We start from the raw sequence: 61,106 nt of genomic DNA, 5'->3' as shown, positions 1-61,106 counted from the left end.
ATGAAAAGAAGAATTAACAAATGAAGCAAATTATCCCTTATTAATGGTTTAGATAGGGGTTAATTTGCTTCATTTGTCAAAATACAGAGGGTAATTTGCTGTTTTATTTTTTACAGGATTTTTTTTACATATTTTTCATATTACAAGGGAATAAATTGTATTTTTTCCGATGCTAGGACATGCTTAGCACATAAGATGCACTTCCTAGCTAGTTGCAACTACAAGCCACGGTTTATTAATATCTCATTGTTGTTTGAAAAATTATCAATATCCCTGATTTTAATTGTCGTCTAACAATTAATCCAATCCATTAGGCTTTCATTCATTTTTCGTGATAAACTGATCAAAATGCCTTTGTAGATCAAGAATTATGATTTTATTTATTTTTTTAAAAAAATATTTCTTTTACTGATTAAGTGAATAATTTTTTATAATTTTTAAAATTTTTTCCTTCTTATGTTTTTTAACAATTTTTTTTTAATTTTTTTGTTAAAAAATATAATAAGAGCAAAGTTGATAATTTTATTATTATATAAAGATTATATAATTTTATCAAATATAAAAAATATGTATATTTTTCAAACAACGAAAAGATATTTGTAATTATATTGAGGTTGTTGTGATTACCATATAATATATGAACGAAGTGATGGGGCAAAAGAAAAACATAAATAAGGAAAAAACAGCCAACAACTAGCATATAACCACCATTTCTCGTTGCACGAATCGCCCAACCACCTAACTCTACCCTTCTCTATTCTTCAATCTCAATCCAACCACACTCACCGTCTCCTACTCATAGCGTTTATTGCAGTAGTAGAAGCTTAAACCCACATCAGATCTCTCTTCGAGCAATCCCATAAGATAAGTTATTCCGTTCTCTAGTTGCTTGAATTTGCCTTAGGATTGAAAGGAATGGCGAGGAAGAAGATCAGAGAGTACGATTCCAAGAGGCTGCTCAAAGAGCATCTGAAAAGATTAGCTGGTATTGACCTCCAGATCCGCTCTGCCCAGGTATGAATTAGTTTAGTTTCTTGTAGCGTTGTTACTTTCGTGACGTCTTTCTGTTTGATGTTTTGCGTTGTGATGGTTTCTTGGATATGAGTTTCTTATTAGTGTGGAAGTGATTTTGACATGAATTTCATTAAAATATCAAGTTGGGATTGTGATCTCCATGCCATTCATCCTTTGCTTAGCTTACTTTGATTTGTGAAGGAAGATTGACTCTTAGCTTCATGGGTCAAGTTCTAGCTAGGAATTCAAAGACATCTGGTGCTGCCTCAGAGTTTGCTCGAATCACTGCTGACAAATTGTTCTGGAGTTTATCACTTTTTTTTTCCATGTGAATTGCGTTGAATTCTTATTGATCATTGCTTTTTATGTGTATACTGAGAAGGCTACTAGAGTTGCCAAATGATTACTTTGAAAAGAATAAACTTAGTCTTGAAGTTGAAAGATGAAATAAAGATGAGATGAGCTAAAAATCCTAGAAAGAAAGTTTAAAATACTGAATCTCATCCAATTAATAGTTAATGAAATTTGGATAGCATAGAATGGTAAGTCCTGATATTTGATAATCAGCAATGGGAGAATGGTATGTCTTAAGTTTTTTGATCTTATTGCTTTTTTGGATATCTGGATTCATTGTCTTGAACAATATCTTCATGCTGCCTAGTATGGTCCTCAATCAAGATGCGGTTAAAATCCTTTTCTTGGCAGCATTTATTATTCCTGTGCCATGAATGTTTGTTTGGTTTCCTCTTTTGCACTATATCAGTACTCCTTTGATTTCTATATTAACATCATATTCTTGACATTCCATGGAACTGCTTGTTCTAGTGTGTGTTTGAGCATAAAATTCCTATGATCAGAGCTGTTCTTCCTAATAAAATGTCCTTAGGTGACACAATCAACGGACTTTACTGAGTTAACAAACAAAGAACCATGGTTGTCATCCACAAAGTTGGTTGTAAAGCCTGACATGTTGTTCGGGAAACGAGGGAAGAGTGGCTTGGTAGCTCTAAATTTAGATCTCGCCCAAGTTGCTGCTTTTGTGAAAGAACGCCTTGGTGTTGAGGTGACAACATTTGAATTAATTGTCCTTATTCTTAGTTATTGTAATGCTGGTATCTACTTGAAACTTGTTTCTTTCTAGGTTGAGATGGGTGGTTGCAAAGCACCAATAACGACATTCATTGTTGAGCCTTTTGTTCCCCACGATCAAGAATATTACCTTTCAATAGTGTCTGAGAGGTTAGGATGTACCATTAGCTTCTCAGAATGTGGAGGTATTGAAATTGAAGAGAACTGGGACAAGGTACAACAAACTGATGTTGGGTCCATGTTGACATAATATTAAGAATGTCAAATGCATTTCTTCGAAGAAAACTGATAATGAGTCAATTTGTTGTTTTGCAGGTTAAGACTATCTTCCTTCCAACTGAAAAGCCAATGAACTTGGAGGCATGTGCTCCTTTGATTGCTACACTTCCCTTAGAGGTAGGTTTTCTGGATAATTCATCTATTTATTTGTTGTTAGTTAACTGAATGGTGGTAGTTCATTCAAGCTGTTGTTGGGGTCAACTACTTTCTTTCAGGTGTGCAACATCTGATGTTGCTTTTATATCATTTTGGGAACATTTACCATGTATTTTAGTTTTACCTAATTACATATGCTAATTCAGTGAGTTTGGTATTCTTAGACCAGGTGAAGGACATTAATTTTCTGTTGTAGTTTAATGGTCTGTGGTCTCTAACATATATTTACTTTTGCAAATTTATTGTGAAAAGAATCTATTGTTCAATTCTTACTCCTTTTTGTTCAATGTTTGGTTCAGGTTAGAGGGAAGATCGGCGACTTTATAATGGGTGTTTTTTCTGTATTTCAAGGTATACATACCTTGGCAATGCAAAATTTTTCTTTTCCTTTTCTTTTTCTTTAGGGCAATAAGAATAAAGGTCTTATCATTTTCCAAAAAGAGATGGATATCCTCGTTCTTTTTTTTTGTTAGCTTCTTTTTGGTTTATTGCATGTTATGCTTGTTTAATAATTCATAGCTTGATTACATTAGCATTTGTCAACTTTGACTTTGATCTCTGTATTTTTGCCAGATCTGGATTTTAGTTTTCTTGAGATGAATCCATTTACTCTAGTGAATGCCGAGCCATATCCACTAGACATGAGAGGCGAGTTGGATGACACAGCTGCTTTCAAAAACTTCAAGAAGTATGTTGATGACGTGTTGAGACAGATGGAGTTGGTTGATCGTTTAGTGGTTTAATATATGCATTTGTTTTGTATCTGATAATTCTGTTTACAGATGGGGTGATATAGAGTTTCCTCTACCTTTTGGAAGAGTCCTTAGTCCAACTGAAAGTTTCATACACTCATTGGATGAAAAAGTAAGTGTGGTCATATCTAAGCTTTGCACCTTCAGTCTCTGATGATTTTGCATTTCATAGACTTGCTAATGTATCTAAGCATGAGTGAATCTTATTTGGCAAAAATTGTCCTCCTCCTGATCAATTCTAACAATGATTTACTGGATTGAACCTATCTGCACAAATGGTCGGGCCATTTTATTTTTCATATTTGATGTCATGTTGCAGACTAGTGCGTCGTTGAAATTTACTGTTTTGAACCCAAAAGGACGTATTTGGACAATGGTAGCTGGAGGAGGTGCAAGTGTAATATATGCAGACACAGTGAGTACGCAAATTAGTTCTTCTGTAAATCTCCAGTCCAACAAAATTATTCCATCCAGCAACTCCATATATGCATTCTTTTCTTTCTCTATACGGAAAACAGGTTGGAGATCTGGGCTATGCATCTGAGCTTGGTAATTATGCCGAGTATAGTGGAGCTCCAAATGAAGAGGAGGTTTTGCAGTACGCAAGAGTTGTTATTGATGTAAGAGATTGTGCTATGTGGTGAATGCTTTCACCTTTTCTTCTGATTCATCTGTCTCATGAAATTATATGCTTTTTCTGTTTCCATAGTGTGCCACAGCTGATCCTGATGGCCGCAAGAGAGCTCTTCTTATTGGAGGAGGCATTGCTAACTTTACAGATGTTGCTGCTACTTTCAATGGAATTATTCGGGCTCTCAAGGAGAAGGTTAATTGAATTCTTCTGATTGCCATTCAATGGTTTCGAAGTTTACTCTTCAGGAATTTACTTTTACCCCCTTCTCTTAACTGGAGTAGGAATCGAAGTTGAAAGCAGCTAGAATGCATCTTTACGTTCGTAGAGGTGGGCCCAACTATCAGACTGGTTTGGCAAGAATGCGGGCTTTGGGAGAAGAATTGGGAGTTCCCATCGAGGTATAACATGACTTCTCTAAACTTGTTATATGCATTTAGTTTGTCTCTTGATGTTAAATTCCTTCAAGGCATCTACTGCTGAACAACTGAGTTGTTAATAGAAGCCACAACATTCGCATTTGGATTTCAAAATTCTCAAGCACAACAATATCTTTCTCCCTTTAGATTGTCTTCTTGAAATTTGATCAAACTTGAGGAGTACTTTTCTGGTTGTGAGGTGTTAGCTTCATGCTTAAAAGTTGCAGGCACCTTCAAATTAGTATGAATTGGTTTATAAGTATGTGGAATTAAAATTAGTGTTGAGATGAAATTTCAGAGTGCTATATATTTGTTTATATCTAGAAAATTTAACATGAATAAATAACTGAAACGCGAATTGAGCTTAAGATGTTTGCACAACTTTTGCCTTCGGAAACATGAGAGAAAATTAAAGTTTGAAAAAACATGGAGAGTGTTTGTAATAAGTGGAGAGAAGTAGAAAAGCTGAAGTTGGAGAGATTGGGGAAAGAAATTAAAAAAAAAGCGGAATTCTGTGTGGATTAATTTGGAATTGCTTACAAAATTTCTAGAGCCTATTACAAACATCCACATACCTGCTTTCAACTTCTGCTTTTCTTTAGAGATTCAATAAATTCAATAAATCTTAACCGCAAACACTCTAAATGCTTGTTTTCAAGGTTCAAAAAGTACTTAATCATAGAATTCGCAAACACTCCCAAGAAACCCGTGGTAGATTGTTATCTAAAACCTAACATGACCTCTATTGATGTGCAGGTTTATGGACCCGAGGCCACAATGACGGGCATTTGCAAGCAGGCAATTGATTGCATCATGTCTGCAGCATAATCGAGCTGTGCATCTCTCTTTTTCATTTGCGAATTGAGAAAACTAATCCAAATATTTCCCTCAGAGCAGTTGCTGAAATGTCCTTCAAACTGGATTGTTTGTTTGTGCTCTCTCTCTTTCGCCTCTGTATGCCCCGTTGCGATTTCTTTTTCCCAAAAGACATTTTCGCTAATGTGAAATTAAAGATTTGAGCTGCAGAAAACTTGGGTTGCGGGTCTAGCATTGAATCTGTTAGGTGCTAGTTTGTTGTGAAATTTATGAGCTGTCTCTCCATGCTGCATTTATCATACAGGTGGTCCTTGCTGATTAATGGTATAGCAGTAGCAGCTTCGGCTGTGTATGCAACTTGTGTTCACCACAGCTTGTGCATTTCCGCATTCAAGATAGTGAATTTTTCCAATCATGCTCTGAAACTTACACAACCATCCCACACATACACTACACACGCGCACACCTACACACGCCCACCAGCCATTCAGTGCTTGCATATAATTCACACTGTCGATCAAAGTACTCAAAAGTGCCCGGGGACCCTGGAGAAAGCTCAAATTTCTCGTCTCGAATGTCATTTTTTACTCCTTTTGCGGAACATTCTCCTGTGTATGAGCAGAAATCTTCGTTATATCTATAGTTTGATTACATGCCTTGTTATAGCACGGGCGACTTGTAATTTATTCCAGAAGGGAGATCAGTTTGGGACGTGGGATGCTTGCTGTCACGACTACCGATTGTTTCACAATCTTGTCTTGTGTTTGTTGTCCGGCTGTGTATGTTTTTAGTCGGTATAATGTGTGATAGAAGATCTTTTATTAGATTTAGTCGTTGAGATTATTGAAGTAAAATTGGCTCGACTCGGTGTTTTCCCCGTTAGTTTGTGGTTTAGATATAATTTCGCTTTCAAGTCTTATTAAACTTGTATTTGTGTAAATAAGGACAACCTAGACTATTATGCTCGTGATCAGATTGGATTTTCTATTGCATATTTTATTTTATTTTATATACATGTTATGTGTATAAAAATTATGCCATCAACTTTATTTAAGAAAAGATCTTATACACGTACCGTGTATATATATATAAATTGGAATAGAATATATAATAGAAAATTCAATTTGGCTCGTGATATGTTACTTTACTACGTATTAGATGCAAGTCAGGAAAAATTTAGTTCGAACTGAATTTGGTTAAATAGAAGGTCATTAAATAATATAGTGTATTATATTTATTATATGGTCGCTATAAAATTTAAAAATGTACACCAATCATATGATAAATGTAGTAACAGTTTGATACGATTAAATTTAATCAAAGTAAACATTTTCGTATAACATGTTAGAAAATCGACAAACATAGTGGTGATAAGTGATTAGTACCTTCGTTAAACAATCTTTTACAATGATTTCGAAAACAAACAAATACAAACGACAACAGATGAACGTCAAGTGACAGTATTAAAATTGTTACAGGTGAGTAATATTTCTGTCAAATAATAATAATAATTTTGATAAGTTTGTAATGACTCTGATACTATATAAATTGTTACTATTGATGATTAGTGAGATATATATATATATATATATAATAATTTGATAAAAATAACAATTGTAGCAAGGAGTTTATCGATATAAATTTGGTTTACAATTAACTATATATGTAATAATTTGATAAAAATAACAATTTTCCTAATAAGTTTATGAATATAAATTGTCTCGTTACGAAATTATGGATGGGATGTATCATGTCATTAATTGTAAATTGAGATATTTTTCAATACAAAATGAAATAAATATTAAATTAAAGAATTAATTACACTTAAATTCCTTCTAAAATTAAAGAATTATACTTACAATTTTTGTCAAGAATTTTCCATTTACAACTATCTCCATTCCGTTAAGGTGTCAGCCGAAAATATTGATGTCACAAAAAAAAAGTTATAAAATTTTTAATTTTACTCCTTATTCAATATTTGAGAATAATATTTTATTATTTTGATAATAATATTACTAGAGAATACTGAATGAAATGTAAAATTCGAAGTTTATGAAATCTTTCAATATTTCATGTTTAAATTTTAACAAAAGATATAAATAAAGAATTTTCGAAGAGTAGGCAAATATAAATTTATTTTTAAAAAAAATTATAATTTCATATTTTAAAAGAAAGTCTAAATCTAATTAACTCTAAATAAAAATGAGGGTAAATTATATAAACACTCCTTGAGATTACGCTAAATTACTCAAACGCCTCCTATGTTTTACAAAAATTACAGCTATACATTTGAGGGATGTTAGTGTAATTTTTTAGGAGGTGTTTGTGTAACTTTTATATTTAATTAGAAACGTAATAATAATTACAATTATAATTCAGAGAGTATGTTATAATTTTGTGAAAAATAAAAAATATTTATATATTTTAATTTAATTTCAAGAATATCAATATAATTTATCCTAAAAATAAAGACAAAACTGTCCGCTCGTACCATAATTTCAACCCACGGTTTTCGATCTTCAAACTATAAAATGAAACAAACATTAAATTAAAATAATGATCAAAATCATATTGTCCTCATACCATCTTTTCAATCACGGCGCCCATCTCCGATATATAAAATGGAACAAAACAATAAATTAAATAATGATCCAAGTGTCTTCATACCACCATTTCAAACTTCTTGTTCCAATTTAGTGTTCTATATTTTTGTATTTTATTCAACACCACAAATTATTTATTTAATATTTATGTTATTTATATATTTTTCTAAATATTTACAGGATAAATTACAAGAAGCTCGTTTGAAATTTGATATAATTATAAATACACATTAATCGTTGTTTGAAAAATCATCAATACTACCTAAAATACAACATAATTATGTAACCTCTAGACGGTAAAGTGGAAATGTCTACTTTATCTTTGAAAAAGGATGAAACAAAATTGAGGGTGAGTAAAGTCACATTTGCCTCTGTGTTATGCCCGGTCATTTGCCTTCTAAAAGGTACGTCAAGATTTACAATTCAAAAGAGCATTTTAAGTAAGTTTACCACAAAAAATTAAACGAAAATCTAACACTAATGGAATTGGATCGTTGTTAGACGGGTACTAAAGTATATTGATAATTTTTTAAATAATGAGAGCTATTTATAATTAGGTTTTCATGTATTTTTTGTCCTATACCTTAAACCATTTGGTACTTCATCCTTTAATTTTCTAGGTTAGTATTTTGGTTTTGTATGTTTTTAATTTTTGTGATTTTAGTCCATTTTTCACAAAAAGTTCACCCTTCTCGTCGCAAAAATGTGCATCTCACGTCACATTTTAAAATTAAGGTTTTTGTTCATATTGACATATTTTACCATCATTTTTGTCGTTTAATTTTCTAGGGTAGCATTTGATTTTAATTTTTTTAATTTTTCACGATATCAGCTCTTTTTTTTCGTCAGAGTTCACTCTTCTTACTGGTGGAGTTGAACTCCAACGAATAAAAAGACCGACACCCTGCAAATTAAAAAGATACAAGACTAAAATATTACCGTAAAAAATTAAGTGATGAAAGCGACAAACAACCTAAGTTATGGAACTAAAAATACATTTAACTTTTATAATTAAATCAAATATCAGAAAAAAATAATTGTAATGTCCATATTTATATAATGACATAAGCATAAAAAATGAAAATATAAAAATTAAAAAAAGGATCCATCCACTATAAATATTTGGAGATTTTTGCATTGCATGTACCCCCACAACACATGGAGACCAAAAGAAATAGCTACACACTCTATTCTCTCCTCCCAATTTTCCTTCTCGATTTCTCTTCCGTCGCATTTACTGATCAGCAGCCCACAAACACCTCAGTCTTAGATTTGGATGGAAATCTACTCCAAATCAACACAAAGTACTACATCCTCCCCCTCGACGGAGGCGGCGGCGGCGGGTTCGCCCTCTCCGTCAGGGACCCCCGCGACCCCTGCCCTCCTAACGTCGTGCAAGAGAACGATGAAGGTTCAGCTGGGCTGTCTCTCAAGTTTTTCCCACTAGACAGAGAACAGCAGCAGGCCACGTCTGTAAGTTTGTCTAGTGATATGAATATAGCTTTCATGGCAGCCACCACCTGTGTGCAGCGAACCGTGTGGCGGACCGGCGTCGCCGACGGGACTACGGGGCGGAGGTACGTGAGGACTGGCGGTGTTCTGGGTCGGCCGGGGGCGGAGACGGTGGGGGAGTGGTTCAAGATAGATAAGTATGGAAAGGGTTACAAGATTGGGTATTGTCCGAGTGTGTGCAGTGCGTGTAGGGTTGAGTGTGGGGAGATGGGTGTGTTTGTGGAGGATGGAAGGAGGTGGGTGGGTTTGGGTGGTCAACCCATTGTAATTGCCTTCAAGAAAGTTGTGTAATTAATCATTTTAAAAAAAATTCTATTTAAAATCGAGTTGGATAAAATTTGAATCAATTCATATATAATGAATTAATTATATTACATATGAGATTACTTATTATTAGTTTAGTTTGATTTAATTAAATTTAATTTAAATTAAAGAAATTTGAAAACTAATTAATATTTTCTAGAAATTGAACGAGGTGGATTTAGATCTTAAATGCATTTTTGGTCATGTAATTATAGTCTTTTGACATTTTGGATCCTATAGATTATTAGAGTAGTAATTTGGTTCTGTATATTTTTAATTTTTATGATTTTAGGATAAAATATTTCAAAGTTAGCTAGAAAATGACATCGGTTTTGGGCTGATTTTCATCACTTTAAATGTTACATGTAAAGTGCAGTGCATGCGTTGTTGCTCCAACCGAAAATCAACCGACAAACAATTATATATGACAAAGTACTACATTCACAAAATTAAAATAGTAAACTGATACAAAAAAGTTTAGATGACAAAATTTTAAAACGAATATAATTTCGAATGACAAAATATAATTTAGCCTAATTTATATACTTCATCAATTAATATAATAGTTAATAATTAATTTAATAACTCGATTAATAGTATAACTTTTATAAAGTAACTAATCTATACACAAATATTAAAATTAAATTTTAGATGATTATTTTTCTAAATTTGACCCAAAGTTTAAAAAAGAACGAAATAAAATATCCAATTGTATAAAAAAATGTATATATAATGATGAAAATTATTATTTTAGTCCTATAATTATCCAATATTAGTTCGGGTAAATTACATTTTGCCATTCGAACTTACTCATTTTTATACTTTGGCATCTAAATTTTTTTTTGTGCCAACTTGCTATTTCAACTTTGAGAAATTTGCACTTTACCATGTATGATCATTTTTTTACTGACTTTTTGCCAAAAAAATTACATGTTGTACATATGTAAAAAATATCACATCACATGACCCTTAATATCACATGTGCACTGCATGTGATGTTTTTTTTACAAAAAAATTGGTGTAAAAATAGTTATGAATGACAAAGTGTAAAATTTTGTAAAGTTCAGATGGTAAGTTGACACAAAAAAAATTTAAATACCAAAGTGTAAAAATGATCATAGTTCAAATGACAAAATATAATTAAACCTATTAATTTTAGTTCTGTAACTATTATTTTTAATTAAATCTTTTAAATTTTGAAATTGACAAAATTTAGTTCTTTGGTAGCTGGAATTTTGATTTTTGGTAAAAAAAAGAAAATAACATATCATTCTAATTGGATATTTTTGAAGATTTTTAATTCTACGTGGCTTTAAACATGAGTCGTCAGGGGTAAGAAGGACGCGGCAGTGCGTCCCGCGCGGCCGTCGCCCACCCAAAAATAGATCTGGGAGACGAGGTGAGGAGGGTGGGCGCGCTTTTGAGTATTTTGTGATGCTTGTTGCCTGTTTCTATCATTTACAGTATATAGAGACGACTTCTCTTGCATCATATGAGTTCTTTTTGTCCTGACGTGTGCATTATATATCTCTATTCATCCCGCTTATAAATGCACGAATACATTTGTTTCGAGTAAATTACAATCTATCTATTTGTGTTATAGAAAATAGACAAACAATCTCTTTATGAAAACAAAAATAAAAATTTATCTTTTTGTATTTTTTAAAACATAGCAATTTATCCCCCTATATTTTTATATTCGAAGCAATTTACCTCCTTAGGTAAGGAGGTAAGTTGTTTTATTTTTTAAAACATAGGGGATAAATTACTATTTATTTTTTATCGAGGAATAATTTACTCATTTTCAATATCATAGAGGATAAATTGCATTCAATCCCATTCTAGAAACCAACATTCTAGCATCCCTCTTGATCTCGTTCATTTTGGTATTTTTCTTGATTGTTGGAGTTGAATGAATTCTTATTTGTGTTTATTTAACAACAAAAAGTTGGAAACTCCTGCTTACATTTCTTCTTGTTTTTTTGTTTTATAAATAGAATGTCTTGTAATTTTGAGATTGATGGAGTTGAATTCATTATTATTTGTATTTATTTTTTCAAAAAAAAAAAATGGGTCAAGTCGGAACCATACCTAAAAAGCTAAGTCTAACAGATTGAGAATGGGTTTGGGACCCATTACGTCGGATCAGGTGGGGTTTGAACCAACACAATCATTATTATATTAGGTTTCTTTCATGTATGAATCTAAATAGATTATACCCCACCCAATATTAGGCTTACTCCTGATCGAGGTAGAATTACCTCAACTCAGGGGCTAGTTGAGGCTGATTGCCTTGATCAAAACCTAGTCCAGACAGGTTACCTTAGCTAGTGGCTAGCTAAGGCAAAATGCCTGAACTAAGATTTCCTTAATTAAAATGCCTCGACCTACATAGTTGAGGTGGGGATTGACCCGTCCCAACTTGTGGTAGCCGATAGAGGCATGCAACCCTCGTTTGACTCGGCTAGCACCAAGCATGCTCGTGATTACCACCGGCGTCATCCTTACAGTAGTACGTAGCATCACTTGCACCGTGGAGTTATGCCTTGCGCGACGAAGAAATCTAATTGTCTCCCAATTATGTTGCTTATTAATTCGGGTTAAATATGTGATCTCCCATAGGGTGGTGATCCGCGATCCAATATGATGTGATCTCCCAAGAGGAGGTGATTGAAGGTGTTTATCCCAAATGCTTAGTGGTCATTGAGAAGAGAAAACATGTTACGCTAGTCGGGATGATCCCCAACAAAGACCCTCCAATGCCTAAGTCAGCTCAAGTTCGAAATGATAAATGCCAATCTCAAGTAGTAAATGAAGTTGCGAGTAATGAATATGTCTTTCCATTAATTCCATGGAATTGAGATATTTTATAGGGTTAAATGTGCCCATTTTTTGGTCCACGTGGCGTCAACTCAAATCATGAGTTGTTAGATGATCTACGGTTTAGATCTCGGGTCATTAGAGCAGATCGGGTTGAATAGGAAGATGCGACCCGACCCAAGATAGAAGATGATCTATGGTTTAGATCTCGAGTCATCAGAGCAGGTCGAGTCTTAATGGGAGGTGCATGGCTCTTAAGTCTTTTTCAGATTTTTCAACCAGTCTTTTTCAAACAATAATGCAATCTCGACCTTGGTGTGGGATCTCTATAAAGAATCTTTTTCAGATACTAGCACAACCTCGACCTTGTTGGGTGACCTCCATGAAGATAGTATTTTTTGAGCAATAAAGCAATCTCTATCTGACGGTAATCTTTTTTGGATATTAGCGCGACCTCCATGAAGAATCTTTTATAGATAAAACTCGACCTCATGGGAGGTGCGCGACCTCTATGAAAATAATTTCTTTTTGGATTTTTAAACTAGTCAAAAATGCAATCTCGACCTCATAGGGTGACCTCCATGAAGAATCTTTTTTGGAGATAGCGCGACCTCATGGGAGGTGCGATCATCATTCTCTCTCTCTCTCATATTTTATTTCTGTCAAAATATCGCTTCTTCTACTAGAGGTCTATCCTTGAGATCTACCTTTTATTTACGTACAATGACCTCTGAGTCTATTACTTGAAAGTTATTTGGGTTCTACGTGAGAACCTCCATATAATATTTTCTTTTAGGGGTTCTACGCGTCCGGAACATCTTCTATTCTATGTACCATGGGACCCCCTGACCCATCAAGTGTCCAAAACTTCATTCTTAGAGCTAATATTCTGACCTTGCCAAATATTTTTAGTGAAATTTACCGCTCTACAAGAGTTACTTACAATGAGTTCTCATGCTATCATGCTTATGACCCTTTTCCAGATGCTTTATCGATCTACCCCTTTGCAAATCTCTTTATACTGCGGGATCTGCTCTTCCTCTAATTGATTGTTCTTCTTTCTTCTTGCTTCTATTTTCCTTAACACTATATTTTAAATATCCTTGTCTAATTAACTTAGATCATTTAGCAGTTTTATTTTTTAATTTTCATGGTAGTTATTTGATCTTGTATTTTTTTAATTTTTTTATTCGTCGAAATTCATCTCCACCAGCTAGAAGGGTGAACTCCAATGAAAAAAAATTGAATCGAAAAAAATTAAAAGAGGCTAGACCAAAATCACTACAAGAAATATAACATTTAACCATAGGCAACTATCATGGTTAAAAATTAATAGCCGTGGTAAAAAGCCATTAACCACGATCACCCAACGATAATACCTATTTACCACTGCTTTAATCCATAGCTAATAAAATCGTAGGCAATAGTAACTTTTTTTCTTTTCTAGTGAATGCTACCTTAAGAAGTTAACTGACAAAATGAACCAATAGAAAAAATAGCTCTAAATTTAAAAGGTAAAGTGGAATGTACATGCATTTTTCCAAACGATAAGTGAGAACTCCAAAAAGAAAAAAAAAAAAAGACTAAAATCACGAAAAGTAAAAAAACACAACCACAATACTACCCTAAAACATTAAAGAACGAAAACGCCGTATAACCAAAAATACATCACCAAAAATGAATTTAAACCTTTTTTTAGCTGATATAAGTTTCCTACCAGAGAGGATCGTTTAAAATTATTGTTGTTGTCACTGTCCTAATTGTCATCTCATTGACAGTTTAACAAATCTGCAACCAGTAAGAAATCACGCAACCATAAATACTTTAACCCTAAAACATTGAAATGTTCAATTCCCATGTCTGAACTTTGATCACGTCCATGGATCGAAGCGGCAGGGAAGATGTCAAGAACCTAGCAATTAAGGTTGTCAAGTTTCTTGCATAACTGAGCTAATAAGCTGTCTCTTACTAATACATATACCTACGCGCATTTCTTTACTTGGTAAAACTCAGACCATGTCGTTGTTTCTTGTAATAACATCCATGCATCTATATATACAGCAGAAACGTCGATAGCACCCTCCATCTTCTTTGTCCGAATTCATTTCTGATCTCTTACATTAAGATGGCCTCAAGAGTACTCAAATTGTCAAGCTCAGTCTTCTTCTTGATACTCTTTGTCTTTGTGTCTGAATTTGCTACTGTCTCGTTGGCTTCTCTGAGGGTTGGGTACTACCAAAACAGTTGCCCATCTGCAGAGGCAATTGTGAGGAAAGTTGTGGAGAAAGCAGTGTCCAGGAACCTTGGCCTTGGAGCAGGTCTCATCAGAATGCATTTTCATGATTGTTTTGTCAGGGTATGTCTTTATAAACTAGGGTGAATCTTTTATCACACTTTCGTATTATAGTATTATATCAATGAGTGATCATTGATATGTGCGTCTCTCTTTTTAATTAAAAATAATTAAAAAATATAATTAAATTAGACTATAATTTAAAAATAATTAAATGTATTTTTTATTCCGTAATTTAGATTATTTGGCGTTTTCGTTTTTTAACCTTTTAGGACAACATTTTAGTGTTGTATTTTTTAATCTTAGTTCTTTTGTTAACCGGAGTTCACCTCCACTCGAAAAGATTCCGGATCAAAGAACTATTTTAAAAAGTTAAAAAACAAAAATGCCTAAAGAAAAAAAACCTAAATTTTAAAATATCACATGACAAATACATGCATTTTTATCCGAGAAGGATGAAATCTGGTGAAAATAGAACTAAAATGAGAAAATTAAAAAGACGAGAACCAAAATACTACTCTAAAAAGTTGAAGGATGAAAACCCCAAATGACTTAAAGTTACGAGACCAAAAATTCATTTAAATCATTCAAAAATGGGGTCACATACAATATATATATATATATATATATATATGTGCGAGTTTGATTTCAATATTATCTATATTTATGTTATAATATATATATTTAAAATTTTTAATCCATTAAAATATTTTATGTAAATTAATTCACATGAACATTTCTGAAATTAATTGAAATTGTATACAGTTTTTATGAAATAATTAGTACGGACAGAAACTCCGTCATGCAAAACATGACTAACAAATAACTCGGTAGTTGAACTAATTGCCTGTTCTTCTGCTTTCCAGGGCTGTGATGCATCAGTCCTGCTGGATTCCACTCCGGGCCGACGTTCCGAGAAACAACATCCCGCCAACAACCCCAGCCTGCGCGGATTCGAAGTGATCGACGAGGCCAAGGCCGAGCTCGAATTCGCCTGCCCAAGAACCGTCTCCTGTGCAGACATCATCGCATTCGCTGCCCGCGACAGCGCCTACAGACTCGGCAACATCAAGTACATGGTCCCCTCAGGTCGTCGCGACGGCAGAATTTCCCTGGAAGACGACGTCACCGCAAATCTCCCCCCTCCCTCCTTCAACGCCGCGCAACTCGAACAAAATTTCGCACGGAAAGGGCTTACGATGGAAGAAATGGTGACTCTCTCCGGGGCACATTCCGTCGGAGTTTCACACTGTTCGTCTTTCTCAAACAGGCTTTACAGTTTCAACTCCACTCATCCTCAGGACCCGTCCCTGGATCCAGACTTGGCCAGGGAACTGAGGAAGAGCTGCCCCAGGCCTGACGGGGAAGCTGGAAATAGTGATCGCGTTGTGGCACTTGATTTTGCGACGCCGAACAGATTGGACAATAGGTATTATCTGAATTTGAAGAGTGGTCGGGTATTGCTGACTTCGGATCAGACACTTTTGAGCAGTGCGAGGAGTGGTTGGATGGTGAGGAGGAACGCGAAGCATGGTGCGTCTTGGGCTGGTAAGTTTGCGGATGCAATGGTGAAAATGGGGTATATTGATGTTCTCACAGGAAACCAGGGCGAGATCAGGAACAATTGCAGGTTTGTCAACTAGGAGAAATGGGTAGCTAACTTGGGGAAAATTCTTGCCCGAGCAGGTTTGGCTGAACCAAATCGATTATAAAGTAAGTGCATTGAACTGTTATATGATTGATTCAAGTTAGATCGAGCCTAATCCTGACTAGGAGAAGTTTTGTCGTTTGTTTCTTGGTTTTGTGTATGTTTTTATTCTTTAATTCTTTGATTAATTGTAATTAAATTATCTTGAAATTGTAATTTTTGAAAAGTTTTTACCCAAATCAAATCAAATTAAACTAAACTAATCACATTTGAGTGTGGCCAAACACGGTCCGAATTAGAATTTCGATAATTCATAGACGATACAAAGGGAAAAGATATTTACACTGCCAGACATAAAGTCTAACTACAAAAATGCTCACTCTTTGTAGAATTACAAATGCACATTTCCTTAGTAAAATTTTACATGAATATATATTTCTTCACATACATTAGACTATACTTCCTCATGGGGTGTATCTGTATTTTTACAAAGAATACAAAGTATAATAATTATACCTAATTCTAAGGGGCGTCAATTACAATATCTCCAAAAAAAAAAAAAAACAAAATTTAATTGGTTTAAAAATGCCCTTTTGCGAAATAGGAAATGACTTAAGGGAATTAATTTTAAACATTTCAAAAGAAAAATTTATGTATAAAAAGTATTAGTTTCAACTAATTTTCAGCAAAAACTTATTAAAAATTGAAGTAAGCTATTGCAAGCCTCCCTTTAATCAAATTTTTGGGCAATTTTCCCAGTTTCGTCCTAATTTTTTCTGTTGTTTTTTCAGTTCGACCGTTTGATTAACAAAGTAGCTAAGATCCAACCACGAGGAAAAAAAAATAAAAAAATCCTAAGATCCTCTACATTGGCTGTGCCCGAAAATCTGAATCACTACAACAAAATAGTTTGATAGTGTTGTTGCTATGGCCCATGACCTTTTAATCGGTAGGCCACTTTAAGCCCAAACCCCAAGCCCACCCGGCAGCCCACAGACGGCCCATGACCCGACCCACTACCGGTACTTATATTCCCTAATGTTGCCCTAACCCACATTGTGTATCTTGCGCCGTCTGCCTCTCTTCTTCCCTTTCTCTCTGATACTCACCGAGATACTCTTTCCTTCTTCTTTTGCCGGTTTCCATGGAAGCTTTCCAAAACCAAGATAATGGTTTAAGGAAAGCTTCAATGGCTTTCCTTTCTCACCTGTTTTCTCAACCGTATAAATAGGAGCTCTCTCCTCTCTTTTCGGTGAACTGAAATCGAGAAATACCCGAATCCTCTTAACTCTTCTTTGTGAGAATTGTGAGCCTTGAGGTGTCTTTTGCGACTAGGTGAGATAGTGATCTGAGTGATCCGGTTCGTTGAGGTCGTGTCTCCGTGTGGTGTTACTGTGGGCTTGGTGTCGTTTGGGAACGGAACTTACAGTGGCCGTGTCCCTCTCATTCTTGGACCTGGTGTTTTCTGAGCCGACTATATTAACAAGTGTTTGTCTTTGTTGAATCCTCAGTTTTATTCCTTCTGTTATTTTATTATACTGTAATATTGGCCTGTATAATTTTTAAGGAGTTTCGTACTCCAAATCGGTTTGTAATAGTTGATAGGATTGTTTTGATATCCACTCTACAGTGGTATCAGAGCCACTCCTTCCGATCCGACGGCACTCTGGTGGTGGTAACTTGCTGAAACCCCTCCTTTTACTTCCGCATTTTATTTCTGTTATATTATTTCTCGAACCATTAACTGAGGTGCTTGTTCCCCCTGATTACCCTCCTGGCCGGACCCTTGAGGTCGTCGGGTATCTGGACTGGGTGTTAGGCTGGAGAGGCCTCAGCTTCTATTTTATCCGTGATATTAACTGTTGCAATATCCTGAATATTATTCGTACACTGTCTTGTGGGATTTCTGAAATATCTGTTATTTCTGCTTTGTGATTAATCTCTTAAGATTGTGGATATCTCGGTTTATGATTGATATACTGCTGCGTGCTTGTTCTCAGTGAACACTACACTTTGTGAAATTTTGATCTTACCATATTATTCCTGCCCTGTGTGTGACTCACTGTTGATTCTTGCTTACTGATATCCTGAGATTATAATCTGAACTGTGTGTCTGTGACAAATTTTCTGTGTGCCCATATTTATCTGTGACATTCCTACCTGTTGGGATTTTTTGCTGTGATTTCTATAACCCGCTGCAACTAGTTTTCTCTTGAAAATCCATCCTTCCTTCCTTTTCTTAAAAATCGATTTTTTGAAAAGTTTTTCTTTAAAATGGCCGGATACAATTTGCAACCTTTCGATGGTAAATGTGACTTTTCAATTTGGCAACAGAAAATGAAGGGCATTTTAATTCAACAAAAAGTTTTTAAGGCCATTGATGGTCGGTACTCTGATTCTATTTCTGAAGAAAAGGTTTTAGAAAATGACGAATTTGCATATTCTTCTATAATCCTAAACCTGTCTGACAATGTTTTAAGAAAAGTTGGTAAACAAGATACAGCAAGAGATTTATGGGAAAAACTAGAGGATCTTTACACTGATGTTTCACTACCTAGTAAACTATTCTTGCTAGTTTTTTAAATACAAACTCGATTTATCCAGAACCATTGATGAAAACCTTGATCATTTCACTAAATTAGTGCAAGATATAAAACTGACTAGTGATAAGAATATTGATGAGTATTCTCCTATTGTGCTCTTGAATGCTATACTTGATACATATGCTGATGTGAAAGCTGCGATTAAATACGGTAGAGATAGTGTGAGTCTTGATATTGTTGTTAATGGCTTAAAAAGCAAAGAGATTGATCTTAAAACAAATAGACCTAGCAATAATCATCATGAAGTGAACTCTGTAAGAGGTAGGTCTAAATTTAGGAACTCTAGTAACAGGTACAACAATAGGAGTAAGAGTCGGAATAAAAACAGGAGTAAATCCAGAAATAGAGATTATTCACATAAGGATGACAAAATCAGAGAGAGAAGATGTTATAATTGCGGTATAAGAGGTCACTATATCAAGGACTGCAGAAAACCTAGACGTGATAATAGGGATAACAATAGAGAAGAAAAAGAACGAGTGAACAATGTTACTGATGAATCTGGAGAAATCTTTGTGATTTCTGATGTGAATTCCGTGCTTCCTTTGAGTATGCATGAATGGCTTGTTGACTCTGGTTGTACTTTCCATATTAGTCCTTTTGAAAGCATTTTCTCAAATCTCAAAATTGGTGATTTTGGCTCTGTGTCTATGGCAAACGAAAAACGATGTGATATTAAAGGTATTGGTGACATTTCCTTGGTTTTTGATAATGGTTATAGAATTACTCTCAAGCATGTTAGATATGTTCCTGAACTTAGTCATAATCTTATTTCTTGTGCTGCTTTAGAAGATGATGGGCTAGAGGGTAGATGGGGAAAGGGCATTATGAAAATCATGAAAGGCTCCCTTGTCGTTTTTAAAGCTGAAAAAAGACGAAATTTATATTTATGCTCTGTGACATATGATTCCTTGGCTGCTTCTGTGAACATGCATGACAAAACCGTTCTTTGGCATAAACGTTTTGGGCATATCAGCCAAAAAGGACTTGAGTTTTTAAACAAAGAAGGCATTTTGAGTGATAACATTGATAAACTGCCATTTTGTGATGATTGTGTTATGGGAAAACAACATCGTGTGCATTTTCCTGCTACACCTTCCCCGAACCCTTCTATGTCATCTTGCATTCTTGACTACATTCATGCTGATGTATGGGGTCCTTCTAAAGAACCTACCCATGGTGGGAATCGATATTTTTTGTCTATTGTTGATAACTTTTCTAGAAAGGTGTTCATTTTCTTACTTAAACACAAATATGAGGTTTTTGAAAAGTTTGAAAAATGGAAAACCCTCGTTGAAAATCAAACTGGAAAAAGGCTTAAATCTTTACGCACTGATAACGGTCTTGAGTTTTGCAATAAGCATTTTGATAATCTTTGTGATAAGTTTGGTATTAAGAGGCACAAAACAAACCCCTATACCCCCCAGCAAAATGGTGTTGCTGAGCGTATGAATCGAACTTTACTTGAAAAAGTAAGATGCCTACTGATTAGTTCAGGTTTACAAAAATCTTTTTGGGGTGAAGCCGTGTTAACTGCTGCATATCTGATAAATTTATCTCCATCTGTGCCTTTGCTTGGAAAGTCTCCTGAGACTGTTTGGAGTGGTAAGAAACCTGATATCTCTTTATTGCGCACTTTTGGCTGCTCTGCTTTTGTTCATCAAACTACTGATAAACTTGAACCCCGCTCCCTGAAATGTGTTTTTATTGGTTATCCTGATGGGGTAAAAGGGTATAGGTTATGGGTTAGAAGCCAACCAGGTTTTAAGGTCATCATTAGTAGAGATGTAACCTTCAATGAATATGAGATGCCTTGCCTCCTAAAAACTGAAGTAGAACCAGAAAACCTGACTTTTAATAAGGTGGAGGATAACCAAGAAGGAGGAGAAAATATAGTTGAGACCAATAATGATGAACAAAACTTAAAGTTAGAAGAAGATCCCTTAAGAAACTCCTTAGAGAACTATCAACTAGCTCGAGACAGGAGTAGGCGAGAAAGAAAGATCCCTACTAGGTTAAATGATTTCCAAGTGGCTTTGAACATTGAAAACATAGAACCCGCAAACGTAGACGAAGCCCTTAAGTCAAAAGAATGGCTTAGTGCCATGAATGAGGAGATGAAGTCTCTAGAAGACAACCACACTTGGGATCTAGTACCAAAACCTAAAAATTGCTCCCTAGTTGATTGCAAATGGATTTTTAAAATCAAGCAAGAAAACCCTTTGAAATTTAAAGCTAGATTAGTAGCTAAGGGGTTCACTCAAAAAGAAGGGATAGATTATAATGAAATATTTTCGCCCGTTGTGAAATACACTACTGTTCGTATTATTCTTGCTCTTGCTGCTCATTTTGATTGGGAGTTGAAACAAATGGATGTTAAAACTGCTTTCTTACATGGTGATCTTGATGAATGCATATACATGCGACAACCTGTTGGTTTTATTGAGAAAAACAAACCTGATCATGTTTGCTTGTTAAAGAAATCTCTAACGGTTTGAAACAATCACCAAGACAATGGAATAAGAAGTTTGATATGTTCATGCTTTCATTAAAATTTAAGAGGAGTGAATATGACCATTGCCTTTATTTTAAGTTTTTGAATGAAGTACCTATCTTTCTTGTGTTATATGTTGATGACATGCTCATTACTAGTCCTAGTTTAAATCTCATCGAATCTTTGCAAAAAGACCTTTCCAATAACTTTGAAATGAAAAATCTTGGTGATGCAAAGAACATCCTTGGCATGGATATTCACAGAAACAGAAAACGTTTTTCCATCCTTTTGAATCAAAAATCCTACATTCATTCTGTTTTGAAAAGATTTTCTATGGAAAATTCAAAACCTACATCGGTTCTTCTAGCTGCCCATTTTCAATTATCGAAAGATCAATGTCCTAAAACTTCTTTCGAAAAGGACAAAATGAGTAAAGTTCCTTACTCTAATGTGATTGGGTCTATAATGTTTCTCATGGTATGTACTAGACCCGATATTGCATATGCTATAAGTTGTTTGAGCAGGTACATGTCCAATCCAGGACCTCCTCATTGGGAGGCTTTAAAATGGCTCCTAAGGTACCTATGTGGTACCGATAACATAGGTATAAATTTCTCTAAATTTTCTGATTCTGTTAATCTCATTGGTTATGTGGATTCAAATTATGCTAATGAGAAGGATAGTAGAAAATCCACAACCTCATACATTTTCACTTTGTGTGGATCATGCATTAGTTGGAAATCCCAATTACAACACATTGTTGCACTTTCTACAACTGAAGCCGAATACATTGCTACTACCGAAGCTTTCAAAGAAGCTATTTGGCTCGAGGGCCTTGTAAAAGAAATTGGTTTTCTAAAAAATCGGCTTACTGTTTTTTCCGACAGTCAATCTTCCATTCAACTTTGCAAAAATCCAGTTTTTCATGATAGGACTAAGCACATTGACGTTAGATTCCATTTTATACGTGATATCGTCAGTAAGGAAATCATCAAATTGGAAAAGGTAAGATCTGAGGAGAATCCTGCTGACATGGGCACAAAAAGCCTTCCTGCTGAGAAATTCATAAATTGTTTAAAGATTCTAAATTTAGTTCCTGACTAACGTCAATATTTTTCTTGCAGGTACACAGGGGTAGATCCCCCTAAGGCTATGATGAGTAACCAGGTCCAAGCTAAAACTCCAGGACCCAGTACCTTTAAGGTCTGGTCCAAGGTGGAGTATGTTGTTGCTATGGCCCATGACCTTTTAATCGGTAGGCCACTTTAAGCCCAAACCCCAAGCCCACCCGGCAGCCCACATACGGCCCATGACCCGACCCACTACCGGTACTTATATTCCCTAATGTTGCCCTAACCCACATTGTGTATCTTGCGCCGTCTGCCTCTCTTCTTCCCTTTCTCTCTGATACTCACCGAGATACTCTTTCCTTCTTCTTTCGCCGGTTTCCATGGAAGCTTTCCAAAACCAAGATAATGGTTTAAGGAAAGCTTCAATGGCTTTCCTTTCTCACCTGTTTTCTCAACCGTATAAATAGGAGCTCTCTCCTCTCTTTTCGGTGAACTGAAATCGAGAAATACCCGAATCCTCTTAACTCTTCTTTGTGAGAATCGTGAGCCTTGAGGTGTCGTTTGCGACTGGGTGAGATAGTGATCTGAGTGATCCGGTTCGTTGAGGTCGTGTCTCCGTGTGGTGTTACTGTGGGCTTGGTGCCGTTTGGGAACGGAACTTACAGTGGCCGTGTCCCTCTCATTCTTGGACCTGGTGTTTTCTGAGCCGACTATATTAACAAGTGTTTGTCTCTGTTGAATCCTTAGTTTTAATCCTTCTGTTATTTTATTATACTGTAATATTGGCCTGTATAATTTTTAAGGAGTTTCGTACTCCAAATCGGTTTGTAATAGTTGATAGGATTGTTTTGATATCCACTCTACAGATAGTAATAAAAAAAAATTAACGTCGACACAATTAACAAGTAAAATTCTCGTTGTTAAATCAAATTATTTAATACTAGAATTTATTTGCTAATTAATTTAGCAACAAATTATTTACAATATATTCGTAGCTATTGAGCTATTCTTTTATAGTGAATGAGCAATCGATCATGGGCCATAAATTATTGAATATTGCAAAAGAATACTCAAATGAGTAGAAAATTTATTGGAAAAATAGAAAAAAGAAAATAATTAATAATCAGGGAAGTGAAGTGTTCCTAATGTCATAATTTTATATGTTAATAGATCCCGGAATCAAATCATATTAGGTTGGGGTTGTACCATCCCAAACTCGATTCATTATGACCATCCAATCAAGATTGTATTCAATGTTCATTTGAAATAGTATAATTTGATTGTGTTCAGAAATAGACGTCGTTTGTGCCTTGGCTAGGACTTTTAATTTGCTACCTTTGTTATCTTACAACATTAACTTTTAAATAGTTTGATCGGCTTTAGCATTGGAGGGCTATAGCTCAAGCGTTTCTGATATTGTTCTCATGAGCTCTGTCTGGTAAGAAGGTAAAGCAGTTAGAAGTATCCTCAAAGTTAGTTGAGTTTTTGGACTAAAATTGCATTTCTTAACAGTTTCAGTGATAGAAACTGAAATTTCAAATACTTCAAAAGTACTTTTTTAAAATTGAAAGCTGAAAACTGCTTTTTTGAAGCCGTGCAAACACTCCCTAAGAGCTGTAGCTTCTGCTTTTGTGATGAAGATAAGTTGTTAAACAAAATTGTAAGTTGAGCGGTGGTAAAAGTTGAGATTGTTTGAAAATACATAAAAGTGAAAAAAGGGTGAAGTTGAAGTGCTGGGAAAAACAACTTAATATTTATACTTTTACCCTAAACTAGTGAAGTTGGTAGAGCTGTTTACAGATTCTGGCTTAAATCAACTTAATCAATTCAAAATCAAAAGTTGTTAAAAAAAAAAAACTCTCTTTTCAATCTATTTTTCATCAATAAGTTGATAAGTGCTTATTTTCAATATTTGCGAATAAAGAAAAAATAAATTTAGATGGAAAAATAGTGTTAATGCAATTTACTTCCCTTATATTACGAATGAGTAAATTACCCTTTATAAAAAAATAATAACAATTTATTCCCTAATGTGTTTTTAAAAAATTAAGTAATTTATCTCCCCAAAAAATACTATCTTCTCAATTAATTATAGAAAAATTTTAATAATTTATAGAATATAAAGAAAAAAAAAATAACTGTTGCGTACGGAAGATGTTGTACATGTCCTAAACAGTGTCGGTGCTATTATCCATATTGTTTTGGAATTTCCTTTATTTAATTTTTATATATGCTAAATGACTTGTTCAACATGTTTCAAATTTATGTCGACGCTATTTTTATATCTGAAATTGTACGAGATTATTTTTTTGAAATGTGGCTCATTATAATCCATACATGTGTATGCATGTATGAATACATATATATATATATAAATATGCATACGGATACATATATTTATATTTATATTATATTTTATATGATTATTAACCTCATATTTGATGCATACAAAAAAAACGCATGGATAAAATCTTTTATGGACATGAGGTCTTTAGTGGGTCAAATTCTTTGCAAGCTTGAAGATGGAAGCTTAGAAAAAAGAATATTTACACTTCGATGCCCAAGTCAGTATGTAATATGAAAATATTAATGTTGAAAAGAGATTACATGAAAATAATATAACAAGTTATGATGAAAAATCATGAGCGAAAATGAGTATGTATGACAGAAAGTGCTTGTGAATGCTTAAAAAATCTTCCCCTGTTTGAGGACGTTGAACCTGGTTTTACAGTCGAATTCCCCAGTGGTGAGGGAGTCCGACCTTTGAGGGAGTCAGAAAGGTGGTTGTTAGTGGATAAGTCTTCTTGGAATCATGATATTGTCGGTTGAAAAAGTCTAAGAAAGTCTAGTTTGATTAGAAGACCTCATCAAAGTGAGTATCCTGCTTCTCCAGGAGTTTGCCCTCCTAGAACTCCTCATTAGGTCACGCTTCCAGTGATGTCTATCCACCTGGACAAATGCTTTGTTGGCTGCTAGGGTGGCCTTGAGTCCCCTGAGCCTCCGAGATTCAAGTCATTCTCTTGGACTGCAACTGAGGGGAATTCAAGCTATATACGAATATGTTTCCTTTAACCATTGTAAGCATAGTTCTTGGCAATTCCAATAGCAGCTTGGGAGTCACAGTGCAGAGACACTGGCACAGTTGACCCCTATAAGGGCACATCTCCCAATAAGTTTCTCAACCACTCTGCTTCTTGACCTGCTAATTCAAGAGTTATAAATTCATATTCCATAGAGAGCAGGCTATACAAGTTCGTTTTGCAGATTTTCAGGAAATAACTCCCCCACCCAAAGTAAAAACCAATCCACTAGTTGAGCTTATTTCATATTATCGGTAACCCAATTTGCATCACAAAATCCTTCTAACACTACGGGAAATTTATTAAAGTGCAAACTCAAGTTTATGATCCCCTTTAGATATCTCAACAAGCGACGTGGTGCATTCCAATGTTCATTATTAGGATTATGAGTATAACGACTTAGTCTACTCACAGCGTAAGCTATGTTAGCTCTAGTGTAGTTCATGAGAAACATGACACTCCCTATGATTTTTACATATTCAGCATGTGACACACTATCACCTTTATTTTTTTTGAGACATACACTCGGGTCATAGGGTGTTTTTACTGGTAACTCATCTTGACCACCGAACTTGTCCAAAATTTTCTTTATGTAGTGGACAGACAAAGAGAGAACCCATTTTCAGTTTTTCTAATTTTAATGCCTAGGATTACATCAGCTTCTCCTAGATCTTTCATGTCAAATTGTGCTGATAAAAATTAGCATATCATCGACATATAGGCATATAATAACACATTTTATCCCAAACAATTTTGAGTATACACACGTATCTGATACATTTGTTTTGTATCCATTAATTTTTAAAGTAGATCAAACTTTTCATACCATTGTTTGGGTGCTTGTTTTAGTCCATATAGTGATTTTCTAACTTTACAAACTTTATTTTCTTGGCTAGGTTTACCATAAACCCCTCTGGTTGTTCCATATATATTTCTTCTTCAAAGTCTCCATTTAGAAAGATTGTTTTTACATCCATTTGATAGATTATTAAGCCAAGAATAGTTGATAACGCAACTAGAGTTCTAATGGTTGCAATCTTTGTCACAGGTGAATATGTATCGAAATAGTCCATGCCCTTCTTTCGTGTATAACCCACAACCACCAATCGTGCCTTAAATTTGTCTATTGATCCATCTGGTTTCAATCTTACCTTGAAGATCCGTTTGCATTTTATAGGTTTACTTCCTATAGACAAATCTACTAAATCTCATTATGATTTAATATTATAGAATCTAGCTCATTTCTAATGACTTCCTTCCAGGAACTAAAGTCTATGGAGGTTATTGCTTCTGTATATGTCTTAGAAAGTAGTTTCCTTGGTCTTCCGCTGGGAAAACAGTTAGAAAGTCTGGTCCGAAATTATGTTCAATTTTTTGTCTTTTACTTCTTCTAGGTTCATTCACAATAGAATTAGAGAAAGTTAACAAAGGTTTATTGCTTGAAGAGGCTATGTCCGTTCTAGAAGTTTTAATCAACTGGAAAAACTAGTTCAAAAGTTTCAGCATCTCTTAATTCACAAAGACAGTTATAAACTTATTAGATACTAACACAATTTTCAACCCAGATTTATTCAATAAACTACCAAAAACTAGATTTCTACATAAAGAAGGCACATATAACGTCATTCAAAGCAAGTGTTTTGCCAGAAGTAAGTTTAAAGAAGATCTTTTCTTTACCTAAGACTCCGGCGATTGTAGAGTTCCCCATGAAGACACACTCGCAGTCCGTTGCATCACTAAGCTCATGGAATAGGGCTTTGTTGGAGCAAAAATGCCTAGATGCGCTAGTATCTAGTATCCAATTTTCTTTGTTCTCTACTAGGTTGGCTTCTACAACCATTGCAGCGATGATCTCGTCAAGTGGCTCCAGCTTGGAGAGGTCAGGTTGTTCTTTTAGCAATTGGAACAACCATTATAACAATATTTCGCTTTCAACTGTTAGAAAATGAAAGACTGTCCCGTGGAAAACCACTGCCTTGAAAGCAAAATTTCAGTACTACCGTGGTGTAGATAGTATAAACCGATCGCTCTCCAAGGTTAACACAGCTATAACTCTCTTACACGTGCACTCGTGGAAGAAAGTTTGGAACAACGAACTAAACAACACTTAGAAGAGAAGGAGAGAAAGAAGGGACAAGTGAGGCTCTTGAATTTATTGGTGTGTTCAAATGAAAAGAGGTTGGTGGCTGAAAAAACAAGGACTCTATACCAACCACACATTTATCAATGGATATATTAAAATTAGGAGCAAAATAGACTATTTAAGAGGATGATTTAGGAGTCCAAAATTAGTCATTCCCAACAATGCGTACGTAATGCCACTCATGCTCTGCCTATGCAATTCAGAAACACTACCTGGGAATCCCACAGGCTTTGAAGCTCCACGGAGCTTTTACCGGATGAGAAGCCTGGTGAACACGGGCACGTATGATTATGTGCAAAAGTATTGTTTAATGCTGATGGAGAGACGACAAAGGAAAAAAATTAGTACTTCAAGTACCACAAACAAATACAATGAAAAAGTAGAAAACATGCAGTAACTTCTCCCGACTTTTAGAACCATTCAAGTTTGCTGTAGCAACACAAGAATTTCCAAAAGGAGTCGGGCGTACCTCCTAACCACCAACGAAGCAGTCGTGCCAAAGATCTTGGGTCTTTCTGTAGATTTGTGGTCAAAGTCCCCGTAATCAGAAGCTATCCTCAGAGACAAATTTTTGTTTTGAGCAACATATAAATCAGAATTATTAATCAAAATCTGTATGGACTTGGAAATACAAATGAAGTTAACCTTTATTATTCTTGCGTAAGGATGGTTACCAATAGCTCGACAAAACATCCATCCAGGAAGATAAAGCAATATACTGCGAAACGCAAGTACACTTCCTGCAAAATCTAGATAAAAGTGGCAGAAAAACCATTGACATACCGAATACTCTGTTACTTGCGCTCCACTCGTTAACCCTCTGGCTGTGTAGTCTTGCTCCACAACAAACTCTGCATGTGATTTCATCTCCTTAGATTGTTGCTATGTACAACCGGAGATAATAAGCACACATGTAGAAAAGCGAGTAAAATGCAGCTAAATATTGATTACTCGAATGAGACAACATAAAGGCAGTCGCATAAAACATGAAGAGAAACATCCACAGCAGTAAATCAACTGGAAATGGTTGAAAGTCTAACCAAGAATAATTTCCGAAAAAACCAATATTCTGAATATAAAAAGAAAATTAGTACACCATAATGCTGACAAGAAATACCAAGAAATCATGATAATGATAGAAACATGTAAAAGAAACATTCCTGATGAACAAAGATGAAAAGGTGTGAGCCAAGAAAACAAGAAACTTTTTACTACCATTATCACCCTTCAATTGAAGCTACCAGCCTACTATGCATGAACACAAACACATCAGTATGAAATTCCACAACCAAAACAACACATTAAACCAAGATTTCCAAGAGTTAAGAGAAATTATACAAGAGAAAAAGAAACGAAAAACTTTTACACCAAGAATTTCAAGAATAAGAAAAACCCACAAATAACTACACAGGAACTTAAAAAAAAAATTACACATACTGTAGGTGTGAATGAAGTTTCTGCATTCGTTCAATCTGCAAAGAACCCAAGGCTCCAAAGCTTCTTTTCAATGGGTTTGACTTTGTATTCTCAGCGGAAACTGTTGCCTGACTATTTCTTGATTAACCCATGTGATTATCCCACAAGAGAAAACGTGAGGGATTGCCTGTAAATTGATTCAAGAAAATTTCGAAATCGATCTTGCTAAATATAAAAAGAAATCACTAAGCTATAGTGTAGAGGATGAAATATCACGAACTCTAAATAGTCTATACAAACACAGAAAAGAAAACATGCCTGATGATCAGTGGGAGCCAAGAAATCGATCACTCTCCCAAGATTTCCCAATTTCTTTAATCATCATCACTATTGTCATTGCCCCAGTCTCATACACCTTCAATTGGCGGATACCCTTCACTGCCTTCAGCTATGTTCTTGCTCTCCATGCATGAAGACAGAGAAACAAAAATCTTTTACACCAAGAATTTGATTAAGAATCAAAGAACCGACAAATAATTTACGAAGAAACTGAAAAAGGAAGAAAAGATACATACGCTGTGGGTATGAATGAAGTTTCAAGGCCTCAAATTAAGCTTCTCCGATTTTGAGTTCTCTGCGGAACCACCCACTCACACTGCATGACTATTTCTTGAATAGTCCATGTGATTATCACACGAAGAAAAAACAGGAGGGGTTTGTTAGAGATTCATTCAAGAAAATCTGTGTGAGAGATGAAAAGTACCACTCAAGAACTTACCTTTCAGCGCTAAGAATTTTGACGCTCCTCTTTCTTAAATACACATACAGGATTTTTGAACGTTGAGTGTGAACAGATAGATTTTCTTGATTTGGAGGGAAACAATACCTTGTAAAGGTGGGTTGTGCCAGGCCCACTAACAATCAAACTGGCACTTGGGTTTGTTTACCGTTTAAATTTTGAGTATAAAGAGATTGTGAGCATGTTGTCAATATCTGTTTGAAGACAAGTTATAAGTTAGTTATCGTTCCAATTAGGTCTTGTAAGAACAAGCTAATCACATCACACATTTAATATAAAATTTGTACGTGGGGCACACTCAAATGTGTGTATATAATTAACTTTAAAAATTTAAAACTAATTATTATTTTTTAAAAAATATATTAATTAATAGATTGAAAAAATATTTAAAAGAATTATGAGAAATTATTTAAAAGAAAATAAGAGAACAAAAGGGGATACCGTAGAAGTTGAAAAGAGGGAAAATTAATAGGAAGTTGAGAAAAGAGGAAACAAAAATTAATACAATAATTAAAAATTAAAAACAATTTGATGGACCACAAAAAGATGAAATACTTAAAAATTGTTCCCCCTTAATTATAAAACTAGTGTGTGTAATTAATTTAAATTTTAAATAATATAATTATTACTTTTAAAAAAATATATATGCTATTTATGTGCCTTTAAACTAATTATAAGCAAAAGCATATCACTTGGAAAGGGAATCCATTGAATGTAATGTAGTTCCCATCCAACGCTTCATTATACATACTTACATTTACATTTACATATATCTATATATAGGGAAAAATGCATTTACATTTACATATATCTATATATAGGAAAAAATGCAAGCAACCCTCGTGATATCGCAAATAAGCAAATTATCCCCTTATAAAAAAATAAATAGCAATTTATCCCCCTATATTTTTTAAAATACAACAATTTACCTCCCTATGTTTTTTAAATTGAAGCAATAAGGAGGTACATTGCTTCATTTTAAAAAGCATAAGGGGATAAATTGCTATGTTTTTTTTATAGGGGGGGTAATATGCTCATTTTCAATATCATAAAGGAATAATTTCTATTCACCCTCTATATATATGTGCATGCACCTTCACTATAACAAAAAGTAATAGTAATAATAAGATATTAAGGGATAATTTTAAAATTATTATTGTTGATATATATTAAATAATAATAATTATTCGTTCCAACGCGAAATGTATGTCCTAAGAACTAATATAAGTGCTTGACGATGACATTGTTCATGTGCAATTTGAAGAAAACGCATGTAGGAACTAGTATAATTATAGATGGAAATTTTAGCTCATATTTGAATTTGAATCTAGTTAAATTTGAACTAATTACATAATACATGCAATACGTGATTGATATATACTTCATAAAAAATAATTAATTACATGACAACATATCACACTTGCTGAAACCTGATTTAAGTAAAAAAAATTTAATTACAAACATCGATTACACTATGAAATTCATTATATGTAATCTGACATGGACATAAAAAGTGCGTCCTTAAACTAATACAAGTAGAAACATCACTTGGCGACGAGATTCGTTGCATGCAATATATGATTCGGACAACAAAAGAAAAAAGGAACTCATTTGATTTGGACTAGGAAAGTTATGCCTTTAAACTAACATAACTAGAAGTATCATGTCTTTTTTAATGGTTTAAGTAGAAATATCTTGTCACTTGCCAACAAAATTCATTGCATCCAACCTCATTTCGACTGTGAGAGACATATACATGCCTTTGTACGCTGCAACAAAAGATAATATTAGCGACGAACCATAATTTAAATATCGTTGATAGCTAGAGAAATATATTAAGCGATACTATATATTGTCACAACATCATCATCAGCGATATTGTGCATAAAGTTGTCAAATTACTAGTCGTTATGGCACGTCATACCTGCGTGTATATAATAAATATTATTTTACGATTTAAAATATGTTATACATAATAATAAAATATATAAATCAACATATCACATTTCAATAAATATATAAATAAATAAATAAAATAATTTATAGATATTATTGATACAAGAAAAGAAAAAAATGGTGTCTTGGTGTCACAAATCGTCGTTTGTGATTGAAAAATGGTCTTTCTTTTCTATATTAGCATAGATATATAGGTGAAAAGAAAAATTTGAATAGGGTGGTCGAAAAATACATAAGGGTGGTCGAAAAATACATACGGGATATTTTTGGTAAATTTGAAAAATTGGTGTTGCTGTATAAGTAACCGCCATTTGTAAGTAAAACTGGGGTTTTCTTTTCTATATAGTATAGGTATAGATTAGTGACATATTAATAATTACAAAATTTAGTGACAGTAAGTCGTCATTATTTATGCGTTACTAATTGTTCATAACAATAATTTATGCACAATTTTTGTTTTTTCTGAATAATGGTATGTTGAGATGTAACTATCTACTATGAAAATAAAACCAATTCAAAGCTCAAGTTTTAGCCACGGTTAATCAATATTGTCATAAGTTTACTTATAATGATCAAAATATTAGTTAATCTTTTATTCTTACTTGCAAAAACGACGGCTAATAATCGTGATATGGTCATAATTCATTAGTTTTTATGATAATTAATTATACCAAAAAATTATATTTTTTCGGGTGTCGCAAACATAAAGTATACATCACATCAAATTATTATATCATCTATATGTCTATCACAAAGTTTTTTCAGCTAATTATTGACCCATCTCTGTATGTGATTTTTTTTTCTGATATTGACATAACATATAAAAAAATGTGGGCTTCATCAAATGAATTATTAACTTTATTTCTTAATGAAAAATACTTAGAATTGAAATCTTTTAAATTAATAAACAAAAACCAAGATCCAATCTATCATCAAATGAGCTTTTAAATTAGTTATATTTTCTTTTAAAAAAATTATATTTTCTATTCAAATTAATTAGGTACGTATTTTGATTAAATAATCTAAATTCATACTTTTTTATTTTCTTCAAACTTGGATATTCAGTAGCATGTCCTGCAAGAAAGGAACACGTGAAGCAATACTAGAAAAAGGTCTCGGTTATAACTCTCGAATGTTTAAAATAGTAAGAAGCGTATGGGAGAAAGTATGAAAGTTGTAAGAATATTCAAAGTGTCAAAAAATGTACGTACTTGAGGTATAGGGCTAATATTTATAGACGTCATTCTTGAGTTGAAAGATTTTACGTGAACCACTGATGGTCATCATAAGTTCGTACATACCCATATTCAAGTCAGGTCGGAATTAGATTGGTACGTCTCGATTAAGAAAATTACGAAATGTTTGACCACTTACGAGGTTATTGTTAAGCTTTGTAAGGGTGTTTATATAAGTTTCAGACACAGTTATATAGATTCGCATCACATCATACGTAACTAGTTCAGATTGTATGCGGATTTAACTCTCGAACGTGTCATATTGAATAAATACTATACAACATAGATTTTAATTCTTCATAATCGCCAATCTCAAATAGGGAATCAAATTTTGCGCATCTAACGCTAAGAAGGCGATTAGTATGTAGGAATGAATTTTAGTGGAAATAGAATAAATTTAAGAATGGAATAAAGATAGAAAATGAATGATTTTAGTATACCATTCATATGCTTGATATGCTAAAAGAATAAGAAAATGAATTGAACAAAAATTCTTAGAATCACTCATTTGTATATTTGGTAAATAGTAATAAAATTTAAAAATTTAAACAAAAAATAATTGCACAAAAGTCTCGTTACATAGAAATATTTGGAATGTTAAGTTCATTATTATATTTTGGATGTTGTCGTATATTTAAATTTCTAATAAAGTACTTATTATTTATAACTTTAGCACATATTAAAAATATAAAATAATAAAATATGGTATATAATTTTGTAGTTATAGTAAATATTTGGTAAGATGCATATAAATATTTTAACTAAGTTGATATTATATTTAATAAAATATTAGAAAAAATAATTCTTTATATCATATACTTTTATATTTTGATAACACATATTTAAATATTCTATATTGAACTCATTATTTTTAATGTATATATTAGTAATATAAAAAAATAATTTATTCCTTTTATATTGGGAATAACTAATACCATGGATAAAAAAGAAAATGTCTAATCCGTACGTATGGGAATACGTATTCTAAATCCTAATCTACATCGAGCGTGCATTTTAGAATGGGTTTAAGAATTTTTAAAAGGAGTATAATAGTAATTTCAAAAGTTTTTCTTACAAGAAATTGTAATATCACGTTTTAGAGGGGTCTAAATGTAATTAATAAATCTATAAAATGAAAATAGTAAAGACAAATAAACAATAAGTAATTTAATTATTTATATAATCTATTTGGATTCATCAGATCAGATTCAGATTCAGACTAAAATATCTCAATACATAATTATAGGTAATAAATCCGTCATTCTCTCCCACCGACTCCAATCAATCTCCACCGTCACCTCATACCTACGTACATAATCGACGGTCGAAACATGGCCATCATCCGCCCGACCAAACCCTAGTACCCTGGTCCCTACCATACAGAACCCTTCACACTCTACCCCCAATCGACCAATGCTTTCGAAGAGCTCCGTCTATAAATAGGCCCTTTGATTCTTCAGTAAAGACTCGCAAGCATTTGGCATTTCTCAATTAGTGCCTTAATAGCCAAAGGGTCAAAGCCTTTCTCGTCGGCCGTTGGGTTCATCTATTAAGGTGCATAAGTTTTACTGAATTTTGGGGTTCTTGCAATTAGTTCTGAAATGGGATTATGGGTTTTGTTAGTGGGTTCTCTCTGGATTTGTATAATAATGTTGTTCTTGCTTGTATATATGCTTGTAGATCTGATTCTTGCTTCGGAGTTGTGCTCTTGAATTATCATGTGGTTTGTAATGATGCTGTATTCACTCTTGGGCCAGCATTTCTAGTTTTTCTTCTGGAGTTTTTTTTATTAGATGATTGTGGGGCTAAGAGTTGGATGTTTGAATTAAATTCTTTAGTTGGTTTTACATAATTTCTACGAAGTGAAGAGGGATTAGGAATTGGTAACTATTTACTCTAGCTAGTAAGTTTGTTCTGAATATATTTGTGGATCTTTCTATCCCAGATTCTGCTTCGGAGTTTTGGATAAGTTTTTCAACTAATTGAGCTTTGGGATATTGCTTGTTTTTGCTGCTTTTTCTGAAGCTATTCGGTTAAGATTGTACTTATAGATGTTAGAAATTTGTTGTAGAAGGAAGGATATGTGAAAGATCTGAACTGGTACTGATTCGAAGTTAAGCAGGTTTTACTGACAATTCTCGACGATGAATTCAAGTTGTTTTAGCAACTTCTGCTGGGCATAAAATGGATGGTTCTTTCTTGCTTTTTGTGATCTAGCTTCAGCTTCCTTTGAGTAGATTGGTTATTTGTTCCCTTGGTATTATATTGTGCTAGATGTGCTCTGTGATTTGGTTTTAAGCTGTAATTATTCTTCACTGCATTGAACTTTTGTGTTATAATAAGTGGCTTGTTCCTAACTATTCGTTTCTCTGGCGAGCAGCTTCTCTTGATAGCTGAGAAAAGAAAAGGATTATTCTGGTTCTATGGTCCTGTAAATTGTAGAAGCTGGTTAATGTTCAAAAATTTGGCAAATAAAGTTTTACTTAGTGAAGCAGTGCCCTGTGTTACAGATTTATAGTACGGTATAAGTTGGCCGGTGTTGGTGAATTTTTTAAGAGAAACATTTTTTGTTCTTAATTATGTATGGCACCTCATATTAGATGTATTCATTGATTTCTGTAACTCTCTGGATGCATGTATGAATTCCGAGTCCTACATTTGCAGCACAAGGGACTCTGTCTTTCTAGTGATGGAGAAGTGATGTTGTTCTTTTAATATTTCGGATTTCTATTTAAATCAAAAAGTTCTGTTTCTTAAATTTAGATTGGTAATTTTGTTTGGGGTCTGTCTTATCCAGGTCAAGGAAATGGACACCTTCCTCTTTACCTCTGAATCTGTGAACGAAGGTCACCCAGACAAGCTCTGTGATCAGATATCTGATGCAGTACTTGATGCCTGCTTGGAACAAGACCCTGATAGCAAAGTTGCCTGCGAGACTTGCACCAAGACCGACATGGTAATGGTCTTTGGCGAGATCACAACCAAGGCCAATGTAGACTATGAAAAGATCGTCCGAGACACCTGCCGTAATATAGGATTTACATCCGATGATGTTGGCCTTGATGCTGACAAGTGCAAGGTCCTGGTCAACATCGAGCAACAGAGCCCTGATATTGCTCAAGGTGTCCATGGCCACCTGACCAAGCGGCCTGAAGAGATTGGTGCTGGTGATCAGGGACACATGTTTGGTTATGCCACTGATGAGACCCCTGAGTACATGCCGCTCAGCCATGTGCTTGCCACTAAATTAGGCGCTCGTCTGACAGAAGTCCGCAAGGACGGCACATGTCCCTGGTTGAGACCTGACGGCAAAACCCAAGTAACAGTAGAGTACTACAATGATAATGGTGCCATGGTTCCAATTAGGGTGCACACGGTTCTGATCTCGACTCAGCATGACGAGACAGTTACTAATGACGAGATAGCCAAGGATCTTAAAGAGCATGTTATTAAGCCTGTCATCCCTGAGAAGTACCTTGATGAAAAGACAATCTTCCACCTCAACCCTTCTGGTCGGTTTGTTATTGGCGGGCCTCATGGTGATGCTGGCCTCACTGGTCGTAAAATTATTATTGACACATATGGTGGTTGGGGTGCCCATGGTGGCGGGGCCTTCTCTGGGAAGGACCCAACTAAGGTCGATCGCAGTGGTGCCTACATCGTTAGGCAGGCTGCCAAGAGCATCGTTGCCAATGGCCTTGCTCGTAGGTGCATAGTTCAGGTCTCGTATGCAATTGGTGTGCCTGAGCCCTTATCTGTTTTTGTCGACACTTATGGCACTGGAAAGATCCCGGACAAGGAAATTTTGAAGATTGTGAAGGAAAACTTCGATTTCAGGCCTGGCATGATCTCTATCAACTTGGATTTGAAGAGGGGTAACAACGGGAGGTTCTTGAAAACAGCAGCATACGGCCACTTCGGAAGGGATGACCCTGACTTCACATGGGAAGTCGTTAAGCCTCTCAAATGGGAGAAGCCACAAAACTAGAACTGCTATGTATCGCCTATAGACATTGAATAACAGCATTGTTGCTGCTGCTGGTCGTGAACTGAAGGTCTTGTTTATTTTATCGTCCCTTGTATGATTTGGTTTTCTTTTAACGTTTGTAGCCTTCCTTAATGTTTGTATTTGACCTTCCTTAAAATGAGATATATATGCAACCAGTATTCACCATGCAAGAAATCATTATGCTTGTCTATTTTGTACTTGTGTAAGTCATCTCTTTAGCTGCTGCGTGTAAGATATAATAAGTTGACCAACATTCGCCCAATAATTAGCATTACTGTTTAAGAGAGCTTTTCACTCTACAGCAGAAGATGAAATAAATGTATACAACGGATCAAATCAAATCTGAATGCAAAATAAGTTGGTGACATACACATTTTGCTACAATCTCTACCTCTTTTGAAAGTTCAATTTGCTAATGCAAAATGTAAAGATAGAAGCAAAGAGAATAGGGAACATAATCAACATTACAGCAACAAGAGGTAACCTATCATGCCGATATCCAAAATAGTCGTTCAGAAAGGCCGACACTGTTTTGGTCTGTCCAAACACTACAATTTGCTTTCCTACGTCTCCAAACTGTGAAGTGAGCATGGCATTTAGCGACCAAGAAGTCGGCATCACATAGTAAAACCAGACCCACCACTTGGGAATTTGCTGTAAGTGAGGGAGACACTCTGTTAGTAATTGTTGGGATGACAAACAGAAGTAGGGCTTGCAGAAATAAGAAAACAAGATCAAATGCAATATATACTTCATGCAATTTGAATACCATATGTGCTTATAAAAAGAAGTACTTACCTTACTAGGAATCAAGAATCCAGAAAACAGATTGAGCAGTGTGTAAACGCCAGACTGTGAAATGGCAGCTATCATGAAGCTTGGGGTTATGGCGATCAACATCATCCCGAGATAAGTGAAGTATAGCAGCGTACATAGCATAGTATAGAAGTACCAAAACACTTTAGGCGCTGACCATTCATATCCGATCATCGGATATGTGATGACTGTGAAGGCAAGTGTTTGTGCCAAGAGATATGGGATCTCTACTATCACCTGCAAAATCGAAAGATGCACTCTTGAGCTACTACAACATATACATAAGAATGAAGAACTGTAAGTTTGTTCATCACATAGGTTGTTTCAACTCTCTTGTTTTTGTCATATTTTCTCTTTATCTGAAGTTGCAGATAATTCAAAGAAGATGGAAGAGTACAAAAGCATGGCCTACCTGAGCAGTTGAATAAGCCCACGGAGCATACATTCCAGAAAACTTTTCTCTATAGAAAACAGTTCGCTCTATGTTGACATACGCAAGAATTGACGAGGCGTTGTTTATGCCACAGAAGAGCGTTGAACTATACATCGAACCAAGCAGAGTGAACAGACTCTGCTGATTATGTCTATGAATACAGAAGATGAAAAGCAGCGTGTTAGAGATGTTAAATATACGATTCACGTCTTTAAACTTTTAGATGAGTTGGTCATTCAACACGGCATAAAAATGGCTAAACAAACTTGTTATCGAACTAAATATAAATAACATATATATATATATATGTATATATTTGTATATTCAGACATTATAAATCTTTTATGATAGTAATGTGCTTACATTTTCTTCGCTTGACCCCAGAAAAGGAGGCCGTAGAGTAAAGAGGCGAAGAGCATATGAAGTGATCGCATCAAGTTGTATGAAGGACTTCTCCAGTAAGACCAGTGCTGCTTCCAAAGGCAGGTTTTGAACTGAACCCAACCATTTTGCGAGTAGCGGGTAGGGAAATGCAGATCTTTTGAACCAGGAGCTGGTTTGCTCAGCTTTCTCACCAGTTCCTTGTTGCTCCTTTAAGCATTTCAACAAAAAAAAAAAAAAATGAATCAGAATCCTGCCTAGAAACAGAGGGCAATATATATGCAATGAGTGAATCTTGACCATGTTAAGGTTTAAGTTTGACTATGGTTAATCAATATTTATTATAGTCCTTTGCCATAGCCACAGCATTTGTCATGGCTAGCTAGCGAATGTTTTGTCCTTGCATACTAAATCAAAGGCCAATAACCATTGCATGACTATGGTTAGTTGCTATTCACCATAATTTCTCAAATTTTGGTCTTAGTAATTTGTGATGACAAAATATCATATTTCTTGTAGTAAAGGAGGAAAGGAGTTGGGCGTCGAACTTACTCGTGCAGGGCTGAATTCTTGTAAATCTCGGCAAAGTCTATGCCAAGTTCAGCTTCTGAAGAAGTGGAACTGACCTCCAACATCCATGTAGCTGGATTATAGTTATCTTTGATTCTTGGCACACCGGAGATGCTCTATTACAAAAGTTAAAAATGCAGAGTTGAATAAGCTCTAATCTGTTAAAGAAAAACAAAAAAAGATGTGCCCCTGACAGATGTATCCATTGCATTTGGAAGACGCACCTCAAAATATTCTATCACTTTAGAGGAGTACCGCCCTAATGGTCCGCAGTAGATCATGCGGCCGCCAGCTTTCAGGAGTACTAACTGTTGTTCAAAGGACCGTTAGACATATATTTGACGACATATATAAACGACAAGAGCCATCTTATGTTTATCCTTAATCAACCAAGATGACTCATTGTAGTCATGCATTACCTCATCAAATGCTTCAAATATGTCGATACTCGGTTGATGTATGGTGCAAACAATGGTTCTCCCAGTATTCGCCACATTCTTTACTGCTCGCATAACGATTGCAGCTGCTCTGGCATCCAGCCCAGTTGTCGGCTCGTCCATAAAGATAATTGACGGGTTAGCAACAAGCTCCACAGCTATCGTGAGACGTTTGCGTTGCTCAGTCGATAGGCCACTGACACCAGGCAAGCCCACTAATGCATCTTTTATTCCATCAAGCTCAATTGTTTCAAGAACTTCTTTTACAAACTCCTATATATGAGATTGCAGTAGAGAATTAAACTTGTGCTAATGGAGAATAGGCTTAAAAGTAGGTAGAAATATGAATCTTGAGGATATTGTTCATACGTATTTCGTCTTTGTATCGATATGTGGATGAAGACGTAGCCAAGCAGAAAAGATGACCGATTCCTCAACTGTTATTTGAGGTGAATGTATGTCAGTTTGTTCACAGTAACCTGAAATGCGAGCAAACGTGCTTTGAACTTTAGGGTAGCCTCCAATTCTGATTTCTCCTTCGACAATTCCACTGGTCTTTCTACCGGAAAGTACATCAAGAAGAGTTGTTTTCCCTGCTCCGCTTACGCCCATTAGTGCTGTGAGCACACCGGGCCTGAACGCACCGGTGATATCACATAGAAGCTGAAGCCTGTCCTGTGTGAAACCGCGCTCTTTCATCGCCTGAAACGGGATCAGGAAACAAAGTGGACCATGTAACTTAGTTCTGCTGTTTTCTTAATATACTAAACTATGTAAAAAGATTGAAATGAAGTTGCTGGTTTCCATGTTTACCGCGGGGGTTTCAACGTAATATTGCACCTCTTGAAACACAATGCTTAGTGGTTCAAAGGGTAAGACCATTTTGTCTGCAACACACCAGAAACACCCTCAAACATCAGACTAACTCTCATATATTCTCAAGAAACAAATGTAAGGACAATATCTTACCTGTATTAGATTTTGAAGTGGTATTAGGAGGAGAAACCTTCGAGGTTTGTTCTTCTGTCTTCTGAGCTTCATCGTCCTGCTCTTTACTTCCTTGTAGTTGGGAGAGCTTTTCGCTTGAAATAATAACGCGAGAACCAGGAGCTGGCACATTGTCAATATAGTTATTTTGATTGTTCGAACAATAATTGCATGACATACAATTAGACCACTGATGTTCTTACGTTTCGAGAAAGTTAAGGCCAATGCAAATCCAACATTCAGAAGCATTGTTATTCCGAACAAGGCTCCAATTGATATCCAGAAGTATTCTCCAGCAAAGTCTAGACCGCGGTTTTCAAGTGTTTGATGTCCTATAGTTGTATTTCCAGGCAGCTCCTTCACACATACAAGAAACGCAGACGTTATGATCAACGTTAATTCTTGATCTTGATGGTAATGATGTTAAATATATGCGCATACTCACCTTTTGCCATCTTGGAGCGAGGAATTCATTCACTGCAAATCCTATCTCCCCATACGACAGCGGAGAAACCCAAAATGCCCATTTTAACCAAGCGGGCATCGATGCTGCAAGAAGACATTACTCCATGAGCACCCCGTCAAAGTATAGGGGGCGTTTGCAAGAGTTGTACTAAAAGTTATGAATATTTGAAAACAAAAGTGAAAAGTGGAAAAAAGTTGAATGTTGGAACGTTTATACGTATTTCAATTTATATTCAACAAAAGGTGATAAGCATTTAAATTAAGCTATTGCAAGCGCTCTTGTAATCTATTAAAAGTTAAAGCAGACATGAAAGCTACTCACGTCTCGGGATCATGAAGCCACTGAACAACAATGCAAACAATAATGCCACACTACCGGCTGTTGCAGATGCAACCAGGCCTCGGAAGACAGATGCCAAGAAACGAAACAAAGATATCGAAGCCAAATGCACAAAAAATACCAACAGCATTTGCCGGAAAAACCTGAAACAATGATGATTCTTGGTCATATGGAAACATGAAGTATTCAACTTGCTGAGTAGTATATAGAAGGTGGCACCAACCTTCCAGCCTCCGGGCTGTACCCAATAGTGTAATAAGTGACGGACGTCCACACCACGGCCGCCAACAATGAGAGAGGAATCTTGATAATGGCATTCGGGATAGCAAATGCCCAGGCTGGATAGAAGAACAAGTCTCTCTGTTTGTAGAAAACTTCAAGTCTTGCAACTGTCATTGAGAGTTCGGGTATTCCATCTATTAGAAGAATGACGAGAGTGTAAAACAGAGCTCCCATGTAATTATTGGCGTGGATAAGATCAACGTGCATCTGCGTCCTCAAGAACACTGTCATAGCAACAAATGCAATGAAGAGAACCTGGAAACAGAGTGATCTTTTCATACACAGTTGAAATCTAACGAGGAATTGATGATACTGCCAGGGATGATAACTACACTGACCTGAAAGGCTTTGAATACATAAATGAAAGAATTCCTCTTCATGAGAAGATTTTCTCTTGACATACAGGCCTTAAATAGAGTCCACTTAGGAAGAGAATACTTGCTGAAACAAATGGCACTCTTGTGGCTCATGGACTTATCAAATGGCGACGAGAGGTCCTCAGAGAGCTTCTTCCCTTGAGGAGACTCCGTAAATTTCCTTGCAAATGTATCTAGAGAGACGTAACGATAGGATTTCTGAGTGTCATGCCAGTACTGTTCTTGATCTTTTCTAGAGATAACCTGGTAAAGGTGAGCAATCATTAACTACTTCGACTTAGAAGACAAGAAATCAAGAATATGATTGCAGTCTGGTTATGTACTTGCCTCCTGGAGAAAATCAGCCACTCCTTTCCTTTCAGGGCACTTAAATCCGCAGCTACTGAAAAATTCTAAAACATCGCTTCGTGGTCCATGATAGACTATTTTACCTTCTCCCATCAACATAATGTCGTCAAAGAGATCAAACGTTTCTGGTGCTGGCTGGAGAAGTGAAACGAGTATTGTAGCATCTGTGATGTGGGCTAGTTGTTGAAGGCAAGAAATAATCTGATACGTGGTCGAGCTGTCGAGGCCATTTGAGATTTCATCCATAAAGAAAGCTTTTGTCGGCCCAACAAGCATCTCGGCTGCACATAATATGTTCAGTAATAAAATCTTCTAACCTACAAACCTATGCACTGAAGCTCTTAGTTGTCAGCAATCAATGCATTAAGAATTACCTGTTGTCAGTCTCTTCTTCTGGCCTCCTGAGATGCCTCTTCTCATTGCATCGCCAAAGATTGTGTCGGCACAGATATCAAGGCCAAGAATCTAAAAATGTCAAAGAGTACGTAAATTGTTGGCCAGGTACTCTATTACAAGATACTAGAATGAACTGATAATTGCATTTAAGAAGAAAATACCTTCAATATGTAGTCTGTCTGAAGCGTTGTCTTTTGTCCTTCCACAGAAATTGCCTGCACAAATTAGCGTGTTAGTACAGTAATCCTGCAAAAGATTAAGCCCGTGTATAAGCATTTAAGAGCTGCACTTTGCTCAGGCTGCTTTAAACGGGCTCTGAAAAATCTTATAAGATGTTTTGAAAAGCTTATAAGCTACCGCAAACAACCTCTTACTAAAGTTGAATCAAGATCCACTTTAAGTTTGCATGTATAATCACATTTGCATTGTACAAAGGAAAGTCAGAATGTAAGGAACTAAAAGTACCTTCATGTAAGTATCAACATCAGGATCAGGGACGATTTTGGCTTCTTTCTCCCGTCTGCTAACCTCGGCCATAATATCTTTAGAAAAAGAGAGCACATCAAGCTCATTACTACGTAAACAGTTTCTAAAGATACGAATTTTTTAAATTTCTATGTATGAAATGACGTACCTGCTCTGCTACCAATTCCCTGACAATGAGCTGAAAAATCGAGCGTTTCCCTGACAGTCATTTCCGGGATGTGCACATCATGTTGGCTGATGTAAGCCGAAGTTTTCTGTGCTACAAACTCCTCCAGTTTATATCCATTGTATGAAATCTCACCAGTAACCTGTGAAAGAGGAAAAAGGAATTCTCTTCCTGTGTTATTTACACTACTTAGCTCCAATTACTGAAAAGAACAGGGAAAAACTATATAAAGTTGAAAAAAAGGCGGATGCATTTTGGGATTGTTTGGATGGATAAACGTAGTGCTTAAAGTATGCAGTTTGACGTGGAACTTCAAACAGGCTATAAGTTTTGATTCGGGAAGAGTTATAGGCCAATGTACCTATGCACACGACGGTATTTTTCAGGAGAATCTAGCCCCTCATAATCATCACTATTGTTGTGAGGGGCCAGCGTTCATCTCAAAATTCCATCATTTTGACTATTATCCGAATGTTTACTGGAATTTTGTTATTTTTTAGCAAACTTTATTCATTTTTCAAAGTTTCCATTTAGGCATAATGTATATCATGTTATTGCTTGTATGTGAGGTATTTTTGGACCGAACCGGAGACGAACTTTTCGATTTATTTCCTCGAATTTAATTGCTTCTGCTCCATCAGAACAAAAGTGAAACGAGTCTCGCTTCTATATGAGCTAATCTTTCAGGTACGATCACATAGATTCCGCATTTCAAACGTAATAAATAAAAAAACGGAAAGGCACCTTGAGTGATTTGTCCAAGTTCCCTGATAGAGCTTTCAACAGTGTAGTCTTCCCACACCCTGGAGGACCAAGTAATAGGGTAATTCTGCCATTAGAAAACCTTTAGTCAGATACAAGATAAAGCATACTGCGTACTGTATACTGTTTGAGGACTATGTTTTCGTTAGTCGAAAGCGTCTGCTGCTATGTACCTTCCAGGCCTAATGACACCACTAACGTCCTTAATGATGTGGATGTGGGCATCTTGTGATGGTAAACCAGGCAGCCGGGTGACGGTCTGTTTGCAAAAATTGCATTCGTTATTCATGATATGCAAAGAAACACAAGCAAGTTAATGTACATCTAATGATCTTTGTCCATTTGATTTCTTCCTTCCTTGAAACGAAGAAATCATGTCATGTGCGCTAAGAGATATTCAGATGAACTATCGGACAATACACCTAATTCCAGGTAGTTACATAGGTTGTATTTGGCCAAAATTGTACACTAAACTTGTCCGGTGGAACACAGAATTCATTGTGTATTAACTTATATTTATTTGTCTTGCACCGTCACAAAATCCAAAACCAAATTACATACTAAAAACTCGAAAAGCCACAGACACGTCTCGGTCCTCTCTCTCTCTATCTCCTAAAACCAAAGAAAAACACCATAAAAACACGATGAGTCTGTTATGGCACGATGCATACCGAAAGCATGCTTTTCAGAGTATTCCAGAGAGTCGGAAGGGGCTTCCCTTCGACGACCTGACACTCAGCTTCTACACGCAGATTGGCGTATCTGACCTCAATCGTGGGAAGCTTTACACCAACTCTGTAGGCAAAACATTGAATCTTTCATTACAAGAAAACAATCACTGGACTAATCCAGACAAGGACAAGATTTCATACTTATCAATTCTTCTCCTCATTTTATGCAACAGCTTCAAGTTGTCATGTTCAATATGTCTAATTAGCCTCTCTATGAACATATGCTTCTCAGGGCCACCAAGCTTAGTAACATCAACCACCTTCTTCCCTTCATTCCCACCATTTTCATCGAACAACGAAGATCTCAGCCTGTTGTAAGTCGGCAGCCTCTCGACTGCAGCCCACTGTGAGATAACCTCGTCATCAAGATCATTAGTCCTAGCCGATGAACTTAAAGCCGAATTGCTACGAAAGAACGATGCACTCTGCCGGAACGACGACCTCAAGCTCCTTCCAATCTCTGCTAGCTCAATCCTGACCGCCTCGATTTCGTCCGTCCCTATCAACTGAGCCATTCCTGCTTGGTTTCAGCAGCAGACCTGCACCATATGCATAAAATTTTTCTTCTGTCTTTGGCTTCCCTTTTCTCCTATTGAGATCTGCTCAGAGTCAGACGACTATATCTTGATGAGCTAAGGCATTGCATCAGTCTCAATGTTCTTGAAAAACGGCATGTAAGATCACAACTGGATTTCCTGTTAAATAATATGCACGTATTAAATAACTTTGAATTTCAAAACTCAGCCGCAGATCATGCTTCTTTTTATATTATTACACCGCTATGACTTTTTTTTCACATTAAAGTCAGTTGACTATTGATGAGTTGCTTCCGCGTGCAGAAATTCCGTTCGACCGTTTTATGATGCTGTCATGCGTTCCATATCGATTGACAACAAAGGTCACGTGGCTTATAAGTTTCAAAACATCGCCTCTACATCCAGCCATCTTCAAGACGAAAATGTAAAATTATGTAAAATTAGAGCGAACAATAACTTGAACACTAGAGAACTGATGGCATTGCACGATGCACATTTTTAATTAATTTGGCAATTCTGCATATTCTAATTATTTTGTTATTTAATTGAGCGTCAAACTAGGGGGCTTTATACTTAAGTAATGTATATAACATGGAGCTATTATTTCAATTTTATAGACTTGGATTGGATTTTTTTAATTCTAAATAATGTAAGGGAAAATTACATTTTATGTGCCATAACTTTAACTTTTTTGCGCTTTTGATCCTATTATTTTTTAACTCACCACATTCCATTCCATAACTTCAAGAAATTTGTAGTTTTAGTCCCAAGCCTCAGCGGAGAGCTCTTGCAATTCACGTGTTATTTTCGTCATAAATTTTGATGAAGTTAAGAATTGGAACTAGAACTACAAATTTTTTTTTGGAATTATCGGATACAATGTAGTAAGTTAAAAAATAATGGGATCGAAATCATAAAATTGACTAATTTGTGGGACGTAAAATGTAATTTTTCAATCCTGTTACACATTCAATTCAACTTGACATATATAGGCTACGTATATAAAGACTTTTCCTGAAAATAACCAGAATTGAAGATGCAATCGGACTTGAAATAAAAAATTCAATCCGATAACGACAATTGAAGTAAAAAATCCGTCGGGATATTCTAATTTGATGTTCCGTTTATATTTTATTTCATCTTCAGTGTACGCTAAGTGTGTATATAAAATATTGTTTTTAAATACAAATATCTCTTACACTACAGAAACAGATCATGACAGAAGCTCATATAATTTTATTTTCTATGATAATTTTACATTTAACTCAATATGTTAAATTATACTTTTATTTGATATATTATGTAAACATCACATAATGACATATGTGATTAAAATATTGTATCTTATCTTTAACCTTAACATTTATAGGAATAGGAAAAGGAGAAAATTACAGATTCCAGTTATTACAAAACCAAAAATACAAATCGACTGAAAGTTTAATGTTTTTCCAATTATGTAGCTAAAACTCCCTATTTAAGATGACACTGATGATTCATCTAGTGATATTGATGGTCGGCTTATGATTCAATTTAGATAGCCGTACTGTGACTTGTTCCATGAAAAATGTAAGGTAAGGAATGAGTTGTATACTCAATAAGTATAATCAATCTATATATATATATATATACGTATGCAACAAGTCAAGTAAGATGCAATCACACTAACCAACAGATGTTCCTCATATAGCAATAGCAGATGTAAGAAACAACACATGTCCGCAATCATAACTCAACCGACAACATAATATTTGACATTGTCGTTTATTTTTGTTAGGGCCCTGCTTAACCAAACTGAAGTGCATCACTCAATGGTCTTGCCGACTATCATCACCTCAATCACACTATCTCATTCTTTATTTTTTTTCCCTCAATATCTCATAGCACACAGCTTGTATGACACCCCATCCTGAATGATACCACACAACACACAGCTTGTATGATATGTCACATCATCTCCGTCGATCAATGACAGCCCACAACTTGTAATTGATGATATCATCATAAGCCATTGCAGTATGCTCCCAAGTTAGGTAAGCCATCTTTTTATTTCAATTCACAATATCACATCATTAACTTCATCATTCAATTTTATTTAATAATTATTTTCTCGTCAAAAACTTCTCATTGATTTCATTTAACAATTAATTATACGATCACATAATCATTCATTTGACTTCTGTACAGCATAACCACAAATAAGCACATAATAACAATTTTAGAGATATCCAGGTAATCCAGTCAAATAGTCAACATCCTTAATCAAATATATATACAACCAATATATATATATATATATATAAACCCAATTAATTGTATTTACCTCAAATGTCAAATGATTACAGTAATACAAATGGCTGCACAATCTTCTACTTTATCGTTACGTCCTATAATACATATAATCAATAAATAACTATCATAAATTCTTAATAAAATATTAAATAAAATTCATAACTTTTATTTTAATATTTTTCTTTATATCAAAATTTAAACTTCCGCTCTATTTTTTTCGTAAATAACTAAATCTTCTAAACTTCTCAGTCAAATATTTAATTTATCGACTAACTCATAAGAATTCATTTTATCAAATCCCTCATATCTTTATAACTACCGTTCTTAATAATATTTCTAACCTAAATTATTATAAAAATGATCGTATTTCCTTTTGAAAGCCAAGTGTATTTTTTAAATATAATATCCTAATATTTCTTAAATATAGTTTTCGAATATTTTTATAAATTTTCTATCAATTTCTCACTATTATAGAATTTGATTAAACACCAATACATACAATTAAGTATTTGGTCAATAGGCCGATGGAATTAAGTAAATTAATTTATGACAATGACTAAATTCAACAAACTTAATAATTTAATTAACCAAATAGAATATTCTTAAGTCAAACTCATAAAATTTTTCGATTAACTATTATATCAAAAAATATAAACTATATTTAACAAATTAACTAATCAAATAATATAATTATATAAATTAAAATCAGAAATTCCATACCTCTTTCCGCGAGTGTGTACAGATTTGTGTGCGTGTGTTTGTGTGAATAGTGTCTTGCAAAATATATATATATATATATATATATATATATGTGTGTGAGGTGGTGGGAAGTGACTGCACATGTCACTTTCCATCCATTTCCTATTTTTTTATTCTATTATTTTTTAATTTAATTTTAGAAAAATTTCAAAATAACTACTATGCTTTTCTAATTTCTTAATTTATATAATTTACTCCCGAATATTATAATAACTCCAATTAACTCCATTCAAATTATAATATATTCGAATTTCACCGTATAATTTATTTGTAATTACATTCAAATTTCTTAATAGCTACCAATTAATCTCTCAACTATATATAAAATTCTTTGGGCGTCACAATTATTGTTTTTAAAAGGGAGTCGTATGTGTGTTAGATAGTCTAACAGGATATGGAACATGTGGTGTATACTTTTTATTTAGGCTCGTAAATGGGTGAATAATATCCACTCATATAAGAAAAAGGTAGATTATTGATTGCTAAAATATATATAGATCACCAGCAAGTGCACTAGCTATCGAGTAGTAAAATACACAGAGTTTCCACTAGAATTTAAATGCAATAATTACTACAACTATAACTAATGTACGATTATTTGAATGATCATGAATCAAGTAATAGGTTAACTAGTGACATAAATGTCGTATGGGTCAACTGTTTCTACTTACCTGAACTAGCAGCAAATTTAGAGCTAGTTTTTTGAGTTATGAGTTTTGAGTTCTGAGCTAAATGTTAGAGCTAGAACAAAAAGTTAGTTATGAAAAATAATTACGTAGTTCGTAGATGGTAACTACTTTATTTTTGTTGAATTTTTTAAAAAAATATAGAAATAAATTAAAAAAATTATAAAAAAATCAAGGATGCGTAAAATAAATAATTTATAGACATATTAGTCCATACAATTAATTTAGAAAGTGCTAAAAATTATATATAATATATAATTCAAAAGGACATTTTGATCATTTCACCCCAAGAATTGAATGAAAATGTAATGAAATGAGCTCGTTGTTAGATGAACAATAGAATTAGCGGGTTATTTGTAATTTCCAAATGACGATAAGGTACTTATAATTATGTCAAACATAAGGAAAAATGACTGTAATTTACCCTAAAATAATAATAATCATATGTTCATACGCGTACATCATATTGCATGTGTAGAAGACCACACCCTACCCTAAAAATAATAAAACTAAATATATAGGAATGACAACAGATGAGTTTGCCAGACCAGGACCGGGGCCCACCCCAGACCCGTTGAGTTGGGACCATTAGACCCAATTATGAATTTTAATAATATTAAAAATATATATTTTAAAAATAATGCTATCTGAACTTTATAAATACGAGAAAATAATATTATTATAAGATTAATTTTTTTTCTTATAAATTTATATATGCATATTTTAAACTCTAAAATTAGAACTCTCAAGATATATGTTACTTATGTATGCATTAAAACATGCATAAAAGAATTTAAAATCATATTTTAATTCATAAAAGTATTATATTTATGTACTATATGTAAATATAAACAAAATAAACAATTTTCTTTTCAAATATTATAAAATATATAAAAAATATTAAAAAAATCGGGTCTGGATTTAAACCACCAAAATCCAATTACAGCTAAAAACCTGTCAGGAATCCCATGCCATCCCTAAAATTTAATTACTGGATAGAGGGTGGGGTTTTAGACCCCTAAAATACCTATAGGTATATTGGTATATCGAATACCATAAAATCTCTATTTAGCTACATTAATCGAAAATAATTGAATTTATAAATTTTGAATAAATCAATCAACTAGGTTTACTTAATATATAAAAATTATTAAAATTTTGTATAATTATTATTTTATTATATATATTTTTTTCTTTATTGATACTTTAGTCAATTTGTCGAAAAATTTCATCTTTGTTTTCGTAGTACCTTTAAATGAACATTTTCTTTAATAAAAATTAATTAAAACTTATCTTGATAGTTTGAAGAATAAAAATAATACAAATGAAATATAGATTAGTTAAACTCGATTAATATACGGTATACACAAAATCAATTCAACAAAACTCGTGGAAAGATTACTATAGGTCCATCGTTAGAATAAAATCAAGATCATTATTTAAATTTTAATTATAATCAATTCAAATCATCGAATAATTAATGTTTATTTTAATTATCGATCAAAAGCTCATTAATTAAAATTAATAAATTAATTTAGTAACATATTTTTGTAATATCATTACGAAAAATTAACACAAATAAAATAGTATTTATTAGGACAAGTTGAATTATCCCTCACATTAGTACTTTTAAAGTGACTATTTGCAAATATGAAAAATAATTTTTCGGACATTAATGTCCGAATTTTACTTTTACATATATTTCTATTAGGGTGAATAGCAATTTGTTCCCCTGTGATATTAAAAATGAGCACATTACCCCCCTATGAAAAAATATAGTAATTTACCTCCCTATATTTTTTAAAATGAAGCAATTTACCTCCTTATATAGGGAGGTAGATTGCTTCATTATAAAATCATAGGGGGTAAATTGTTGTATTTTGAAAAATATAGGGAGGTAAATCGCTATTTATTTTTCACAAGGAGGTAATTTGCTCATTTGCAATATCACAAGGGGGTTGCTTGCATTTTTCCCTATTTCTATTATTTAACTTTTGAGAAGCAGAAGTAGGCTCCAAACACTCTTGTACTTTATTGAAGAGCTCCCGTTGGGAAAACTAATGGTTCGGATACAAAACTTTTTTATAAGAGATTTTGTATTCGAACATTTATTACAAGAATTATAATATTTAATTATAATTTATTGTCATGGTTAATAATAAATAATTATAACAAATAGTTATTAATTATGATCACGCAAAGATTGTTGGCCGCTTGCGAGAGTGACTAAAATTTTTTGCCATGGCAAAATATTTTATCATGACTTTTAGCTGCGACAGAAAGCCAGTTTTTGGTATATATATTTTATTTTATCGAATTAATAATAATTATTTATCACGATTTTAAGTCACAGTCATTAATATTATAGGTAATAATATTCATTTTTTCCTAGTGATTGGATGTGTTGGGCGTGGGTGTAAAACCAAAAAATTAGTCAAGAGCTGACAATCAACTTCAAAAAATTATGGTACTTTTTTATTTATTTAAATAAAGTTATTTATTTTTAATTCACATATTCAAATTAAATCACATCATATAACAAGCAAATATTAATATATTTTTTATGTAGTCAAACATCCCACGTATTGGTCGCATACAAGAAGCTTGAGCCGCTTATAAACCTTAATAACTTCTCTTACTAGCGAGACGTCTTTTCATGATAAAATCATGAGGCTGATCCATATAAAATCAGAGTGGACAATACTTCACGCAACGGATCACCAATCCAACCGCAAGTTTCATCGTTTTTGATAAATCAAGAGAGAAACTTATGTGTGTATGTGTGTTTTTTTTATTTATATAATATATAAAAATAAGTTAAGACATGGTGAACCGTGCGTTTTGTAAGAACATAGACAAACAAGCAGATGATGCATGTTTTTGGCTGTTTGATGGACAATGAAAACAAATAAAACCATACAATCGTGCAGACCCTTCTCGTATTGCATAAAATATGGAACCCTGCGTGGGCACATGTTCCAAACAGCAATGTAATTGAGCTTAACTTAGACCATTTCAACCAGTAACGTATTGTTTCATTGATAAGATTGAGACGTAAGAATTAAAAAATTATGAATTCGAATAAATAGAATATTGGTGTTGGATTGTAGCTTAATTTTTGAAGACGTCTCTCACGGGTTTATATATGTAGTAAATTACGATGAGTTTTTATGAGGTTTGGTATAATTATTTTTTATCTCATTTGTTGTTTGAGAATTTGTCAATATCCTCTCTGATATTTGATAAAACTATGTAATATGTGAACGAATTGTTGTAATTGTCAATTTTATCGTTGCTGTTATTTTAAAAAAATAATAAAAAATTATAAACGAAATGGGCAGGTGGATGAAAAAATTGTAAAATATAGTTCACTTAGTCCATAAAAAATGAATAAAATTGTAAGTCATAGTCTATAAGGACATTTTTGTCAGTTTTTATTAACGGATTGGGCTAATTGTTAGATGCTTTTAAAATCCAAAGAGTATTAGTAATTTTCTAAACACGAGATAGATTTTAATGGGTGAATAGCAATTTACCCTCCTGTGATATTGAAAATGAGCACATTACCCCTCCTATGAAAAAAAATATAGCAATTTACTCTCCTATACTTTCTAAAATGAAGCAATTTACCTTCTTATACAGGGAGATAAATTGCTTCATTTTTAAAAATTATAGGGGGGTAAATTGTTGGATTTTAAAAAATATAGGGAGGTAAATCGTTATTTATTTTTTTCATAAAGGAGTAATTTGCTCATTATGGTATTTCAAGGGAGTTCCTTGCATTTCTCACTATTTTTAATTATATCAAATCTCAAAAAAACTCGTTATAATTAGAGATAATTATACTCTCTTTCCCTGAGGTTTGATGTGATTACACGTAAACCTCTCATGGTTTAAAAAATTACATCCAGCACCCCTATAAGTCAAAACTCACCGAATTTATTGATATTAATAAAAAAACTCCGAAAAAATCTGTGTTCACCCCTGATTGACTTATTATTGACTTAACGAATGCCAAATAGTTCTTTTTATGACCAAATTATCCTCATACTTATTCACGCGTTAATGCATGTGAAGAGGTATATTTCACCGTTATAAGAGTAGTTTAGTTCGAAAAATATGTTTGACCTCCAATAAGTCAGTAATAATTTAATCGAAGCTAAGTATCAATTTCCATTCAATTTTTTTTCTTTTTTTTTTTGTCAATATCGATAATTTGATAAATTTTGACTAATGGAGAAACTAATTTGTTAGATAGAAGCAAACATTAAGATGTAAGATGTAATTTTTTAAATAGCAAGAGGTCTACATGTAATTATATCAAATTTTAAGGGTGAAGTATAATTATTCCTATAATTTATTATAATTAACTTGATTCCTTTCATGTTTACTTGAAGAATTCAATAAAGCAGGCTCCCAATATGAAGGGGGGCCGACACTGAAATATTCTGACGATTTGATTCCCATATGAATATGTCTGAATTTATCAACTTCGATTGCACCTCATCCCAAGGTTCTTGGTCGTCGGCTTTCGAACCATTTTAAATTTTAGGCGTTTTTCATGCATTATTAAATGGGTAAATTACGATACTCTTTTTTTATATCTGTTATAATTATAAATATTTTTTAAAATTAATGATCGTATAACAAATACTTCTGGTGACAGTTCATATGTAGTGGTATTTGTCAGATGATCGTTAATTCAAATGAATATTTATAATTTTTCAAATATAATTATGATAAATTTTAGAAACATCCTTCTAATTTAACCTTAAGAAATTAAGAGAGAGATTGTCACGCGAGCCCATGAATAATTTGGAGAACGAGAATTGCTTTAAAATTTATCATGAAATTCGATTATGAGCAGCTCGTTAAAAATGAATATCCAATTAATAAGCTTGAATATTTTTTTAATCAAAGTTTATACGGTATTTGTTTTTATAAATTTCTGATTCACGTGGAAGTGGGATATGACAGAGATTTAAATATTGATTGTAAGTTTTTTGTTAAGTAAAATGATGGGAAGAAAGTAACGTGCAAGACCACGATATGAGGCGCATAATCAGGTGAATTCTGTGGAACAAGACAAGATCCGGGCTAAAAAACAACTTACATATATATACTATATATATATATAATATTGAATAATAATCTTGTTATCTTGAAAATAATAAAATAATAAATAACACGAAAAATAGGAACAAGTATTATTTTAGTCCGTTAAGTATGCCTAATTTTAATTTTAGTCCAATAACTATGTCCATTTTTGTTTAGGTCCAATAACTTACGAAATTGCTTACTTTTAGTCCTCTGGCAGATTTTCGAACAATTTTACCCCTATGCAACTTTTGAAATGCAGTTTTAGTCCATATGCACTCATAGGGGTAAAATTATTCGAAAATCTGCTAGAGGACTAAAAATAAGCAATTTCGTAAGTTACTGGACCTAAACAAAGATGGACATAGTTATCGGACTAAAATTAAAATTAGGCATATTTAGCGGACTAAAATAATATTTTTTTTCGAAAAATATTATAATTTGAATTATATATCAGAACATCAATATTTCGAAGATTTAATTTTATCTTAAAATGGATATATTACGTTAACGCCCCATAAAGTTAAGTTCAAAATACATTATCTGTACAGGGCAACAGAAATTGACCTAAACAAGGTATTAAGCCCAGGTAATGACCCACCAGCGCATGAGAGTGGTAGCATGTCCAAATTGCTATGCTTGGCCCAAGAAGACGACCTCCTATGATCCAGTCCAGTCTAGAGGAGACGCCCATTCAACTCAGCCCAAAAAATCCTCAAAATCTCATAATTGTGTGCTTTGAAGTTGCTTTGGGTTATATTATTTCTTCCTACACTTAAAAGTATATATAGTTTTTGTCTAGAAAACCCACTCATTAACATTTTATAGTTCTAAAAAGTTAATATAGCTATTTAATTAGATTAGTTTTTTTAGATACAAATGGTAATTATATTATTACATTAGTATTTGAATAAATTGAGTTGAGCATACATCAGTTCAACCAATACATCAATGTAACTAAAAATTATAAAATAATAAATTACAATAACTCACATAAAAACACTATAAGAAAATAGGTAGAAACTCAACGGCGAAATAATCCGTCGCCGCATTATGTGGCTGAAAGCCCAATGGCTAAATATTAGCGACGGAAATATTCCGTCTCTAATTCTGAGACAGAATATTTTCGTCACTGATTCTGTCGATAAACAAGAACAAAGTTTTAGAGTAATCCGTCTGTGATTTCCATAGGCAATTCGTCTCTCATTCCGTCAATAAAAAGGTACTTTTCGTCTCTGAAGGTAAAGTTTTTGTTTGCTAATACAGTCTCTAATTCAGTTTCTGAAACGCACAAAATATTAACAAAAATACTCATAATACAACCAACAATAATATAATTTATGTCATTGTATTATCCAAATACTACCAAATAATATAGATACCCACACGTCCGGTAGGACTCAAAATAATAAATAAAATTAGAAAATCAATTAAAAACATGTCAATAAAAAAATCTTTTTTTTCCGATTCGTTTTTCTTCTTACGACACGATAATCAAATCTAGATTCTCGGATTTGTCGCTACAAAGATAAGAAGATAATATTTGTCATCAATAATATCTTAAAATGAGAAGCTAAAGAAAGATGTAATTAAACAATATTGTAAAAATTAATAAGTTTAAAATATATTTAGAGGAAAATATGACTAATCATCTTTAAAGTTGTAGCTTTACATCACTTTAATTAGTCTTTGTTGAATTATTTTAGTTGGATAATTAAATTTATAAAATGAGTAAATATTATAATTAATCCCTTAAACTTGTAACTAAAATCGTGTGGTTGGTCCCTTAAGTTTTCAAGTGAATTAATGGTTGGTCCCACACCGGCCCTCCCTCCCTTTTGCCCCCCCCCCCCCCCCCCTCTCTATATATATATATATATACATATTATTTTTATTTTATATATACTTAAAATATATTATATTAAAATTTATATGAATATATATACATAAAATTTACAAATTTAAATCTGGACCTTAATTCAAATTGCGAAAAATTTAGGTAATTGATCTTGTTAGTTGAATTTGGACCTTAAATTGAATTAGATCCAATAGTTATTAAGTAAGATTATAAATGAAATTTTATAATTAAGAATTAAAAAAAAAAAAAAACACACCTGGACTATTTTTTTTTGGAGAAAGGTAAATTTCATAAATAGAAAAAGGAGGTATAATACAACAGTACTCGTATGATATATTATCCCTCGACAGGCCAAAGGATACGCCATAATATATAAAGTGCACTAGAGCTAACAGAGCTAGGAAGATTTTTGCTAAGAATCCATAGTCTGACGTTCATGATTAAGCTAGCTAACGTAGCCGGCGACCTCGAAGTGTGCTCGAACCGTCTCATGTTGCGTTCCCTCCAAATGTGGTCAACGCATGCCCCAAATAGCGCACGGTATGCCATATTAATAATGTGTTTGCCCCTCGACTTCCTAGAAGCCCATTCAATATCCATCCGCCACTGTCTGTTAGGCCAGAGAAATCGAATAGTTCGTCTGATAATAATCAAACACACATGGACTAAATGAATCATGTGAGGGGGGGTGAATTGCTCTATTTTAAAAAATAAATAAGGGTATTTTAATTTTTTTTATAATTAAATTATTTATTTATTTTTAATATCACGGGGTATATGGCATTAGACTTTTTTATTTAGTAACTAAATTGAGCTCAAATTCAGCCTATAAGTTCATCAAATGATAAATTAAGAGGGTGTTTGGCTAAATTTTTGCAAAACATCTTATAAGCTCCTACATTTTATAAGATGTATTAAGAGCTTATAAGATATTATACTTTATTTTAAAAATAAGCTCATAAAATATTTTGATAAAATAAAATATTAAAACTTAGATATTTTGACATCTTATAAAATGTAATTAGGGTGTTTGGCATAATAATATTTTTTTTATCAACAAAATAATAAAAAAGGACATGATACTATTAAAATCAAATAAGTAGTTATTTTTCTGACATATTTTGTGTTTAAATCTTTTAAAATAGTTTAATAAATAGTGCGTATTATTTTAATTTTAAATAAAAATTTAATAAATATTTATTTACAAAAATATATACTTGACGAATTATTACCTAAATTTTTGCATTAAAATAATATTAATATTCATGTTAATCAAATATTAACATAAATATATAATAGATAAACTTTTTTTAGTAATTGCAATGACTATTTGTCATATAATTTATAATTTGAATCTATACTTTTTTAATAGTAAATATAATATGAATAGCAATTTTATTTTTAGTTAATAGTATAATTGGAAATAAGAGTCTTTTCTTGTTAAAAAAAAGTGTGAATTATGTGAAAGGTAAAATTTGAATATAGCAAATTAATGAGGTAAATTTTGTCTTATGAATCATTAATTACATAGAGTCCATAAGATGTTATTAAAAAAAATTTCACTTTTTTTAAAAGAATTTATAAAATTCAATACATCTTATTTTGTGAATTTATAAGCTCTTATAAAAAAAAAAAACGGTAAATTACAATCACCTCTCCTGATATTTAGCATAATTATAAATACCTATTCCTTTTTTTGAGAACTTACAAATGCACCCAAAATAATTATAAATACATCCTTGTTAGATAGAAAATCACATATACTTTTTTTTTACCAGATAAATGAAGGGGATTTCTGTATTTGCATACTTATTTTCGATCTAATAAGAGTGTATTTATAATTATACTAAATTTCAGGGGGTGTCAATGTAATTCGCCCTAATATATAAGATAATCCCCATAATATTTAATGGACAAAAACGGCTAATTTAGCAAAAAAAAATTATATTTAAGTACAAAGTATGTGAGATCATATCATTTAACCTCCTTAATTTTTTAAAATATTACAATTTGGTCCAAATTAAAAGTTGGTCAAATTATAGTTAAATTTTTTATCAGGGGTATTTTTGAAAATAACATGTGACAAATTCACCGAAACCCTACCGATGGAGTTAAATGTAAGACGAAACATACATCAAGGAGGATCAATATAATTTTTGATCTAACAGGAATGTATTTATAATTATGTCAAACCTCAAGGGGCGTTGATATAAATTACCCAATAATTTTTTCTTAATTACAAATTACAACTACACCTTATGATGCTGTAATCATAATTTACATCGACACTCTCTAAGATACAAAAACTTAGACGTACACAACTTAAAATAAATTACATTAATACTTTTCAAAAAGTGTACTTATAATTTTACAAATTACATGAAACATTTTTCATAATTAACATAACTTTAGAAATTTACCAAAAAGAGGGTCCACATTTTCCAACATATTTTCATCAGAAAAAGAGGCTATAATGGTGTAAATTGATACCGTTTATAGAATGAAAAATAAATTTGACACTCGATTAAGACTGATCGATAAAAACCCATTTGAAAACGATTATTTAAAATTAACTAATCAAAATTGAAGAAAAAATATCTAAATTTTTGAACAGGACTTGAACTTCGAAAGAATCAAACTACTTGAGCTTAACTTATATTCAATTCGATAAAAGCTCGTTCCTATCCTCGATTCAACTAGTAACTAAAGTAAGTTTGGATATATTTTTTTTCCAATTCGATAATAATTCAAATAAATTTAAGCAGTAATTCATTCAATTTGTTTACATCCTTATGCAATAATGAAGTGAAGGGCTGATTTGCAAACTCTTGTCTTTTCAAGGATCCCAAAAAGTGTGTAGTTTAATTGCTAAAGACAAAGAGATATAGTGTTACTTGCTCAAAGATACTTTATAGTCTTGTACTTTCTCTAGTGTGCCAAGGGCAAAATTACAATATTGGTCCATAAGAATAGACCATTCAACTTTGAATCCATATGCTATCGTATTTTATTTTGGTGGAGTCGGAATAATTGAAAGTAAAGAATAACGAGAATACATTTTTAATATTTTTGAAAATTCAGAATTAGAAGTAAGATACTTTTCATTGTTGAATTAATTTTTTTACAGAGTTATCAACTATTTAAAAGAAACGAGATTTCTAAAATATTTTAGTGGATGTAAAATGGGTCTGAAACTGTCCGAAATTTAGGATGTCCGAAAAAGTATCAAGTCCAAACGATAACTATAAAAAAATAAGAAAAATAGTTAAATTTGACTAAAAATTGAAAAATCTAAAGAGTATCCCGGATAATGATCGGAACAATGGAATTTCAGAACAAATGGTGACCTCTCATGTAAAAAATGATGAGGCGTTGGATTTTTCTCTCAAAATGATCGAAACGGAAAAAGTATTTCGCTGTAGCTCCAATCGAATAAAAAAATTATGACCTTTTGAAGTTTCACCGTCAAACCACACAATTAAAGGGCCATACCTTCAATTTACGCCTATGGAAACGTTCACAAAATCCTTTATATCTCTTGTTCTATCCAATAATTTTATATCTCCCACTTTTTTTTTTAATAAAAGAAGAAACGTTCAATTATATCATTTAGTATATTAAATTTAAAACAATTAAAGACTAGAGATGTGAAGACCATACCTTGGCCGTTGGTGAATTAATATTCTCGTGCAGTTCTATACCTTAAAAAATACTAACTGCCGTGCCACGTTGTTCTTATATATATATATGTATACATATAATATTTAATTTTATGATTTAAAATATATCATAATTAAAAATAAAATGTATAAATCAACACATCAAATCTCATAAGAAAAAAACAAGAAAGAAATAAAGAAAAGAAAAATTATTTTAGGTGTATTATCAATAAAATTAAAAACATGGTATATTAGTGTCACGAACGGGCATTTGTGAATGAAAAAAGTTGTTCTTTTTTATATTAGGGATAATTACACCACCTGCTCCTGAGATTTGATATAATTATACATTGACCCCTTATAATTTAAAAAATTATATCTAGTACCTCCTATATTATTTTCATTTAACAATATAGATCCTCATTTAGTCAAACTTAATCGAATTTACTGATATTAGTAAAAAAGTTAATTGAAAATTTATATGTAACTCCGATTGACCTATCAGTGACTAATTGATTAGAAAAAAATTTATTTGACCTGCAATAAGTGAGTACTAAGTCAATTAAGGATAAATATGAATTTTGTTTAAATTATTTTGTTATTTTCAATAAATTTTGTGAATTTTAACTAATGAAGAAATATTAAATATCAAGAATATTAAATAAATATTTTAAATTTTATAAAATTTATATATTATTATATCAAATTTTAGAGTACGGATTAATTATCCTTTCAAATTAGCATACATTAATTGATCTGACCTTCAGTCCAAGATTACAGGCGGAATTCATTCTATGTTATGGCATCACACAAAGTCCACAGAACAAATATGTATTCAAAAAGAAAAATATCACGACAAATATAAATTGATTATGGCTCCGCAACTATCGTTAGCTGTTATTTCTATAAATGAAGTCAAAACATTAATAATATCTAAAATCTTGACAAATAATTTGATTATAGTCAAAAATTATAATAAATATTGATTAATTATGATCAAAATTTAAGCTCTGAAATTCATGTTCTGGTCTAAGTTTTCTTAATTTTTTCTCTGGAAGTTTGGATTCTTTGAAAGTTGAAAGAGGAATTTAATATTCTGTTCAAA

At 33.4% G+C, this 61,106-nt stretch overlaps 4 protein-coding genes, 1 long non-coding RNA gene and 1 pseudogene across 9 annotated transcripts; 4 read left to right on the top strand and 2 right to left on the bottom strand.

Moving 5' to 3' along the window:
- Nucleotides 1-692: 692 nt before the first annotated feature.
- On the top strand, nucleotides 693-5,370 carry ACLA-3 (ATP-citrate lyase A-3). The gene is made up of 12 exons (XM_011093891.3): nucleotides 693-1,014; nucleotides 1,901-2,077; nucleotides 2,156-2,317; nucleotides 2,419-2,499; nucleotides 2,838-2,889; nucleotides 3,112-3,226; nucleotides 3,321-3,402; nucleotides 3,610-3,705; nucleotides 3,809-3,910; nucleotides 4,000-4,116; nucleotides 4,206-4,322; nucleotides 5,097-5,370. Exons 1-12 carry the CDS (start codon nucleotides 916-918, stop codon nucleotides 5,166-5,168), a joined length of 1,272 nt encoding a protein of 423 aa, XP_011092193.2. The 5' UTR covers nucleotides 693-915; the 3' UTR covers nucleotides 5,169-5,370.
- A 3,512-nt stretch (nucleotides 5,371-8,882) lies between these two features.
- LOC105172804 (kunitz trypsin inhibitor 5 pseudogene) lies at nucleotides 8,883-9,581 on the top strand (annotated as a pseudogene).
- A 4,918-nt stretch (nucleotides 9,582-14,499) lies between these two features.
- Nucleotides 14,500-16,594, top strand: LOC105172805 (peroxidase 5-like). The gene is made up of 2 exons (XM_011094383.3): nucleotides 14,500-14,750; nucleotides 15,554-16,594. Exons 1-2 carry the CDS (start codon nucleotides 14,520-14,522, stop codon nucleotides 16,328-16,330), a joined length of 1,008 nt encoding a protein of 335 aa, XP_011092685.1. The 5' UTR covers nucleotides 14,500-14,519; the 3' UTR covers nucleotides 16,331-16,594.
- An 8,473-nt stretch (nucleotides 16,595-25,067) lies between these two features.
- LOC148785190 (uncharacterized) lies at nucleotides 25,068-29,911 on the bottom strand. Of its 5 annotated transcripts, XR_016067917.1 has the most exons (6): nucleotides 29,460-29,911; nucleotides 29,163-29,328; nucleotides 28,371-28,576; nucleotides 28,195-28,276; nucleotides 27,260-28,038; nucleotides 25,068-25,701 (listed from the first exon to the last, which is right to left on the bottom strand). It is a non-coding gene; the product is annotated as an uncharacterized LOC148785190 (long non-coding RNA). The 5 variants fall into 5 exon arrangements; XR_016067916.1 differs by having other exon boundaries at nucleotides 28,195-28,576; XR_016067915.1 differs by having other exon boundaries at nucleotides 27,260-28,276.
- A 4,616-nt stretch (nucleotides 29,912-34,527) lies between these two features.
- On the top strand, nucleotides 34,528-37,314 carry LOC105172459 (S-adenosylmethionine synthase 1). The gene is made up of 2 exons (XM_011093893.3): nucleotides 34,528-34,685; nucleotides 35,929-37,314. The coding sequence occupies exon 2, from the start codon at nucleotides 35,938-35,940 to the stop codon at nucleotides 37,117-37,119; it is 1,182 nt and encodes a 393-aa protein (XP_011092195.1). The 5' UTR covers nucleotides 34,528-34,685; nucleotides 35,929-35,937; the 3' UTR covers nucleotides 37,120-37,314.
- Nucleotides 37,315-37,417: 103 nt separating this feature from the next.
- LOC105172458 (pleiotropic drug resistance protein 3) lies at nucleotides 37,418-45,839 on the bottom strand. The gene is made up of 24 exons (XM_011093892.3): nucleotides 45,259-45,839; nucleotides 45,058-45,181; nucleotides 44,560-44,645; nucleotides 44,369-44,453; nucleotides 43,607-43,766; nucleotides 43,438-43,514; nucleotides 43,134-43,187; nucleotides 42,951-43,041; nucleotides 42,556-42,857; nucleotides 42,190-42,471; nucleotides 41,793-42,106; nucleotides 41,552-41,712; nucleotides 41,210-41,313; nucleotides 40,968-41,121; nucleotides 40,747-40,887; nucleotides 40,591-40,664; nucleotides 40,147-40,479; nucleotides 39,760-40,050; nucleotides 39,565-39,648; nucleotides 39,323-39,456; nucleotides 38,753-38,980; nucleotides 38,369-38,540; nucleotides 37,939-38,193; nucleotides 37,418-37,794 (listed from the first exon to the last, which is right to left on the bottom strand). The coding sequence occupies exons 1-24, from the start codon at nucleotides 45,630-45,632 to the stop codon at nucleotides 37,528-37,530; spliced, it is 4,347 nt and encodes a 1,448-aa protein (XP_011092194.1). The 5' UTR covers nucleotides 45,633-45,839; the 3' UTR covers nucleotides 37,418-37,527.
- Nucleotides 45,840-61,106: the final 15,267 nt, after the last annotated feature.

Source organism: Sesamum indicum, linkage group LG10 (assembly GCF_026168435.1).
Source record: "Sesamum indicum cultivar Baizhima isolate 11 linkage group LG10, ASM2616843v1, whole genome shotgun sequence".
Classification (NCBI taxonomy): Eukaryota; Viridiplantae; Streptophyta; class Magnoliopsida; order Lamiales; family Pedaliaceae; genus Sesamum; species Sesamum indicum.
The sequence above is the reverse complement of the archived record's forward strand: the minus strand, read 5'-3'. Positions and strand labels throughout refer to the sequence as shown.

Bases quoted from the DNA above. Each gene is read 5' to 3' on its own strand.
- ACLA-3 (XM_011093891.3), top strand. From the start codon at position 916: ATGGCGAGGAAGAAGATCAGAGAGTACGATTCCAAGAGGCTGCTCAAA. The intron at 2,890-3,111 runs GTATACATACCT...TATTTTTGCCAG, and splicing joins TGTTTTTTCTGTATTTCAAG to ATCTGGATTTTAGTTTTCTT. The intron at 3,227-3,320 runs GTATGTTGATGA...TTCTGTTTACAG, and splicing joins GCTTTCAAAAACTTCAAGAA to ATGGGGTGATATAGAGTTTC.
- LOC105172458 (XM_011093892.3), bottom strand. From the start codon at position 45,632: ATGGCTCAGTTGATAGGGACGGACGAAATCGAGGCGGTCAGGATTGAG. The intron at 45,182-45,258 runs GTATGAAATCTT...TTTTGCCTACAG, and splicing joins ATGAGGAGAAGAATTGATAA to AGTTGGTGTAAAGCTTCCCA. The intron at 41,314-41,551 runs GTGAGTAGCTTT...GTCTTCTTGCAG, and splicing joins TGGCTTCATGATCCCGAGAC to CATCGATGCCCGCTTGGTTA.
- LOC105172805 (XM_011094383.3), top strand. From the start codon at position 14,520: ATGGCCTCAAGAGTACTCAAATTGTCAAGCTCAGTCTTCTTCTTGATA. The intron at 14,751-15,553 runs GTATGTCTTTAT...TCTGCTTTCCAG, and splicing joins TTCATGATTGTTTTGTCAGG to GGCTGTGATGCATCAGTCCT.
- LOC105172459 (XM_011093893.3), top strand. From the start codon at position 35,938: ATGGACACCTTCCTCTTTACCTCTGAATCTGTGAACGAAGGTCACCCA.